Consider the following 70,422-nt stretch of genomic DNA (forward strand, 5'->3'; position numbering starts at 1 on the left):
CTCTAGTGCATCCGTTGCATTGCAATCCCTACTCACTCACATTGATATCTATTAATGGGTATCTCCATAGCCCGTTGATACGCCTAGTTGATGTGAGACTATCTTCTCCTTTTTGTCTTCTCCACAACCACCATTCTATTCCACATATAGTGCTATGTCCATGGCTCACGCTCATGTATTGCGTGAAAATTGAAAAAGTTTGAGATTACTAAAGTATGAAACAATTGCTTGGCTTGTCATCAGGGTTGTGCATGATTAAATAGTTTGTGTGATGGAGATAGAGCAATAGCCAGACTATATGATTTTGTAGGGATAATTTTCTTTAACCATGTTATTTTGAGAAGACATGATTGCTTTGATTAGTATGCTTGAAGTATTACTATTTCTTATGTCAATATGAACTTTTATTTGAAATCATTTGGATCTTAACATTCATGCCACAATAAATAAAATTACATTGAGAAATATGCTAGGTAGCATTCCACATCAAAAATTCTGTTTTTATCATTTACCTACTCGAGGACGAGCAGGAATTAAGCTTGGGGATGCTTGATACGTCTCCAACGTATCTATAATTTTTGATTGTTCCATGCTATTATATTACCCGTTTTGGATGTTTATGGGCTTTACTTTACACATTTATATCATTTTTGGGATTAACCTACTAACCGGAGGCCCAGCCCATATTGCTATTTTTTTGCCTATTTCAGTATTTCGAAGAAAAGGAATATCAAACGGAGTCCAAACGGAATGAAACCTTCGGGAGCGTGATTTTTATAACGAACGTGATCCAGAGGACTTGGAGTGCAAGTCAAGAAGTAGTCAAGGCGGCCACGAGGGTGGAGGGTGCACCCACCCCTATTGGGTGCGCCCCCTATCTCGTGGGCCCCTCGGGCGTCCACCGACCTACTTCTTCCTCCTATATATACCCACGTACCCCGAGAACATCAAAGGTGACCACGGAAAACTATTTCCACCACCGTAACCTTCTGTATCCGCGAGATCCCATCTTGGAGCCTTCGCCGGCGCTCCGCCTGAGGGGGAATCGACCATGGAGAGCTTCTACATCAACACCATAGCCCCTCCGATGAGTTGTGAGTAGTTTACCATAGACCTTCGGGTCCATAGTTATTAGCTAGATGGCTTCTTCTCTCTTTTTGGATCTCAATACCATGTTCTCCTCGATCTTCTTGGAGATCTATTCAATGTAACTCTTTTTGCGGTGTGTTTGTCGAGATCCGGTGAATTGTGGGTTTATGATCAAGTTTATCTATGAGAAATATTTGAATCTCCTCTGAACTCTTTTATGTGTGATTAAGTTATCTTTGCAAGTCTCTTTGAATTATCAGTTTGGTTTGGCCTACTAGATTGATCTTTCTTGTAATGGGAGAAGTGCTTAGCTTTGGGTTCAATCTTGTGGTGTCCTTTCCCAGTGACAGTAGGGGCAGCAAGGCACGTATTGTATTGTTGCCATCGAGGATAAAAAGATGGGGTTTATATCATATTGCATGAGTTTATCCCTCTACATCATGTCATCTTTCTTAATGCGTTACTCTGTTCTTATGAACTCAACACTCTAGATGCATGATGGATAGCGGTCGATGTGTGGAGTAATAGTAGTAGATGCAGGCAGGAGTCGGTCTACTTGTCACGGACGTGATTCCTATATACATGATCATGCCTAGATAATCTCATAATTATTCGCTTTTCTATCAATTGCTCGACAGTAATTTGTTCACCCACCGTAATACTTATGCTATCTTGAGAGAAGCCACTAGTGAAACCTATGGCCCCCGGGTCTATCTTTTATCATATAAGCTTTCAATCTACTTTTATTTGCATCTTTACTTTTCCAATCTATATCATAAAATACCAAAAATATATTTATCTTATCATACTATCTCTATCAGATCTCACTTTCGCAAGTGGCCGTGAAGGGATTGACAACCCCTTTATTGCGTTGGTTGCGAGTTCTTTGTTTGTTTTTGTAGGTGCGTGGGACTTTTGAGGAGCCTCCTACTGGATTGATACCTTGGTTCTCAAAAAATGAGGGAAATACTTACGCTACTATTGCCGCATCACCCTTTCCTCTTCAAGGAAAACCAACGCAAGCTCAAGACGTAGCATCATCCCCCTCCTGAGGTGTCAGTGTATCCTCAATCTCAATCTCCAGCACATACGTGACTCCGGCATACATCTAGTTGACCACATCCAACACAAACTCAACACTGACCACACCGCAAAGCAACCTCACAACCCCATTAGCGCGAGTGAAAGGCATATCTACCTTCACCGTCTTGCCAATGAGAGATCCCAAGCTACACGCCACTAGGAAATGATTGAGCAGTTTAGGTGGCGCACCGTAGAACCGTACCCAGACCTGCTCCAAAGGTGCACCCTCCGAATCCTTCTGCTTCCATTCGTCAAAGGCCATGATATTACTCGTACTCGTCACTCTACACATTCCCCACTTAAGGATATGCAACTGATCCTCCTTAGTAGGAAAATCGACCTTGTAAGTCTGGTCCTCCAACTTATCAAGGTTCCACTGATAGTTACCCAGTACCAACTCCCGCAGTTGTCACACAATCTGTGCCTCTGCCATAGAACCATTGGTCACCTTGACCACAATTGGGAAGGAGCTCTCCACCATATGAGTCAAAGGTGCCACATCCAGTGTCTCAAAGAACATTATCTCCTTACAGCAAACACCATAGATGTTAACCCCTGGCTTAGGACCAGAAAGGAGCGGGCACTCGTCGGACGTATGCTGCAATCTGAGACAATAGTCACAAAGCTCATTGGTGCACTCAGCAGCGAAGTGCCCCGGCTCGCCGCACCTATAGCACGTCATTTTCTTCTTCTTAGTAGCCCACTTTGAAAGTTTCTCACCATCCGTTTTGTCCACCCCTTTGTCAAACCCTCCATCCGCTGCCTTAGTAGCATTGGTCACCGGGATGTTGACCGTAGCGAGTGCTCGGACTGTGTCTACAGCCACTTGGGGAAGAGCGGGGGAATCTGTCACCGCCAATGTCGTAGTCTCCTCGACCGTCGGCGGTGGAGGTAGTTGGCGCGGTGGAGGTGGGCGCCGCCCCCCTCTCCCGCCACGACGATATCCCCCCCAAAACGGTCATTGGGGCCGGTGACTCCTTCAACAAAATCTCCAAGTGGACCCTGAAAGCCACGTGCTGAGCCACCGCCATTGTGCCTGTTGTATCCTTGGCCGCCGCCCGAAGATGACCCACGGTGCTGACCCTCACCATACACATCGTAGCCATCGTCTCCCCACTGTCCGTAATGGTTGAAACGAGGACCGCCTCTACCGTATCCGCCGTGGCCATGACCATCCCAGCCATGTTGTGCACCGCACCCACAACCCACAGCCTGGGCTTTTGCCGCCGGCGGGTTCGCCGGCTCCTCCGGCTAGCACATGTTCGGGCGGGTAGCAGCTCACGCCGGCGGTCCAGAAGCTGGCTAACTCGAAGCAGGCTGACCCGAAGCGGCCGGCAGCGGCCCCTGCCTCGCAGGAGGCGGAGCACCTCAACCAACTCCTGCGGTGGGAAGCGGCGCATACCTGGCGGGCAGCGGACCTCCGCGCCCAGCCAAAGCAGCAGCCGGCGCGCCCGAGCGGACTCTCGAAGCTTGAACAGGACCCAACGATGGGAATCCAAGCGCAGCGGCGAGACGAACCCTAGCAACACCCGGCTTCGCAAAACTCGACTCACATTGACGATCGGTCGCACTGGCATCGATCGACGTAGTCGTACTTGGCACATCGGTCGGGCTCTCTTTTTGGGCCGAATACCCATACTCCTCGAGGCCCAGAACCGCGGCACAAACTCTAGGCCCAACCGAGCCCACAAGAGAATTCATACGCAGCCGCCAGTGTACCCCGATCGGGATCTCACCGGACGGCTGTACCATCTTCGGCTCCGGCTGCCGGCCCTTCTTCCGACGACCTGGCACTACCTTCCACTCCGAACCGAAGAAATCACCGAAAGTTAATGCCGGAAGACGTACCTTAGGTAGAGGGCCACGCCATGGCCGGATCACCGTCGTCGTCGTCCGCCGGTGCACGACGCGCCTAACGATCTCGATCCTCTCCGTCTTCCCCAATCCATTCCTAGCCGGAACATCTTGCGGAATCGCCTCGTCAACCAACATTGCAACCTCCTCCTCAGAATATCAAATCTTGAACGCCTCGCATATGCGATCTGAAGGCATAGGTGACGCCGTCTCCGGCAAGCAAGTGTCTAGGGGTCGGCCGTCGTCTTCGTCCTCCTCCTCGTCGCTATTCACGAGCGCCCAGAACCGTCCGTCGACTCGCCGGTCACCGCCAGCATCGTGGTCGCACGACCCGTTCCTAGTCGCCCTTCCATCAGCCCTAAAATTGGGGGAGAATTTCACTTCCCCGGCCTCTCTAAAACTGTTAACAGATAGATCTCAAGTGGTTACGTCTCACTTACATGCCACAAGTGGTTATGTCTCACTTACATGCCTCGATGTGCATGTACGGTGGATTGCTTGATTTTTTTTCTTGCAAGCACACTAGTACGTGCTGGTAGTCAATTAATTAAAATGGCTTGGACAACATGGCAGTGTTGCTGGATGTTTATATTTTTAACTAGAAAAAATATAAACACATTTGTGAAATAATTATTAGGATTCGATCTCAGACCCATGGGAGCCACATGTGGTGGTTCCGAGTTGGTCGAAGGACTACCCGGCAAGTCGCCATCTTCTTTGATCACGTCTTGATAAATGGTGTTGTTACCGAGAGTGCCATTACGAGTATTATTATTGTTGACGTCCCCTCTACTGGTCCGTTTACCGCGCTTTTGTCGACATCTAGGGACATCCTTCTTCTCCTCCTTTTTCTCATCATCCTTTGGCGTGTCCACCATGTAGACGTTGTAGGTGGAGTGAAAGTGCGTTATATCGACTAGAGGGGGGGTGAATAGGCAATTTTTATGAATTCTTCACTGAGGAATTTGCCGGTGAGGAAATTCCTTAGCGAAGAACTACTAGCAGCGGAATAAGTACTCAGAAGTAAGCATAATAGGATACAGACTTAGTCATCATGATGAAATGAAGACAAGCACAGAGTACAGAAAGCGTAAACATAGGATATCACAAGATGAAGACAAACAGACTGAAGAAATTGAACTGAGGAAATTGAGAAAGTCTTCAGTCAAAGTCTTCAGGCACAGATATGAACAATCACTCAACACAGTAACGAGGAAATGAAAGAGTTGAGGAAACAGAACCAGTAAGGTCGGTGAAGACAATGATTTGTTCGACCAGTTCCAACTGCTGTCTCAGTTGTACGTCTGGTTGGAGCGGCTGGGTATTTAAACTCGAGGACACGCAGTCCCGGACACCCAGTCGCTGAGCACGCAGCTCAGGACACCAAGTCCTAACCGTATTCTCCTTGAACTAAGATCACACAGATCTCGTCCAATCACTCGTGGTAAGTCTTCAGGCGACTTCCAAACCTTCACAGACTCGGCCACTCGGCAATCCACAATTCCTCTTGGATGCTCTAGACCATGACGCCTAACCGTTTGGAAGAAGCACAGTCTTCAAAGGTAACAAGCGTCGGATCCACGCAGGATCAATCTCTTCAGTGATGCTCAATCACTTTGGGGTTTGTAGGTGTTTGGGTTTGGGGTTTTCCTCACTCGATGATTTTCGCTCAAAGTCCTCGGAGGATGGGTTGCTCTACAATGACAAGTGTCAGTTTCTCTCGGAGCAGCCAACCAACTAGTGGTTGTAGGGGGCGGCTATTTATAGCCTAGGGAGCAGCCCGACATGATAAGACATAAATGCCCTTGTCTGATAGGTGGATAAGATATTTTGGGACAGCTGGCGCGCAACACAGCAACGGTCGGAAATTTGACTCTCAAATTCCTCAGGGCTATCATGTTCCTCACTGTGTAGGCAATCCGCACTGGCGAATTCCTAACTCCTCAGTCAGAACAAATTCCTTAGCGACCAGAAGAACTTCGTCTCTGTCACTGAAGAAATGACTGAACTGTATGAGATTTCCAAAGGCTTCACTCGAAGGGTTTGGTAGGTGTAGGATTTTGAGTTGAGCATCACTTGGAAAATTTTCCTTAGTATTTCCTCGACCCCCTTTAACAATATGGTGTTTTCTATGACTCAAGAAAGAGAAAAACAAAACTATGAAAACGAAAGTCTTCAAGCTTCATATTCCTCGCATGAATATCAAGTCTTCACGGATACACCAATTTCTTCACTTTCAAAGTCTTCATGAAAATCTTCAGAAACACCAAAGTCTTCAGTCGAAGATATACATTTTTAGGGGTCGACTTTCTCTATAAATATCAAACTCCTCATAGACTTATAGACCTATGTACACTCACAAACGCATTAGTCCCTTAACCTATAAGTCTTCAATACACCAAAATCATTAAGGGGCACTAGATGCACTTACAATCTCCCCCTTTTTGGTGATTGATGACAATATAGGTTAAGTTTTCAACAGAGATAAACATATGAAGTGTAAGTACTGATATTGAGGAATTTGATTGCAAGATATAGAAGAACTCCCCCTGAAGATGTGCATAGTGAGGAATTTGCTTTTGAAGCAATGCACACTTGAAGAGTTGAATCATGGAGATCTCCCCCTATATCTTGTCATTCATACACGCATTTGACATATAATATGAAGAATTTGAAATGCACGATGAAATATGGTGCCTGATGAAATTCAGCATGCGTGCAATAATATTAATGAGGAACAAGCATGCAGAATGACATATCGAGGGTATCAAAGCACAGTGCATCAAAAGTATCAGGGCACCATCGGGTTTAAGATTACAACGGGATCCAATAAAGTTTCAGAAGAACGAGAGTTGTAACTTAGCAAAAAAAATAGACGCCCATATAATAGACCCGCTTGAAGACTAACTCAAATTTCTTCCCCTTTGTCATCGGATGACCAAAAGGATCGAAACTGAGGACTAACGCCCCTTAAGAATTATCAAGTTGATGGAGGAGCGCCAGCGTTGTTGGGGTCGGTTGTTGTAGTAGGGCCTGCCGCAGTGTCGTCCAAGTCTTCATTTTCATCAGTCTCGCGTGATGAAGAATAGGAGCTGGCCACCAAGGAAGGAACTTTGACCTTCTTGAATTTCTTCGGTGGAGGTGCAGACCAGTCAAATGCTTCCTTGAGTCCCATATTCTTCAGATCTGCAGCGCTGTAGACATGAGATAGAACATCCCAGGTATGGTTGAAGGTTTCATGGAGGTAGTATTGGTTTTTCTTCACTGCATTGTGTGTTGAGGTCATGTTGTGAAGAATTGAACCAAACTGACGCTTGACCCATTTATGATTGCGATCAACCTTCTGATGAAGACTGAGGAGTAACTCACGATCAGTCATCACCCTGGGAGCTGTGGCTTGAGGATTTTGCTTGGCGGCAGAGTCATGTGTGGCAGAGTCATCATTGGTGGAGTAGGATGCAGCCTTGCGAAATTGACCATCCAATGGACGAATGCCTTCATCTATCATAGCAGTTGCCTTGCCTTTGTCATCAGCTGAGGAATATGACCGTTTGAGGACTTCAATCGGAGGCAAGTAGCTGCCATGGTTCAAAGTGTCAGCTTTGTAATTTAGTGAAGCCCTCGCCCTGATGAATCTCATAATTCATGGTGCATAAGGCTTCAGCTCAAATGGTGACATAGCAATATTCGCCAGAGTCCTCATGAAGAAATCATGGAAGTTTACGGGAACGCCATGAATGATATTGAAAAGCATGTTCTTCATGATGCCAACGACCTCTTCATTATTTGAGTCGTGGCCTTTGATAGGACTCATTGTCTTCGATAGAATGCGATAGACAGTCCGGGGCACATATAGTAATTCCTTGACGAGGAATTTGGTTCAAGGAGCCTGCCCTGGCTTCAATGGCTTCATCAGTACTTGCATGAAATGATTTGAAAGTTCAGGTTCACTGTAGACACAACGAGCACCGTCAAGGGGAGGACTGAGTGGGAGGGCACGAAGCAATTCAGTTGCTGGTGCCTTGTAGTGAGTATTTTCTGACATCCAGTCCAACACCCATGAATTCACATCTTCAGAGTTCCCTGTGATGTGCAGCGTTGCATAGAATTGAAGAATGAGTTCTTCATTCTAGTCACAGATGTCAGTGCAGAAATTTAATAGTCCAACATCATAAAGAACACTGAGGACTGGCTCGAAGCACAGCAGAGACTCCATGTCTACATGAGGAATGTGTTCATGATCGAAGACTTTGTCTTTGTTGAACAGTACTGAGGAATAGAAATTTGCTTGACTTGCTGTCCGGAAACGCCTCTTCCTTATGCGAGCAGAGTCATAGGGGTTATAGTCAGTGAAGAACACATGCTCGCTGAAGAAATCTTCAGCCTTGAACTTTTGCTTCTTTGAGAATGGATCCGTTGGCTTGGGCACTGGAGTGTCAGTGAGTTGCATCACAACCTCTGGAATCGCAATCTCAGGTTCTTCAGGCTGAGGAATTTCTGGTTCCTCTTCAGTAGCAGGCTACGTGTTCAAGGGTTCAACAACAGCAGCTTCTTCAGCACTAGCGGCTGGAATGTCTTCTTGCATAGACGAGGTGGGATGAGTTTCTTCAGAGCCCATTTGAACAGTTGGTGCGGGGGACTGAGGTGGGGTGAAGAGTGGAGTATTGGGGTGCTGACTTTCCCAAAAGTCATCATTCATCACTGGCGTTGTGCAGCCAATGTCCATGTCTTCATCTTCAATTTCTTCAACCCCAGCCTCTTCAGCTGTGAACTGAGGCGTTGGCAAGGAAGTAACAGGTGTTGAAGGGATCGCATCCACTTCAATTTCTTCATCAACCTGCTCCGACGAAGCAGCAGATTGAGGTTCTTCATTAGATCCGCTTGGGATCACATATTCCTCACCAAAAGGAACAAGGTCCTTTGATGACATGGTGGAAATTGGAACAACATCAATTTTATTCTCAACAGAACTTGTTAGAGGCTTCATCTTCTTTGGAGGTGAATATTCTAAAGCACTGGATGCTTTCCTTTTCTTCACTGCAGCTCGCTCTGCAGCCTTGGTCTTCCTCTCATCTGATGCAGATGGAAGAATAGGAGTTGGTGTAGGCACAGGAGGAGCTGAGGAATCTGTTTGAATTTCCTCAGGCGCAACTGATGCAGTTGCCCTGACATTTTCAGTTTCTTCAGGCGCACCACTAGTGGATGCCCTGACAATTTCTTCAGCGGCTGGAATGGAGTCATCAGCCTTGGAACTAGCATTTTCTTGAACAGCCTGAATGTCATCAGCGGTGCTGGCATGTTCTTCAGTTGGCTAAGCAGATGCTGCAGCATGAGTAATTTCTTCTTGCGATGGAGCTGCAACATTTGTGAATTTCTCAGTCAGTTTCACAAACCTGACTTTGGCTCCTTGCCAATCAGCATAGTAAGCATTGAAGTCATTGCCGAGGGTTTTGATTTCAGCTTGGATCTTGAGGAGTTCATCAGGTGTCATATTGACAATGTTATTCTTCAGGAACTTCTCTTTTCTGAACTGAGTTTTCTTGATCTGCCTGGCCTTCTCAAACTTCCATTTCTCTTCAGTGATGAAATGGGTCAGCATGTGACTTTGACCATGAGTCAACTTGAAATCAGGCATAGGAGTATTTGGATCCTTGTGCCAGAGATCAATGTAATCAAGGATCGCCCTTTGATCCAAAAGCAGTGGCACATTTGTGCCTTTGGCTCTAGCGGCCCTTTCTTGTCGGTCTCTGATGATTTCTGCAAGTTCATCATCATCAGCTTCATCGTCAGATGGCACGTGGAAAGCAACATGTTTCTTCTTTGGACTAGGCCGAGTACCTCGACCAGCTGTTGCCTTAGTCTTCAACAGAGTGGGGCCTGATGAAGATTTTGGTGCAGCTGAGGAACTTGCTGAGGCACTAGAGGCAATAGAGATGCCTGTTGTCCTTTGGCATGTAGCCAGATGTACAGGTGTTGAGGACTTTGCCGGAGCAACTGAGGACTTTGGAGGAGGAGCAGTAGTTGGTACTGGCCGTGAGGGCTTTGAAGAATCTGGCCATGAGGGCTTTGAAGATTCTGGCCATGAGGGCATTGCTGAGGAACTTGGCCGTGAGGGCATAGTTGGAGAAGCACTTGGCTTGTGAGCAGGCTTCTTTGCCATTGATTTCTTTGGCTTGACAAAGACCTCAGTGGCAGTAGCAGCAGCAGAGTCTTCATTGAATTTCCTCACTGCCTCTTTAGCTTGTCTCGCCAACTTAGCTTGGTGCTTGGCCCATTCTTCAGGAAAATCCTCACCACGCTTGATGCTGGCGGGGTAAGCTCTTTGGCCAGGTGCCAATGGAGCTCTTGGGCATGGAGGATTAAGTGCGAATTTCTTCATATACTTTGGAGTCACATATCTGTACTCCCTCCATTCTCTTGACCATCTCCGTTCAATCTTCTGTATGCGCACCTTGCACTGAGTTTTAGTTTCTTTTCCGTACTTAGCCTCATCAGGTGTGCAATAATCAGCATAAAGGTCCCCAGGGATTTCAAAAGCAATCATGACCTTTGGCTTCTTTCCTCCTTTCTGCGGCCTCTTACCATCAGCCATATTCTTCAGATGAGGAATTTGAACAATCAAATTTTCTGAAGAAGTGTGCAACTTTTCTTCGAGGAACGCTGCAAATGAGTTAAGTTGATGAGAACCTAGAGATTCAGCAGTGGACATGAGTACCTGTGAATAGAGTATAGTTGCGAGGAATTTGGAGAGGTCATATGCGTTCTCAGAAGGTTTTTCAAAAAGAACAAGTTTGAGGAATTTAACCAGATGAGCCTTGAAGAATTTCACTAAGTGTTCTTTGTCTTAGGTTCCAGAGTTGTATAGATCGAAGATCCACACAATTGAGGAATCTTGAAGAAAAACGATGCTTAGAGAAACGAATCAAGAACAGATGACTAGTGAGGTGTTTTTGTGTGTGAGGATTTGAAGAATAAAACACCTTTGAAGATTTTGTTGTGAAATTTCGAATCAAAAGGGGTAGTAAATGTAACTTTTAATTACCCTGTGTGAAGAACACGACGAACTGAGAAGCAGAACAGTGAAGTTCGTCGGTGTAAATCTTCCACACCCTAACTTGGTGGAGGAAGACAGCTACGGCGGCGGCGGAGTGAAGATTTCCACGGTCGGTGCGAGTACGACGACGACGAGGTCGAGGCAGTGAAGCTCTACCTCACCGGCGATAATGGAGTAGCGGCGGCGCTAGGGTTTGAGGAGCTCGAGCGAGAGAGAGAGTGGTCGAGCGGAGTAAAGAAAGTGAAGAAGGGATGAGGGGGTATTTATAGACGCAGTGAAAAACTGTTCGCACGAAGATTTTGGACGAACCTGCCCCTGACCCTTCTCCTTCGCTTGACATGTGTCTGAAAGTGCGTTATGTCGACTAGAGGGGGGGGTGAATAGGCGATTTTTTGAATTCTTCACTGAGGAATTTGCCGGTGAGGAAATTCCTTAGCGAAGAACTATTAGCAGCGGAGTAATTACTCAGAAGTAAGCATAACAGAATGCAAGCATGGTCATCATGATGAAATGAAGACTAGCACAGAGTACAGAAAGCGTAGTCACAGGATAACACAAGATGAAGACAAACAGACTGAAGAAATTGAACTGAGGAAATTGAGAAAGTCTTCAGTCAAAGTCTTCAAACACAGATATGAACAAACACTCAACACAGTAATGAGGAAATGAAAGGGTTGAGGAAGTAGAACCAGTAGGTTGGTGAAGACAATGATTTGGTAGACCAGTTCCAACTGCTGTCTCAGTTGTATGTCTGGTTGGAGCGGCTGAGTATTTAAACTCGAGGACACGCAGTCCCGGACACCCAGTCTCTGAGCACGCAGCTCAGGAAACCCAGTCCTCACCGTATTCTCCTTGAACTAAGGTCACGCAGACCTCGTCCAATCACTCGTGGTAAGTCTTCAGGTGACTTCCAAACCTTCACAGACTTGGTCACTCGGCGATCCACAATTCCTCTTGGATGCTCTAGACCTTGACGCCTAACCGTCTGGAAGAAGCACAGTCTTCAAAGGTAACAAGCGTCGGATCCACGCAGGATCAATTTCTTCAGTGATGCTCAATCACTTTGGGGTTTGTAGGTGTTTGGGTTTGGGATTTTCCTCACTTGATGATTTTCGCTCAAAGTCCTCGGAGGATGGGTTGCTCTCAAATGACAAGTGTCAAGTTCTCCCGGAGCAGCCAACCAGCTAGTGGTTGTAGGGGCGGCTATTTATAGCCTAGGGAGCAGCCCGACATGATAAGACATAAATGCCCCTCAATGATATAACCGTTAGGTGGATAAGATATTTTGGGACAGCTGGCGCACAACACAGCAACGGTCGGAAATTTGACTCTCAAATTCCTCAGGGCTATCATGTTCCTCATTGTGTAGGTAATTCACACTGGCGAATTCCTAACTCCTCAGTCAGAACATATTCATCAGCGACCAGAAGAACTTCGTCTCTGTCACTGAAGAAAGTGACTGAACTGTATGAGATTTCCAAAGGCTTCACTCGAAGGGATTGGTAGGTGTAGGATTTTGAGTTGAGCATCACATGGAAATTTTTCCTTAGTATTTCCTCGACCCCCTTTAACAGTACGGTGTTTCCTATGACTCAAGAAGGAGAAAATGAAACTACAAAAACAAAAGTCTTCACGCTTCATGTTCCACAAATGAATACCAAGTCTTCAAGGTCACACCAATTTCTTCACTTTCAAAGTCTTCAGAAAGTCTTCAGAATATCAAAGTCTTCAGTTGAAGAATTTCATTTTTAGGGGTCGACTTTCTCTGTAAATATCAAACTCCTCATAGACTTATAGACCTGTGTACACTCACAAACGCATTAGTCCCTTAACCTAGAGGTCTTCAATACACCAAAATCACTAAGGGGCACTAGATGCACTTACAATCTCCCCCTTTTTGGTGATTGATGACAACTTAGGTTAAGTTTTCAACGGGGATAAATATATGAAGTGTATACACTGATGTTGAGGAATTTTATTACAAGATATAGTAGAACTCCCCCTGAAGATGTGCATAGTGAGGAATTTGCTTTTGAGGCAATGCACATTTGAAGAGTTGAATCATGGAGATCTCCCCCTATATCTTGCAATTCATACACGCATTTGATATATAATATGAAGAATTTGAAATGCATGGTGAAATATGGTGCCTGATGAGATTCAGCATGCGTGTAATGTCATTAACGAGGAAATAAGCATGCAGAGCATAATGCAACAAAAGTATCAGCGCACCATCGGGTTTAAGATTACAACTTGATCCAAATAAAAGTCTCAGAAGAACGAGAGTTGTAACTTAAAAAATGCCCTTAATATAGACCCGCTTGAAGACTAACTCAGATTTCTCCCCCTTTGTCATCAGATGACCAAAAGGATTGAAACTGAGGACTAACGCCCCTGAAGAATTTCAAGTCGATGGAGGAGCGCCAGCGTTGTCGGGGTTGTTTGTTGTAGCAGGGCCTGCTGCAGTGTCGTCCAAATATTCATACTCAACAGTGTCACGGGATGAAGAATAAGAGCTGGCCACCAAGGAAGGAACTTTGACCTTCTTGAATTTCTTCGGTGGAGGTGCAGACCAGTCAAATTCTTCCTTGAGACCCATATTCTTCAGATCTGCAGCGCTGTAGACATGAGAGAGAATAGCCCAGGTATGGTTGAAGGTTTCATGGAGGTAGTATTGGTTCTTCTTCACTGCATTGTGTGTTGAGGTCATGTTGTGAAGAATTGAGCCAAACTGACGCTTGACCCATTTATGATTGCGATCAACCTTCTGATGAAGACTGAGGAGTAACTCACGGTCAGTCATCACCCTGGGTGCTGTGGCTCGATGATTTTGCTTGGCTGAGGTATTTGCGGCAGAGTCATGTGTGGCAGAATCGTCATTGGTAGAGTAAGATGCAGCCTTGCGAAATTGACCATCCAATGGACGAATGCCTTCATCGATCACAGCAGCGGCCTTGCCTTTGTCATCAGCTGATGAAACTGTCCGTTTGAGGACTTCAACGGGAGGCAAGTAGCTACGATGGTTCAGAGTGTCAGCTTTGTAATTCAGTGAAGATCTTGCCCTGATGAATCTCATAATCCAAGGAGCATAGGGCTTTAGCTCGAATGGTGACATAGCAATATTGTCCAGAGTCCTCATGAAGAAATCATGGAAGTTGATGGGAACGCCATGAATGATGTTGAAAAGCATATTCTTCATGATGCCAACGACTTCTTCATCATTTGAGTCGTGGCCTTTGATGGGACTCATTGTCTTCGTCAGAATTCGATAGACAGTCTGAGGCACATACAGTAATTCCTTGACGAGGATTTGGTTCGTGGGGCCTGCCTTGGCTTCAAAGGCTTCATCAGCACTTGCATATAGTGATTTGAAAGTTCTGGTTTGTTGTAGATACAACGAGCATCATCAAGTGGAGGACTGAGTGGTAGAGCACGAAGCAATTCAGTTGCAGGTGCCTTGTAGTGAGTATTTTCAGACATCCAGTCTAATACCCAAGAGTTCACGTCTTCAGCGTCTCCGGTGATGTGCAGAGTTGCATAGAATTGAAGAATGAGTTCTTCATTCCAGTCACAGATATCAATGCAGAAATTTAGAAGTCTTGCATCGTGAAGAACACTGAGGACTGGCTCAAAGCCGGGCAGAGACTCCATGTCCACATGAGGAATATGTGCATGATCGAAGACTTTGTCTTTGTTGAAGAGCACTGAGGAATAGAAATTGGCTTGGCTGGCAGTCCAGAAATGCCTCTTCCTTATGCGAGTAGAATCATATGGATTATAGTCAGTGAAGAATACATGCTCGGCAAAGAAATCTTCAGCCTTAAACTTCTGTTTGCTTGAGAACGGATTCTTTTGCTTTGGCAGAGGGGTGTCAGTGAGTTGCATCACCACCTCAGGAATCGCGAGCTCAGGTTCTTCAGGCTGAGGAATTTCTTGTTCCTCAACAAGTGCAGTCTGAGGATCAGCAGCAGTAGGTTCATCAGCATTAGTGGCTGGAATTTCTTCATGCACAGAGAGAGTGGGATGAGTTTCTTCAGAGCCCATTTGAACTGTTGGTGCAGGGGACTGAGGAATCTGTTGAATCGGGGTGAAGAGAGGAGTATTGGGATGCTGACTTTCCCAAAAGTCATCATTCATCACAGGTGTGGTGCACCCAATATCCACATCTTGATCTTCAATTTCCTCAACACCAGCCTCTTCAGCTGTGAACTAAGGCATAGGTGAGGAAATGACTGGCGTTGAAGGGATTGCGTCCACTTCAATTTCTTCATCAATCTGCTCTGATAAGGCAGCAGAATGATGTTCTTCATCAGATCCGATTGGGATCTCATAGTCTTCTCCAAAAGGAACAAGGTCCTTTGATGGCATGGAGGAAATTGGAACAACATCAATTGGATTTTCGAGTGAGCTGGTCATTGGCTTCATTTTCTTCGCAGCCGAAGAATTTGACACAGCTGATGCCTTCCTTTTCTTCACTGCAGCTCGCTCTGCAGCCTTGGTCTTCTTCACATCAAATGCACATGGAAGAATTGGAGTTGGTGTAGGTGCAGATGGAGCTGAGGAATCTGGTTGATTTTCTTCAGCCGCGACTGATGCAGTTGCCCTGACTTCTTCAGTTTCTTCAGGCGCACCACTAGTGGATGCCCTGGCAATTTCTTTAGCGGCTGGAATGGGATCATCAGCCCTGGAACTAGTATTTTCATCAGCAGCCTGAACTTCATCAGCGGTGCTGGCATGTTCTTCAGTCGGCTGAGCTGAGACTTCAGCCTGAGGAATTTCATGTTGCATTGGGGCAGCAACATTGGTGAATTTCTTCGTCAGGTTGACGAATCTGACTTTGGCTCCTTGCCAATCAGCATAGTAGGCATCAAAGTCATTACTGAGGGCTTGAATTTCAGACTGAGCCTGGAGAAGTTCCTCAGGTGTCATTCTGACAACGTTTTTCTTCAGGAGCTTCTCCTTTCTGTATTGAGCTTTCTTAATCTCTCTTGCCTTTTTAAACTTCTATTTCTCTTCAGTAATGAAATGGGTCAACATATGACTTTGTCCAGTGGTCAGATGAAAATCAGGCATTGGGGTGTTTGGATCCTTGTGCCAGAGATCAATATAATCGAGGATTTTCCTCGGATCCAACAGCAGTGGCACAGATGTGCCTTTGGCTCTAGCGGCCTTCACCTGTCTGTCTCTGATGATTTCTGCAAGTTCATCATCAAAAGCTTCATCATCAGAAGGCACATGGAATGCGACTTGTTTCTTCTTTGGACTTGGCCGAGGACCTCGTCCAGCTGTTGCTTTGGTCTTCAGCAGAGTCAGGCCAGATGATGACTTTGGTGCAGCAGAGGAACTTGCTGAAACACCAGAGGCAATCGAGAAACCAGCAGTCCTTTGACATGTAATCAGATGCACAGGAGCTGAGGACTTTGGTGGAGCAGTAGCAGTGTGAGGAATTTGCCGTGAGGGCGCTGCTGAGGAACTTGGCCGTGAGGGCGCTGTTGGTGAAGCACTTGGCTTACGAGCAGGCTTCTTTGGCATGGATTTCCTCGGTTTGACTGAGGCCTCAGTAGCAGTAGCAGTGGCAGAATCCTCATTGAATTTCTTCACTGCCTCCTTGGCTTGTCTTGCCAATTTGGTTTGGCGCTTAGCCCATTCTTCAGGAAAGTCCTCACCACGTTTGATGCTTGTGGGATCTGCTACTTGGCCAGGTGCCAATGGAGCTCTTGAGCATGGAGGATTGAGGGTGAATTTCTTCATGTACTTTGGAGTCACATATCTGTATTCCCTCCATTCCCTTGCCCATCTCCGTTCAATCTTCTGAATGCGCACCTTGCGCTGATTTTTGTTTTCTTTGCCAAATTTTGCTTCATCAGGTGTGAAATAGTCAGCATAAATTTCCTCAGGGATTTCAAACGCAGTCATAACCTCGGGTTTCTTTCCTCCTTTCTGTGGCTTCTTACCGTCTGCCATATTCTTCAGTTGAGGAATTTGAACAATTGAGTTCTCTGAAGAAGTATGCAGTTTTTCTTCGAGGAACGCTGCAAATGAGTTAAGTTGATGAGAACCTAGTGATTCAGCAGTAGACATGAGTACCTGTGAACAGAGTGCAGGTGCGAGGAATTCGAAGAGGTCATATGCGTTCTGAGAAGGTTTTTCAAAAAGAACAAGTTTTGAGGAATTTGACCAGATGAACCTTGAGGAATTTCACTAAGCGTTTTTGTCTTAGGTTCCAGAGTTGTACAGATCGAAGATCCACACAATTAGGGAATCTTGAAGAAAATGATTGCTTAGAGAAACAGTTCAAGATCTAATGATGTGTGTGGTGTTCATATGTGTGAAGATTTTAAGAATAAACACCTTTGAAGATTTTCAGGAAAGCTTGAGAATCAAAGCGAGTAATAAAAGTAACTTTTAATTGCCCAAAATGAAGAACACGACGAACTGAGAAGAACAGATGGGAAGTTTGTCAGGTTAGATCTTCCTTGCCCTAACTTGGCGGAGGAAGACAGCTACGGCGGCGGCGGAGTGAAGATTTCCGCGGTCGGCGTGAGTACGGCGACGACGAGGTCGAGACAGCGAAGCTCTTCCTCACCGGCGACGATGGAGTAGCGGTGGCGCTAGGGTTTGAGGAGCTCGAGCGGGAGAGAGAGGTCGAGCGGAGTAAATGAAGTGGGGAAGGAGACAGGGGTATTTATAGACACGGTGAAAAACTGTTCGCCCGAAGATTTAGGATGAACGTGCCCCTGACTATTCTCCTTCTCACGACATGTGTCACCCACGTACTGTGTAGTGGAGATCGTGTACGATTGTGGGCGAATAGAATAATGCATCGTGGGATGCGGAATAGTTTGAGCGGCAAAACTGAAAATTTGGATAAGATTTGTTTTAAAGTTTCGTTCGCAATTTCTTCAGCTGACAAGGACACAGTGAAGATTCTGAACGAGTTTCAAATAGAACACACATGAAGAATTTGTGAATAGATTGGGTTGAGTATAGCATAGAGGGGGAAGGGTCCGATCACATTCACTTAGCAAAAAAAAAACAACTTGAAGAAATAGCTATAAGTGAATGCTGTAGAGGACATAAACTCATATATATATATATATATAGCCAATGAAGAAAAACGAAGGGAGCAGTGAAGATTTTGCAAAGTTGAAGAATTTGAAAAACTGAAGAATTTCAAAACTGAGGAAAAACTCAAATTGAAGATTTTCAACTTTTTGTGGTGGCGTGACCCACCGCATAAGAATGATGATTTCAGACACCACGCACAATTGTCGTAGGGTTCTGAGAATCAAATTCTTCATTAATTTCTTCACACTTAGAGTGTTATTCTTCATTGATTGAAGAAAAACGTTTCTTCATGTGTTGCACATCTAAGTCATCAATTTTGCATAAGTGTCAGGATGTGTGTCCTTTTTCAAAGAACATTCGAAGATTCTAAGATACTTAGCTCACACCGCAACTTGCTAAATCTCTTCTCATCCAAGGGCTTTGTGAATATATCGGCTAGCTGTTCTTCAGTCTTCACGTGCTCGATGGAGATGTCGCCCTTCAACATATGATCACGAAGAAAATGATGACGAATCTGAATGTGATTTGTCTTCGAGTGCTGAACTGGGTTGTGAGAAATCTTGATGGCACTCTCATTGTCGCAGAGGAGAGGCACATTCTTCACGTGGACGCCATAGTCCTTGAGCGTTTGCTTCATCCAAAGCAGTTGAGCACAGCAACAGCCAGCAGCAATGTATTCAGCTTCCGCTATAGACAGTGATACGCAGTTCTGTTTCTTCGAGGACCAACAGACCAAAGATCGTCCGAGGAAATGACAAGTGCCAGAAGTTGACTTGCGGTCCACATGATCACCAACATAGTCAGAGTCAGAATATCCAATGAGATCAAAAACAGAGCCCTCGGGGTACCATAATCCTAGTGTTTGTGTGTGAGCTAGATATCGAAGAATATGCTTCACAGCCTTATGGTGTGATTCCTTCGGTGCAGCTTGAAATCGGGCACACATGCAAACACTAAGCATTATATCTGGCCTAGATGCACATAAGTACAATAAAGAACCAATCATGGAGCGGTATACCTTGTGATCGAAGTCAATACCATTTTCATCAGTGCATAGATGGCCTTTTGTGGGCATAGGAATTTTGACGCCTTTGCAATCTTGCATGCCGAATTTCCTCAGTACATCTTTGAGGTATTTCTCTAGAGATATGAATATGCCATTGTGCTGTTGACGAATTTGAAGACCTAAGAAGAATTTCAACTCTCCCATCATAGACATTTGATATTCTTCACTCATCATATAGGCAAATTCATCACTATAACGTTGGTCAGTACAGCCAAAGATAATATCATCAACATATATTTGGCACACAAACAGTTCACCATCATAAGATTTAGTAAAGAGAGTAGGGTCGAGTGAACCGGGTGTGAAGCCATTCTTCACGAAGAATTCCTTCAATGTATCATACCACGCCCGAGGGGCTTGCTTGAGGCCATAGAGGGCCTTATTAAGTTTGAAGACTTTGTCAAGATTCTTTGGATCTTCAAAACCTGGGGGTTGAGCAACATATACTTCTTCCTCAAGCTTACCATTGAGGAATGCACTTTTCACATCCATTTGATATAAGATGATATTATGATGATTAGCATAAGCAAGTAATATGCGAATAGCCTCAAGTCTAGCAACAGGTGCAAAAGTTTCATCGAAATCAATTCCTTCAACCTGTGTGTAGCCTTGAGCAACCAGTCGTGCCTTATTCCTTACCACAAGGCCATTTTCATCTTGCTTGTTGCGGTAGATCCACTTTGTGCCAATGATATTATGCTTGCGAGGATCTGGATGTTTGACTAGTTCCCAGACATTGTTGAGCTCGAACTGATGTAGTTCTTCTTGCATAGCCTGAATCCACTCCGGCTCCAAGAATGCTTCATCTACCTTAGTGGGCTCTGTGATAGAGACAAAAGCATAGTGCCCACAAAAGTTAGATAAATGTGAAGCTTTTGAGCGTGTGAGAGGACCTGGCGCTTCAATGTCATCGATGATCCTGTCAACTTGTACTTATTTTGCAACGCGAGGATGAGCTGGTTGTTGTCGAGGTATTTGATCATTTTCCTCAGCACCATTGTCTTCAGCATTATCTTCAGGTGCGTCAGCTCGACGTTCTTCGCGTACTGGAATGAATTCTTCAGCAAATTCTTCAGTAGGAATGACATCCTCAGTTGCCTTGAACTTGATAGAATCCTCAGGTGCTGGTTCATCTAACACAGAAGGTAGGTGCTCTCTTTGCGAGCCATTAGTTTCATCGAACCGCACATCTACAGTTTCAACAATCTTGTGAAGAGCGATGTTGAAGACTCTGTAGGTGTGCGAGTCCTTTCCGTAACCAAGCATAAAACCTTCATGTGCTTTCGGTGCGAATTTAGAATTGTGGTGAGGATATCTAATCCAACATTTATCACCGAAGACTTTGAAATAACTCACATTGGGTTTCTTGTCAGTGAGGAGTTCATAGGCCGTCTTCTTGAAGAATTTGTGAAGATATACTCTGTTGATGATGTGGCATGCAGTATCAATTGCATCAATCCAAAAACGATCAGGCGTTTTGTATTCATCAAGCATAGTGCGAGCCATCTCAACAAGAGTTCTGTTCTTGCGCTCCACGACGCCATTTTGCTGAGGAGTATAAGGAGCAGATAACTCATGGGTAATACCAAGTTCATCAAGATAGTCATCAAGACCGGAATTCTTGAACTCAGTTCCATTGTCACTTCTGATGTGCTTGATCTTCACACCAAAGTTGGTTGAAGCCCTCGAGGAAAATCGTTTCAAGACTTCCTGCACTTCATGTTTGTAAGTAACAATGTGTACCCATGTATATCGAAAGTAATCATCAACAATGACAAAACCATATAGAGATGCAGCATTAGTGACTGCTGAGTAATGATTAGGTCCGAAGAGGTCCATGTGAAGCAATTCGAATGGACGAGTAGTGGTCATGATAGTCTTTGCTGGATGCTTGGCTTTGGTCATTTTTCCAGCCTCACAGGCTCCGCATAAGTGATCCTTGAGGAATTTGACATTCTCAATGCCAATGACATGCTTCTTCTTCGCAAGCGTGTGCAAATTCCTCATGCCTGCGTGACCAAGTCGTCGATGCCATAGCCAGCCTTCTGAAGCTTTTGCAAGTAGACACATGGCTGGTTGTGGTCCTGTAGAGAAATCAACAATATACAAATCTCCTCTCCTAAAGCCTTCGAAGACTTTGGAATTGTCAGCTTCCATAATCACAACACAGCGATACTTGCCAAAGACAACAACCATATCAAGATCACAAAGCATTGAGACTGACATGAGGTTGTATCCTAAGGATTCAACAAGCATGACTTTGTCCATGTGTTTATCCTTAGAGATCGCAACCTTACCAAGACCCAATACCTGACTTTTGCCTTTGTCAGCAAAGATGATGTGCTTCAGATGTGACGGTGATAAGGGAGCATCCATCAAAAGATTCTTGTCACCAGTCATGTGATTTGTACATCCACTATCGAGGACCCATTCAGTGGTTTTGGGTTGATCATCCTGCAGATGAATTAGTGTAACTTACAATCTCATATGCTTCATCAATGAAGAATATGATATCAAGTTCATCAGATGAATTTCATCAAGCAGTAAACAGATATAGCAGTATGAGGACGTGTGAAATGAAAGTTCATTTCATCATGGTTAGCCTGCGTCCTTTCAGGCAATTTTGTTAGGTCCCCAGCAAATTCTTCAGACGTTAAGGTACGTCTGGAGACCTGACCCTGCAGAAGAGATTAGTTCTTTTTCTTCACCACCCACATCTGAAGGGGTGGCAAAGAGTTCATCACTCTGTGAGCACCATACGAGAATGGTGGCATAGAAGCCAAACCATTTCGTTTCACATAAGAGGGGTTAGGGTAAGCATATGAATAAGCAGAGAAATTCTTCGAGGACTTATGAACATAATGATTTGAAGAATAATGTGCATATTCGTGGCCCTTAGCTCTACCCTGCGAAACAGAGTTGTTAGCACGATGATAGTCATATGAGGACTTTGATCCATTTGAGGAATTTGATCCACGTGAGGAATTTGGTCCATATGAGGACTTGGATCCATATGAAGAATTAGGTCCATATGAAGAGTTTGTTCTGGGGTTCCTATTCTTCACAGGTGGTGTCATGAGGACATTCACCTGAAGACTTTCAACATAACTTTTGGGAACCCAGATTTTCTTCATAGGGGAACCGTTCCTGCAGTTAGTCCCAACATATCTAGCAAATACTTGACCATTCTGATTTTTGAACAGTTTATAGTTGGAGTCAAATGACTCATCAGAAGAATGAGGAGATTCACATGTAAAGCCAGATAACATGGATGGATCAACTGGAGGTCCCTTTGCAGCAACCCATGAGGTTTTGGGGTACTGCTCAGGCTTCCAATATGTTCCATCAGCATTAAGTTTCCTCTCAAAGGCAATACCCTCTTTCCTAGGGTTTCTGTTGAGGATCTGCTTTTTGAGCACATCACAGAGAATCTGATGCCCTTTGAGGCTTTTGTACATGCCTGTCGTGTATAGTTCCTTCAGCCCTGCATCATCAGTGATACTAGCAATGTCCTCAAATGAGGAATTAGTGATAGCAGAGGCAGGTGAAGAATTTGTAACAGTTGAAGCATTTGAACATTAAGGTGAAGAATTAGCAGATTCACGTTCAATGCATTTTAAGCATGGAGGAACAAATTCTTCCTGAGAAGTGCTGATTTGTTGAGCATGTAATGAATCGCGCTCCTTCTGAAGATCTTCATAACTCACTCTTAGCTTCTCAAGATCTTGCTTTCTTTGAAGAAATTCATAAGAAAGTTTCTCATGATCAGATAAGAGAGTGTTATGATGACTTTGAAGGTTATCAAACCTAGACTGAAGTCTCTGAAGATTTTCAGTCAGGGCTTTAGTGCGATCCATTTCTTCACCCAACATATCGTCACTTTTGTCGAGCATGTTTTGAACCTTTTCAAAAGCCCTTTGTTGTTTTACAACAATCTTTGCAAGTTTAGAGTAGCTGGGCTTGAGATTCTCATCAGATTCATTTTCACTAGATTCAGAGGAGGTGTATTTGAGTACCTTTGCACCTTTTGCCATGAAGCAATAGGTGGGAGCGTAGTCATCATTATCTTCATCAGGCTTGTCGGTGGGGTCAGTTTCTTCAGTGTTGAAGATGGACTTGCTAACGAAAGCAGTAGCAAAGGCCAGACTCGCCACACCAGATTCGGATTCTTCAGACGCCTCCTCTTCCTCATTTTCCTCAGATTCAGCTTCAGAGTCCATTTCCTTGCCAATGAATGCCCGAGCCTTCTTGGAGCTGCTCTTCTTGTGAGATGAAGACTTCGAGGATTTTGATGACGAAGATTTTGACGATTTCTTCTTCTTCTTCGCATCATCAGAACTGTAATCCTTGTATTTCTTCTTCTTCAATTCCTTTTCCCACTGAGGACAATCTTGAATATAATGACCAGGTTTCTTGCATTTGTGGCACAGCCTTCTCTTATAGTCACTTGATGAGGAATCACTGCTTCTTGAGGATTTTCCAAAGCGACCACGTCTTGAGAACTTCTGGAATTTCTTCACGAGCAGTGCTAGCTCCTGGCTCAGTTCTTCAGGATCACCAAGGCTACTACCAGAGTCCTCACATTCAGATTCAGACACAACCTTGGCCTTCAGGGCACGTGGTTTGCCATAGCTCGAACCATAGAGATCTCTCTTTTTAGCAAGCTGGAACTCGTGAGTATTTAGCCTTTCGAGGATATCGGCAGGATCAAGAGACTTGTAGTCAGCCCGTTCTTGTATCATCAGACACAGAGTATCAAATGAGGAATCAAGCAATCTCAACAGTTTCTTCACCACCTCATGGTCAGTGATGTCAGTGGCACCGAGGGCTTGAAGCTCATTTGAGATGTCAGTGAGGCGATCGAAGGTTTGTTGGACATTTTCATTGTTGAGTCTTTTGAAGCGGTTGAAGAGATTCCAAAGAACATCAACTCGAGAGTCACGCTGAGTTGAGACTCCTTCATTCACTTTGGACAGCCTATCCCAGATAAGCTTAGCAGTTTCCAAAGCACTCACTCTTCCATACTGTCCTTTACTCAGATGGCCACATATGATATTCTTCGCTTGAGAATCGAGTTGCTTGAATCTCTTCACATTGGTAGCGTTCAGTGAGGGTGAAACAGAGGGAACACCATTTTCCACAACATACCAGAGATCATTGTCAATTGCCTCGAGATGCATTCGCATCTTGTTTTTCCAGTAGGGGTAGTCCGTCCCATCAAAGGTAGGACACCCAGCCGAGACCTTGATCATACCTGCAGTCAACATAACTAAAACTCCAGGCGGTTAAACCAAAATCACACAGAACAAGGGAGTACCTTGCTCTGATACCAATTGAAAGTGCGTTATGTCGACTAGAGGGGGGGTGAATAGGCGATTTTTTGAATTCTTCACTGAGGAATTTGCCGGTGAGGAAATTCCTTAGCGAAGAACTATTAGCAGCGGAATAAGTACTCAGAAGTAAGCATAACAGAATGCAAGCATGGTCATCATGATGAAATGAAGACTAGCACAGAGTACAGAAAGCATAATCACAGGATAACACAAGATGAAGACAAACAGACTGAAGAAATTGAACTAAGGAAATTGAGAAAGTCTTCAGTCAAAGTCTTCAAACACAGATATGAACAAACACTCAACACAGTAATGAGGAAATGAAAGGGTTGAGGAAGTAGAACCAGTAGGTTGGTGAAGACAATGATTTGGTAGACCAGTTCCAACTGCTGTCTCAGTTGTACGTCTGGTTGGAGCGGCTGAGTATTTAAACTCGAGGACACGCAGTCCCGGACACCCAGTCTCTGAGCACGCAGCTCAGGAAACCCAGTCCTCACCGTATTCTCCTTGAACTAAGGTCACGCAGACCTCGTCCAATCACTCGTGGTAAGTCTTCAGGTGACTTCCAAACCTTCACAGACTTGGTCACTCGGCGATCCACAATTCCTCTTGGATGCTCTAGACCTTGACGCCTAACCGTCTGGAAGAAGCACAGTCTTCAAAGGTAACAAGCGTCGGATCCACGCAGGATCAATTTCTTCAGTGATGCTCAATCACTTTGGGGTTTGTAGGTGTTTGGGTTTGGGATTTTCCTCACTTGATGATTTTCGCTCAAAGTCCTCGGAGGATGGGTTGCTCTCAAATGACAAGTGTCAAGTTCTCCCGGAGCAGCCAACCAGCTAGTGGTTGTAGGGGGCGGCTATTTATAGCCTAGGGAGTAGCCCGACATGATAAGACATAAATGCCCCTCAATGATATGACCGTTAGGTGGATAAGATATTTTGGGACAGCTGGCGCACAACACAGCAACGGTCGGAAATTTGACTCTCAAATTCCTCAGGGCTATCATGTTCCTCACTGTGTAGGTAATTCGCACTGGCGAATTCCTAACTCCTCAATCAGAACAAATTCATCAGCGACTAGAAGAACTTCGTCTCTGTCACTGAAGAAAGTGACTGAACTGTATGAGATTTCCAAAGGCTTCACTCGAAGGGATTGGTAGGTGTAGGATTTTGAGTTGAGCATCACATGGAAATTTTTCCTTAGTATTTCCTCGACCCCCTTTAACAGTACGGTGTTTCCTATGACTCAAGAAGGAGAAAATGAAACTACGAAAACAAAAGTCTTCACGCTTCATGTTCCACAAATGAATACCAAGTCTTCAAGGTCACACCAATTTCTTCACTTTCAAAGTCTTCAGAATATCAAAGTCTTCAGTTGAAGAACTTCATTTTTAGGGGTCGACTTTCTCTGTAAATATCAAACTCCTCATAGACTTATAGACCTGTGTACACTCACAAACACATTAGTCCCTTAACCTATAAGTCTTCAATACACCAAAATCACTAAGGGGCACTAGATGCACTTACAGTGTCACCCACGTACTGAGGAGTGGAGATCGTGTTAGATCGTGGGTGAATAGATAAGTCTTTTGTGGGATCCGGAACGGTTTGAGCGGTAAAACCGAAAACTTCGGATAAGATTAATTTTAAAGTTCCGTTCGTAAATTCTTCAGTTGTCAAAGACACAGTGAAGATTTAGAACGAGTTTCAAATAGAACGCACATGAAGAATTTGTGAATAGATTGGATTGAGTATAGCATAGATGGGGAAGGGTCCGATCACATTCACTTAGCAGAAAAAATGCAACTTGAAGAAATAGCCATAAGTGAATGCTGTAGAGGACATAAACTCATATATATATAGTCAAATGAAGAAAAACGACGGAAACATTGAAGATTTTGCAAAGTTGAAGAATTTAAAAAACTGAAGAATTTCAAAACTGAGGAATTTCAAAAATGAAGATTTTCAACTTTGGTGGTGGCGTGACCCACCGTATAAGAAAGATGATTTCAGACACCGTGTACAATTGTCGTAGGGTTCTAAGAATCAAATTCTTCATTAATTTCTTCACACTTAGAGTGTTATTCTTCATTGATTAAAGAAAAATGTTTCTTCATGTGTTGCACATCTAAGTCATCAATTTTGCATAAGTGTCAGGATGTGTGTCCTTTTTCAAAGAACATTCGAAGATTCTAAGATACTTAGCTCACACCGCAACTTGCTAAATCTCTTCTCATCCAAGGGCTTTGTGAATATATCGGCTAGCTGTTCTTCAGTCTTCACGTGCTCGATGGAGATGTCGCCCTTCAACACATGATCACGAAGAAATTGATGACGAATCTGTATGTGCTTTGTCTTCGAGTGCTGAACTGGATGGTGAGCAATCTTGATGGCACTCTCATTGTCACAGAGGAGAGGCACATTCTTCATGTTGATGCCGTAGTCCTTGAGGGTTTGCTTCATCCATCGCAGTTGAGCACAGCAAGAACCAGCAGCAATGTACTCAGCCTCTACAGTAGACAGTGATACGTAGTTCTGTTTCTTCGAGGACCAACAGACCAAGGATCGTCCGAGGAAATGACAAGTACCAGATGTTGACTTGCGATCCACATGATCACCAGCATAGTCAGAGTCAGAATATCCAATGAGATCAAAAGTAGAGCCCTTGGGGTACCATAATCCTAGTGTTGGTGTGTGAGCTAGATATCGAAGAATATGCTTCACTGCCTTATGGTGTGATTCCTTCGGTGCAGCTTGAAATCGGGCACACATGCAAACACTAAGAATTATATCTGGCCTAGATGCACATAAGTACAATAACGAGCCAATCATGGAGCGGTATACCTTATGATCGAAGTCAATACCATTTTCATCAGTGCATAGATGGCCATTTGTGGGCATAAGAATTTTGATGCCTTTGCAGTCTTGCATGCCGAATTTCCTCAGAACTTCCTTGAGATATTTCTCCTGAGATATGAATATACCATTTTGCTGTTGACAAATTTGAAGACCTAAAAAGAATTTCAACTCTCCCATCATAGACATTTGATATTCTTCACTCATCATATAGGCAAATTCATCACTATAACGTTGGTCAGTACAGCCAAAGATAATATCATCAACGTATATTTGGCACACAAACAGTTCACCATCATAAGATTTAGTAAAGAGAGTAGGATCGAGTGAACCGGGTGTGAAGCCATTCTTCATGAAGAATTCCTTCAAGGTGTCATACCACGCCCGAGCAATAAAAATAAATCTCGGATGACAACACTTTCTCAAAACAATCATAATATGATATAACAAGATGGTATCTCGCTAGCCTTTTTTGAGACCGCAAAACATAAACACAGAGCACCTTTAAAGATCAAGGACTGACTAAACATTGTAATTCATGGTAAAAGAGATCCAGTCAAGTCATACCCAATATAAACTAATAGTAATGCATGCAAATGACAGTGTGCTCTCTAGCGGGTGCTTTTTAATAAGAGGGTGATGACTCAACATAAAAGTAAATAGATAGGCCCTCCGTAGAGGGAAGCAAGGATTTGCAGAGGTGCCAGACCTCGATTTTAAAATAGAGATGAATAACATTTTGAGCGGTATACTTTCACTGTCAAAGCAACAACTATGATATGGCGATACCTTCCATGCTACATACATTATAGGCGGTACCCAAACAGAATGGTAAAGTTTATACTCCCCCACCACCAACAAGCATCAATCCATGGCTTGCTCGAAACAACGAGTGCCTCCAACTAGCAACAGCCCTGGGGGAGTTTTGTTTAATTATTTTGATTTTCTTTGATCTTTTTGATCATGGGACTGGGCATCCTGGTTACCAGCCATTTTCTCGTGAATGAGGAGCGGAGTCCACTCCCCTTGAGAATAACCCACCTAGCATGGAAGATACAGACATCCCTAGTTGGAACATGAGCTGCTCGAGCATACAAAACAGAATTTCCTTTGAAGGTTTGGAGTTTGGCACATACAAATTTACTTGGAACGGCAGGTAGATACCGCATATAGGAAGGTATGGTGGACTCATATGGAATAACTTTGGGGTTTATGGAGTTTGGATGCACAAGCAGTATCCCCGCTTAGTACAGGCGAAGGCTAGCAAAAGACTGCGGAGCGACCAACTGAGAGAGCAACAACAGTCATGAACATGCATTAAAATTAATTTACACCAAGTGCAAGCATGAGTAGGATATAATCCACCATGAACATAAATATCGTGAAGGCTATGTTGATTTGTTTTCAACTACATGCGTGAACATGTGCCAAGTCGAGTCACTCAATTCATTCAAAGGAGGGTACCATCCCATCATACCACATCACAATCATTTTAATAGCATGTTGGCACGCAAGGTAAACCATTATAAACTCATAGCTAATTAAGCATGGCACAAGCAACTATAATCTCTAAATGTCATTGCAAATATGTTTACTTCATAATAGGCTGAATCAGGAATGATGAACTCATCATATTTACAAAAACAAGAGAGGTCGAGTTCATACCAGCTTTTCTCATATCAATCAGTCCATCATATATTGTCATTATTGCCTTTCACTTGCACGATCGAACGGTGTGTATAATAATAATAGTGCATGTGCATTGGACTAAGCTGGAATCTGCAAGCACTCAATTCAAGAGAGAAGACAAAGTAATATGGGCTCTAATTTAAATCAATAATCATGCATATGAGAGCCACTAAACATTTTCAATACGGTCTTCTACTCTTGACCCCCAAAGAAAAATAAATAAAACTATTTACACAGAAAGCTCCCAACAAGCAAAAAGAAGAACGAGAAATCTTTTTGGGTTTTCATTTTAATTACTACTACAAGCATGGAAATTAAACTAACTAATTTTTTGGTTTTTCTTAAGGTTTATCAAACACACAAGAAGAAAGCTAGAAAAATAAATTAAACTAGCATGGATAATATAATGAAAGAGTATGAGCACCGACAACTAGAATAGTGTGTGAACATGAATGTAAAGTCAATGAGAAATACATACTCCCCCAAGCTTAGGCTTTTGGCCTAAGTTGGTCTAATGCCAAGGATCGTGGCTACTCTCCCCTGTGTACTGAGGAGTATTATCTGGATACCACTGGCTAGCGATCTCCTCCGGATCCCACTGGTAAGATGATGGACGATAAGGGTCCAGTGGAGGTTCCGGCTCAGGCTCTGGAGCGGATGTCTGGCCTCGATGAGCGTACACTGCTTCCGGCAAGACAAGGTAATTATCTGCAGTCAAATCAAACAATAAATGCGCAGACAGGGTAGTAATCTCATTGTGTTTCTTATTAAATCTCAGGTTATACAGAAGCATCTTATCTTTGTTGTCAACAATAAACTCATGCGCTACCATGCTCCTGTAACCTAAAAAGGAAAGAGGCAGCAGTGTCTCCTCTTTCTCATAATGCCTAATAGGTATCTCAAAATGTTCAGCAAGACGTGCAGCATAGATACCTCCAAAGATGGGGCCCTTTGTACGGTTCAGGCTTAACCGTTTAGCAATAACGGCACCCATACTAAAAGTGTTGTCACCAAACAAGGCATGGAACAGAATAATAATATCAGGAACACTGAAGTTTCCACTATTTCCATGACCAATTAAGCATCGACTAGGAAATATGGCAAAGTAGCGTAAAACAGGAAAATGTATGCTAGTGATTCTCGCATCGGAACCCTTCTTCGAATTCCCTATAGTAATAGTGTTAACAAAACCATCCACATCTTTACGATGTGGTTCATCTAAGCTGCCCTCAAAGGGTATTCTACATACCGCGCAAAAATTACGTAATGACATTTCCTTGGATTCATCATATAAATGAAAAGATACTGAAGGAGGTGAATTCTTAGGATAATAGTAAAAGTTTTGCACGAAAGTATTGGTGAGTAAGAGATACTGATCGATCCGGTTGTGGAGGAAGTCGGTGAGGCCCGCATTTTCAGCCAAAGAATAAAACTCTTCATAAATCCCGGCTTCTCTCAAGAAATTATCACAAGGCCATTCACACGGCCGTACTTCCACTACGCGAGGAAGATTATACTTGGCCTTTTCCTTCTCCTTAGCTTGTTTATCCTTGGAGCCTTGGCTAGAGGAACCCCTCAAAAATCTCCTTATCATTTTCTGAAAAATTTCTGAAATTTTTAGTAACTTCAAAATAAAAGTGAATAAAACTAAACAAGACTGATAGCAACTACTCACACAAGTGCCTAGAGCCTATATCATGCATTAGAATTACTTGGGACCTCATAAATTTGACATGCAAGCTCAAGAACAGGGTCACCTATGCAGCAAAAATTTGCAATGAATAAAGCACTAGAACAAAACCTAATTGGACCAATGGAGGAGTCACATACCAAGCAACAATCTCCCAAAGCAATTTTGTGAATGAAGCTTTGAGCAAGGAGATCGAAGATCACAACAAAATGAGCTAGAACTCGTGCTTGAGCTGGATGGGGATTTTTTTGGGAGAAAGATGGAGTGTGTGGGTGCAGGAATAAGTGGAGGGGCGCCACCATGGGCCCATGAGACAGGGGGCGTGCCCAGGGGGTGTGGGCGCGCCCTCCACCCTCGTGGCCACGTGCTTGCCCTCCCTGCAGTGTTCTTGGTGCCTAAAATCCTCAAATATTCCATAAAAAATCATACTAAATTTGCAGGGCATTTGGAGCACTTTTATTTTCGGGATATTTTTTATTGCAAGGATAATTCAGAAAACAGACAGATAATACTATTTTTTGCTTTATTTATTCTAAATAACAGAAAGTAAAAAGAGGGTACAGAAGGTTGTGCCTTCTAGTTTCATCCATCTCATGAACATCAAAATGAATCCACTAACAAGGTTGATCAAGTCTTGTTAACAAGCTCATTCTGAATAACATGGAACCGGAGAAATTTCGAATAACACTAGGTTACCTCAACGGGGATATGAACATCCCCAACAATAAGAATATCATATTTTTTCTTGATAGTAGGAAGAGGAAATTCAAAACCTCCAATAATGATAGTTGGAACTTTTCTAATAGAATTAATGCTATGAACTTGAGGTTGTTTCCTCGGAAAGTGTACCGTATGCTCATTACCATTAACATGAAAAGTGACATTTCCTAAGTTGCAATCAATAATAGCCCCTGCAGTATTCAAAAAGGGTCTACCAAGGATAATCGACATACTATCGTCCTCGGGAATATCAAGAATAACAAAGTCCGTTAAGATAGTGACATTTGCAACCACAACAGGCACATCCTCAAAAATACCGACAGGTATAGCAGTTGATTTATCAGCCATTTGCAAAGATATTTCAGTAGGTGTCAACTTCTTCAATTCAAGTCTACGATATAAAGAGAGAGGCATAACACTAACACCGGCTCCAAGATCACATAAAGCAGTTTTAACATAATTTCTTTTAATGGAGCATGGTATAGTTGGTACCCCTGGATCTCCAAGTTTCTTTGGTATTCTACCTTTAAAAGTATAATTAGCAAGCATGGTGGAAATTTCAGCTTCCGGTATCTTTCTTTTATTTGTAATGATATCCTTCATATATTTAGCATAAGGATTTACTTTAAGCATATTAGTTAAGCACATACGTAAGAAGATAGGTCTAATCATTTCAGCAAAGCGCTCAAAATCCTCATCATCCTTTGTCTTCGATGGTTTAGGAGGAAAGGGGATGGGTTTCTGAACCCATGGTTCTCTTTCTTTACTGTGCTTCCTAGCAACAAAGTCTTTTTTATCATAACGTTGATTCTTTGATTGTGGGTTATCAAGATCAACAGCAGGTTCAACCTCTACATCATTGTTATTGCTAGGTTGAGCATCAACATGAACATTATCATGAACATTATCACCAGGTTCATGTTCATCACCTGATTGTGTTTCAGCATGTTCTCAGGTGTGTCTATAACAGGTTCACTAGAAGCATGCAAAGTCCTATCATTTTTCTTTTTCTTCTTTTTAGAAGAACTAGGTGCCTCTAAATTATTTCTCTGAGAATCTTGCTCGATTCTCTTAGGGTGGCCTTTAGGATACAAAGGTTCCTGAGTCATTCTACCCGTTCTAGTAGCCACTCTGACAACAAAGTCATGTTTATTATTTAATTCATCAAGCAAATCACTTTGAGCTTTAAGTACTTGCTCAACTTGAGTAGTAACCATAGAAGCATAATTTGCTAATGAGTTTAAGTTCACCTTTAACTCTAGCCATATAATCACTCAAGCATCCTATCTCGAAAGCATTATTATTTACTTCTCTACCAACATAAGCATTAAAACTTTCTTATCTAGCCATAAAGTCATCAAATTCATCTAAGCATTGGCTATGAAATTTAGTAGACGGAATTTCAACTTTATCATATCTATAGAGAGAATTTACCTTTACTACCTCTGTCGGGTTATCAAGACAATGTGTTTCTTAAACAGACGGTAGATTAAGACCATTTTATTTCTTCAATAGGAGGTAAATTCTTAACATCTTCAGCTTTTATACCTTTTTCTTTCAATGATTTCTTTGCCTCTTGCATATCTTCAGGACTGAGAAATAGAACTCCCCACTTCTTCGGAGTTGGTTTAGGAATAGGCTCAGGAGTTGGCTCAATTGGCTCAGGAATTGCCTCAGGAATTGGCTCAGGAAGAGTCCAATTATTTTCATTAGTCAACATATTATTCAATAGTAATTCAGCTTGGTCGACTGTTATTTTCCTGAAAACACAACCAGCACAACTATCCAAGTAGTCCTTGGAAGCATCGGTTAGTCCATTATAAAAGATATTAAGTATTTCATTTTTCTTAAGAGGATGATCAGGCAAAGCATTAAGTAATCGGAGAAGCCTCCCCCAAGCTTGTGGGAGACTCTCTTCTTCGATTTGCACAAAATTATATATTTCCCGCAAGGCAGCTTGTTTCTTATGAGCAGGGAAATATTTAGCAGAGAAGTAATAAATCATATCCTGGGGACTACGCACACAACCAAGATCAAGAGAACTAAACCAAGTTTTAGCACCACCCTTTAATGAGAATGGAAATATCTTAAGGATATAATAATAGCGAGACTTCTCATCATTAGTAAACAGGGTGGCTCTATCATTTAACTTGGTAAGATGTGCCACAACAGTTTCAGATTCATAGCCATAAAAAGGATCAGATTCAACTAAAGTAATTATCTCAGGATCAACAGAGAATTCATAATCCTTATCAGTAACACAGATAGGTGAAGTAGCAAAAGCGGGGTCATGTTTCATTCTAGCATTAAGAGATTGCCGCTTCCATTTAGCTAATAACTTCTTAAGATCATATCTATCATTGCAAGCAAAAATAGCTCTAGCAGCTTCTTCATCCATAACATAACCCTCAGGAACAACAGGCAATTCATAATTAGGGGGAGAACCTTCATCATCACTATCATCAATAATTTTGTTTTCAATAATTTTATTCTCTCTAACCCTAGCAAGTTGTTCATCAAGATATTCACCTAATGGCACAATAGTATCAAGCATAGAAGTAGTTTCATCATAAGTATCATGCATAGCAGAAGTGGCATCATCAATAACATGCAACATATCATAATTCATAGCAGTAGCAGGTTTAGGTGTCGCAAGCTTACTCATAACAGAAGGAGAATCTAGTGTAGAGCTAGATGGCAATTCCTTACCTCCCCTCGTAGTTGAGGGAAAAATCTTAGTTCTTTCGTCTTTCAAATTCCTCATAGTGATCAACAGATATAAATCCCAAGTGACTCAAAGAATAGAGCTATGCTCCCCAGCAACGGCGCCAGAAATTAGTCTTGATAACCCACAAGTATAGGGGATCGCAACAGCTTTCGAGGGTAGAGTATTCAACCCAAATTTATTGATTCGACACAAGGGGAGCCAAAGAATATTCTCAAGTATTAGCAGTTGAGTTGTCAATTCAACCACACCTGGATAACTTAGTATCTGCAACAAAGTATTTAGTAGCAAAGTAGTATGATAGTAATGGTAATAGTAGCAAAAGTAACGATAGCAGTTTTGTAGTAATTATAACAGTAGTAACAGAAAAGTAAATAAGCGAAGCACAATATGTGAAAAGCTCGTAGGCATTGGATCAGTGATGGATAATTATGTCGGATGCGATTCCTCATGTAATAGCTATAACATGGGGTGATACAGAACTAGCTCCAGTTCATCAATGTAATGTAGGCATGTATTCCGTATATAGTCATACGTGCTTATGGAAAAGAACTTGCATGTCATCTTTTGTCCTACCCTCCCGTGGCAGCGGGGTCCTAATGGAAACTAAGGGATATTAAGGCCTCCTTTTAATAGAGTACCGGACCAAAGCATTAACACATAGTGAATACATGACCTCCTCAAACTATGGCCATCATCGAGAAGTATCCCGATTATTGTCACTTCGGGGTTGTCGGATCATAACATAATATGTGACTATAGACTTGCAAGATAGGATCAAAAACTCACATATATTCATAAAAACATAATAGGTTCAGATCTGAAATCATGACACTCGGGCCCTAATGACAAGCATAAAGCATAGCAAAGTCATATCAACATTAATCTCAGAACATAGTGGATACTAGGGATCAAACCCTAACAAAACTAACTTGATTACATGGTAAATCTCATCCAACCCATCACCGTCCAGCAAGCCTACTATGGAATTACTCATGCACGGCGGTGAGCATCATGAAATTGGTGATGGAGGATGGTTGATGATGACGACGGTGACGAATCCCCCTCTCCGGAGCCCCGAACGGACTCCAGATCAGCCCTCCAGAGAGAGATTCGGGCTTGGCGGCGGCTCTGTATCGTAAAACATGATGAAACTTTCTCTCTGATTTTTTTCTCCGCGAAACGGAATATATAGAGTTGGAATTGAGGCCGGTGGAGCATCAGGGGGCCCACGAGACAGGGGGCACGCCCCCTACCCTCGTGGACAGGGTGTGGCCCCTCTGGCCTTGATTCTTTCACCAGTATTTTTTATATTTTCCAAAAGTTATCTCCGTGGATTTTCAGGTCATTCCGAGAACTTTTGTTTTCTGTACAATAAACAACACCATGGCAGTTCTGCTGAAAACAGCATCAGTCCGGGTTAGTTTCATTCAAATCATGCAAGTTAGAGTCCAAAACAAGGGCAAAAGTGTTTGGAAAAGTAGATACGTTGGAGACGTATCAATCCTTGCCTGTATTATTTGCCTCCTCAGTCCGGGCTCCCGCCACAGGTGCCACTATTGGTGCCTCTAGAATCACTACCCCCAGTTACCTCACATTGTTGCCTGCTCACATGCCGATGGGGCCACCTCATGTGCCTCCAGATATGCACTGAACCCTCGACGGGACTCTTGTGGCATCAACGTCGGGAGAAAAATAGTCACACACGCTTGCCTAAGAGACAATTGAAAAGGAAGATGGGGGAAACATTGATGTCGCATTGAACATCTCGCATCGTCGGCTGTGGATACATCGATTGCAGTGCAATTTCTATTGGCTTTGCTGTCGGCGTTAGCAGTAGGGAGAATGGCTCGGAGAGGCCAGTCTTGGGTGAGGGAAAAGGGCCAAACAAGCAGGGAGCGGGGTCATACGAGGCACCCAAATCGAGCAACTCTAGAAGTGTGCATGCATGCAAAAAAATCGGGTGAGAGGCATTGATGGGAGGATAGGGGTGACTACATGAAAGTGCACGATCGAGAGTAATAATTGGATAGTATCCTAAGTTAGTATCACGCATATGATACTAGTCTATCATACTAACTCCACAATGCATAGTATCATAAGTTGGTATCAAAGAATAACTTATTTACTACTTGGTTGACTTATACTTAGTATCTCATTTGTTATGATACGGTACCATGGTATGATACTAATACCATCTCTTCATTGTATATTGTCTCATATCATTCATATGACTAGTTGGCATTGCATACGGATGCATGCTACTATTCTGTGACACCTCCCTCTCAGAGGTCTTAGGATTGGCTTGGGATTTTCATAAGTTATCTAAAGTTGGTTTTCATGATGGTGATGTGACTTACTGCTTGATTTTTTTTCCCGATAAAGGGTATTGTTATTAACATAGCATTAAGGGGATACTTGGCATAATAAGCACATACCCGAACTCTGCACTACTAGAGTGCACACATGCCAATTTGAATGCGCACACACACCACAGCAAGAAGCAAAGTCATGAGAGTCCAAAATTACTAAGCATAAGGCGTAGACGGTGGGGGGCATGTCCGATGTCCTGATTGCATCCAATCCAGCACAATCGCATATCCTGATGCTTCCAAGTCTTAGTTATGTGTGGGTTTTGGCCTCATGTCATGATGATACATAGCAATGGGTAAGCTCTATTCCTTGCTTGGCTTGGGTACCCAAGATTTCTTCCTTGTGAATTATGATCATGTTCCATGTGTTCTCACGCTTAAATAGGACCACTTGATATCATGTGGTGCAACTACAAAGTGGTTGGATGCTTATATGTAATTCAATGTTGGCCACAGAGAGCACATGAACATTCATATACGTTCGGAGCGTCCCCTCCATCAATGAAGCAGCTCTATAGTAGACGCGTTGATCTATCAATTCAGTTCATAGCGCAACTTCTTTATATAGCGACATTTTGAGAAAGCCTTTGCAACCGTCGTCTGTTTACTGAAGAAATAAACATCCCTAAGCAACCAGAATCTCTCTCTCTTTTCAAGTGAGCAACCAGAATCTTTGAAACGCAATCACATATGGACCAAAAGTTATTCGACGATCTTTTGGTGAAAGTCTTACCTAATTCACACTTGGAGTAAAAGACGCTGATCTTACCGTTTGAGAGTTTATGGGCTAAAGTGAACCAACCTGCCAGGTTAGGAAACCCGGGTACATTCTACTCATACTGATATTTCTTGAGACTCGGAATATTTCCCTTAAAAATATTACCGTTTGATCCTTTGCATATGGCCACAAGACAAGTGAGCAGAAATAAGGTGGCACCCCGTTATGTAGAGCAAATTATTGCTCAAGATTATATTTCAACCCGAAAAATTGAGAAAGTACTCCCTGCTTACAAAAATTGCAAAATGGAATTGATCTACAGATCATCTGCAGTGCTTAGCCAAATTATCAAACTTTATCGAGCCTTACCAATACCACCAGTTCTGGCAAATGTTTGCGTGTGACAAGTATCATTTCTCGGCCCCCTCTAAGTTTCTGCAGGGCAAACAGTTTCAGGGTATAACTTATTGAGGTTCTAAAACAACCTAAACACCAAAGTCATGCACAAAAATGCTATATTACCTACAGCTCAACGACCAATATACAAAATCGACGACGATAATGACAGCAACGGATAAAAATGCCAAAACAAAGATCAACACAATAGAATAGACCGTAGAGAAAACTATGCACACTTCTGATCTGCACTTCTGGCCAACGGTTTCCTGCTTCAACAATCCTCTCTACCTCTTTCGTTAGGATATACAAATATATATATATACACAACACACACACACGACATATGAACAACAGAGCGTGGCGGTGACTTCGTATCGTATCAGACCTGGCACACCATCCCTACCTCGAGGGTCGAGGCATGAGGTATGTTAGCTGCCGTGGCAGAACCTCGGCTGTTCCTTCTCAGGAACTCGTAGATGCAGTTTATCGCGATCTTCTTCACCAGGCCAGACCCGCTTTTCGCCTTCATGTGCGCGCGCCCCGTGATGAAGGACATGCCTGCCTCTCTAGCATCTGTCAGCTCCTGCAGCTCGCTGCGGACCTCGCTGTCGATCTGCGCGTCCTTCGGGAGCGCGAACCTCACCCTCTTTGCCTTCGGTCCTACCGCGTTCTGGTACGTCTCCTTGCCCGTGGACAGTATCGACGTGTCCGATCCATTGATCTCACTGTCATCGTCCTCCTGAAACGGTAGGCCTTTAGTGATGGAAGACAGCCTCTCAGAGGTATGGTCTGTGGCACCGTCCAGTAAGCCGTTTTGGTCGTCGGAGTCGCCGCAGCGGATGAACTCTGCAATGCTGCACACTAGGTCCTTCTCAAACTCTATGTCGTCCTTCGGCACGTCGCGGTATCCGTATCGGACAACCACCCTGTATAGACGGTACTGTTTTGGGCCGACGCGGCCGACCCAAAATCGCTCCTCAGGTCGGATGTGTGGTATAGGCACTGATTTAATGCATAGAAAGACCAGAACCTGGTGAAAGATATAATCATTTAGCAGAGTGTATTGGGGAAGGCATAAAGAATAGAGATTGGTGTGTATTCTGAAAACAAAAATGTAGAAGTTGATGAAGGTACCTGGTGAAATGCAGGTAGATTGGTGACAAAGTGAGAGAAAATGGCTGGAATCCCAGACATAAGCTCTGTATGTATCAGACCAATCCCTCGGACGCGAACAATCCCCAAGGAAGGGCCGAGATTCAAGAGCCAACTTATAGAGACCTTGTTTTCGACATCAAACTCATACTTCTTTATGGTACCATAATGCCACACGCACATAATTATCATGAAAAATAACGAGAGCATAATGGGTACCCAAGCCCCTTCGCGAAATTTCACAAGGGATGCTGAGAAGTAAAGAACCTCAATTGCACCAAAGAATAGAAGGAACACGAGAGAAAACACTATGCTCTTGTTCCAGCAAAGAACAATAACCAGTGACATCAAACAAGTAGTGACCAGCATTACAGTTATGATCGCCAGACCTGTACCAAGAAAAGCACATAAGTTAGGCACCTAAAGTTGACCGTAAGTTTATATACAAAAAAATTAAGATAAACAGAAGTTTACGGTGACAAGAAAATATGTTGTATTCTCCTGAACTGAAATTATATACATATCTAACTGTGCTCTTTACCTTGTGCATTTGTCAAGTGCTTTGTATCTCTGAAGCCTATAGTAACAGCCAGGCATAGTATCATCAAGATCCAATTGATCTCTGGTATGTATATCTGACCATGTACTGTAGAGGATGTATGCACAATCTTCACCTTTGGGAAGCAACTTAAGGAACAACACTGTTTGATAATTGAGAATGTGCCAGTAATAACTGCTTGACTCCCAATAACGGCTGCGAGAATTGCAATCACCAGAACAGGCCATCTGATTTTTTCTAGAAAGAGATTATTACATAAGTAGATATTAAAAGGGGGTACTTGTTATACAGTTATACTCACTTCAGTGTTTACCAATGAGGGTGAAAATGAAAACATAAATAGTACCTGGGACTGATACGTAAAATCCAATATGATTAATATTCTCAAAATTGTGATGCCTTGAAATGTAAGCAGCTTGTCCCATATATGCCAATATCAGAGCTGGGTACACTAAAGATGTGAAAGCTATCTGTTGGAAGTAAAGCATAGGGGTAAGGGATTCTGGACTCCACACAAAAAAGTACTTATGGTGAAGGTCACCAGAGGAAGGATGATGGTAGCGCATATTAATTCCTAAGAACTAGTTTTTTATTTATCATGTGGCTTTTGAAGCATTCCAAATTGAGACATCCTACAAAATGCTATTGATATAGGTATTACCAGAGCATCTGTGTTAACATAGAGAATTGGGGCTTAAAGGATGGAAAACAATAGACATTTTGATATTACTATTCCTAAGTGTAGTTAAAAGTGAACATCATCAAATAGTTTACTCAATGACATTAAGTAATCAATCATTATATTGTGTTGGCTCTAAGTTTCATTGCCCCCCTCAAGTACAATTGACACAAAGCAGAGCTTAGTCAAGTGAGCAACTTCTCTCAGCACGGCTGCTACTAGCTTAATAAACACCGCAAAGTAGCTATATTGCTTGTACAATGATTAGGCAGAGTACATGGGAGTACTTCCTTCATAACAAAACGGGGCAATATCCGTTGTCATCGATTAACACAGCAACTAAATCAGCACATGTTACATAGTCTGAGAAAGTTAAACTCAAGCTGCCCCATCTAAATTCCCGTAATCAACTACCGCTATACTCATTGACCCCTTCAATGAAATGGAAGTTCAAATTCAGTTAATACATTCTTTTTGCTTGAACAGTGTTATCCAATTCCCTTATTTATTATCTGCATTTTTTGAAGTTCAAGTCCTAACATAAGTATTTGGTTTTCATATATTGCAGAACTGTATCATATAAGAACTTTGATTATTCGCTTAACTATACCACGCAGCGCCTCTTATTTCAACAATGTGGCTTTTGTAATCTTTGTAAAAATGGTAGACATTAATGCACATGCTCCGAGCATACAATTAAAAGTCACTAATTCTAAGGCAAAGGGATGGTAATTCATGCCATGTGGCAAAACAAATATCCGCACACTCATCACGTACCTTGATTGAAGACTGAGAGAAATGTCCAAGGTCTGCATACATAGCTTCAGAACCTAATAGTTCGAACAGATATACATGTGGTCAACTTATCATCATCATCCATTTAAAGTAGCGGAGTCAAATGGCACATAACAGCTATTCGGTCCTTACCCGTTACGCATAGAAGGATCCCACCCAGCGACATCCAGCCACCTGTTTGAGTCTTCTGGAGAAATTTGTACGCGTAGTATGGTGAAAGAGCTCGGTACACATGTGGATTCCAGTGAATGATGTTGTAGAGCCCTATGATGCTGATGCAGAGAAGCCACAAGCAAACGATGGGTGCGAAAAGAAAGCCGACCCGGTGTGTGCCGTAGTGTTGCAGGGTGAATAAACCCACCAATATAGCGCATGTCACCGGTAGCAATATATCTGAAAAAACCAACATGTCACTACTCACAAACCCTCAACACAATATTCAGAAGAAGAAGACATCAAAACAGAAAACAGCAAGTATTAAATGAATTTCTGGAAAATTTATTCAGTCTGAATCCAAAAACGTTAGCACCCACAAATCGGTATTGAGCAATCATAAACGAAAGCAGAGCAAGCAATTGGCTTACATTCGTGCTGCTCATTGTCCAGCTCCAGCTCCAGCCCGGAAACCGCCGAGAACACTGCAACAGAGAGGAACAAGAAGGCGTCAGGCTCTGACATAGCATCAGCCAATGCAACACCAAGAGCGTAACTGAATCTCTGAGGAAGGAGGAGGAGGGAGGAGGGAGCGACCAGAGACGGCAGGGGTGAGCACGCCGTCGCCGATGACCATGCACGTCCCGAGCAGAGCGAGCAGCAGCAGCATCCTCTGCAGGACCCTGTGCCGCTCCAGCGCGGCGCGCACGGCCGAGAGGGGCGCGGGCGGCGATGCGCCCTCGCGCCGGGCCGCGAGCTCGTCGCCGTCGGGGAGGAGCCCCGCGCGGACGCGGCGGCATATGAGGGAGTAGAGCGCGAAGGTGCCGCCCTCGCCGTGGTCGTCGGCGCGGAGCACGAAGAAGACGTACTTGAGGAGCGGGATCAGGGTCAACGTCCAGAAGACGAGGGATAGCACGCCGTAGATCTCCTCGTTCCCCGCGGAATGCTCGATGTCCCCGCCGGCGAAGGCGCTCTTGAACACGTACAGCGGCGACGTCGCCACGTCGCCGTACACCACCCCGAGGCTCTGGTACGCCAGCAGCAGCTCCGCGCTCCACGGCTGCAGCCGCCGTCATGAAAGAAACCAAAGAAACCGCCGTCACCGTGGTGCCCCCGACCCGAAACCAGACCAAACAAACACCGAATCTTCCAAACGAATCCAAGAAACCGGCGGGGCCCTGCCCTACTCACCTTCCTGCGCGCCGCCCTCGCCGCACCGCCGCCGCTCTCCGCGTCCATTGCTCTGCCTCTCCCGGTCGCTGGCTCACGCGCGCGTCACGCTGCCCAACTTCCAACCGCCAGGCGTGCAAGTTGCCACCTTCGCCGCGCCCATGCGCGCGCGCGCCACTCCCGCAGCAGCACGGACCTCGAATCGGGAGCGGAGAAGACAAGATTTCGGCAGCAGCAGCAGCAGCAGGCAAATTCTGTTTTGGCAGGATCTCTCGGTGTGGACTTTGTAGCGCAGAGCAGCGGAAGCAAGCCACGCACGCTCCCTTCTTGTAGCTTCTCGCTCGCAAGAACAAGTGAACAACTACCAACTCGTGTCCCGGCCCGGCTCGCCGCCCCTCACCACGCGGTAGAAAAGCAGCCCGAAACCACCATTAAAAAACCTGAGGCGCATGGCGCACGCTAAGCCGCTAGGACAGGAAAAGTGACCATTTGGAAGAAGCGAGCAGGCCAACGAGAGGAGACGACTGCCTGCGCAATTATACTCCTCTACCAACCCCTTTGATCCCTTCCGAGAATCAAGAGAGCGAGGCTTCTACTTATGGCCGCGGAGGTCAGCGAGCACTGACGATTGGCCGGAATCGCGGGGGCGGGTGTCAGGTGGTGTGCAGCCGTATCGGGCGCAAGTTGATCTGCGGTCGCTCTTTTTAGGTTCTTGTATGAGTAGTGGGATCGATCTCTGGCTGTGGCTATCGCTGCCAAAGGCGGGTCTTGCTTTTCCACGATGGAATTCACCTGCCACTTCCTCGTCTGCTTCTTTCGTGTGATCTGGTGATGCCTTCTTCAAAAGGAAAACGTCATTCTCTCCCGTCCATGAAAGTCATGGCGGTCGAATTGCTGAGATGAATTAGATGATAGGCGTAATAATCCATTAAAACCCCATTGAATGTGAATCAATGTGGCAACGCTGGAAAATGGCGTCCCGATTTGAAGATGGCCTCTCTGGCGTAGTAACGTGGTCAAGTTTCTGGCATTTGTGCGCGGATTATTTGGGCGTCCTTTTTATGAAAGTCAAAGCGGAAATAAACCGGGGATCTGCTTAGTCTAATGGCGAACTGACAGCTCTTGGCGGAGACAAGAAGGGTCTCTTTCTGAGTTTGGTTCGCGGCAGGCAGTGAAGGATAACTTGGATTGGATGCTGATGCCCGTACGGCGGCTCGGTGTAGCGGTAAGCAAGGAGCCACGGAACGCGTGCGTTCGTACGTGCGGAAAAGGACAACGGATGATGGAACAGGGGCACCAATCTCATCCGTTCGCCTGGATCCGTCTGTGGACGGTAGCGAAATGGTCGGCTGTAAAAATTGAAGTCCTGTACTCCTAATGCATTTTTTTAGTCCACCGGCTTAGTTTTGTTTTTGTGTGTTTCCTATGCGTAAATTGCCTGAATTTTCAAAAGGTAGGCGGCGTGGCTGCCCGCGGTGTCAACTTTGAAAGGGAGAAATGGTGTTTGCAGGGTCGGCTGGAGGCTTTTCGTTTTGATACCGCTTGGATTAGGTGGAGCACCAGGTTAAGATGAGGACGCCGCGATCGCGAAGGAGAGGAAGAAGCTTGACTAGTTTGAGTACCAGGGTGGGTGAGGGGAGGGGTGAGGGGAGTTGACGTGTGATGTGTCCAAGATGGCACTCCAATCCATGCCGTCGTCGGATCCCCCGGCGAGGCAACAGGGGAAGGTAACGCAACGAGGGAGATCGAAGTGTTGAGGGAGAGCATGCCGCGGGATCTCGAGGCGTCGTGGGATGGAGGCGGTGATGGCAAGTGGTGGCGTTGGTAGTACGGAGGGGGAGCGTGCCTCACAAAAATGCATGGGACATGCTAGATCAACGGTGTGTCGGCGTCCACCATGCTAAGCGGACACATGACGAGCCCACTCATTACTTCCCTTGTGTCTTATTGCGGGCCATAGACGGCGGCGAGAGAGCAGCAACATTGTCGCCACAATTGCATCAGGTGGACACGGTAGGGCTTGGGTGGCGGAGTAGTTGGTCTAAAGATTAGTGGGGGAAGTGGGTTGTTTGGGTGGGGCCCGCATGTTCAGGCTGACATGACGAATGGTCTAGACATCCCCATTTCACCCCAAGTTTAGGCTTGCTTTGTGAGACTCTAGACAAACAATCTAGAGGTTTGGGCCGAGTTTTGGGAGCCCGTTGGAGGGCAAATTTTGATTGTACTGACTGGAATTGACAATTGGAGTGGTCTAGGGAGCCCGTTAAGGATAGCTCGCTAGAACCCGATGGAAATGCATGCACGCACTAGTGAGGAACCAACTCCGATGAACTTGATAAGGTCTCGCCACTACATGACATAAGAAAAGTGATTGTTGTGGGAGGAGCAAATTTAAGAAAGCCTTTGCACCACCTGACTATGTGCTAATTGCGATGTGTGACACTCTAGCATCCAATGTCGAGGAGAATATCATTGTAGATACAACACGACGACAGTCCGCCCACCAGTTCCAAAGTTGATGCCCGGCATACCAATACACACCCTCAAGATACAACATCGCACGACCACTACACCTAATAACCCAAGATGCACATGGCAACAACAACTTATAGACCATGTCGTCATACCAAGATCGGGTATTGCCAACCTACAATATAGTTAAACCACCCCCACTAGGAATTGTCACCCAAGCCCACAACCCAGATGCGCCCCTAGCCCAAAATCACCATTCACACTATGTTATTGCTGCCCCCTACCCCTCTAGGGTTGCCCTTGCAAACCTTCCTCGGGCCGTCATCTTTGAGGATACTCATGGAGCACCCTGGGGTCGTGGCCCCACTTCCACTTCGCTAAGAGTAGGAAAAAGACTCGCGATAGATGCGAGCAAGCCCTCCAAGGAGACAACTGAAAATGTGTGAATAGAAAAATGCAGGAGTGACATCTACTCATACATTTTGAGTTCCTCTATTTCAAACGGGGCCTAAGTCCAAAATAACCCTGCTTGATTTAACTGCATTGTTGGTAAATGTAGTAGAAAACAAAAAGAACACTCTATGAATCAATTTCTTATGATCATTACGAAGATGCAAGTATCGATTAGATATAGATTGGATCAGTCACCAACTAACGCATCAGAGAGGAGAGCTGGTTAAGTGAGTTGATGCAGATCCCCGCAGCTAGGATTTACAACCACCCAACCATGAGATTTTTCTCCCTCGAACAGTCCCTTGAACAAAGATCGAAAGCACGATCTCCTTGTGGATTGCACACATACGAGATTATCGATCCAGCAGCGCTTCGCTGTAAGTTGCATGTTTTCGGTGTCAAAACTGGCAGATCTCGGGTAGGGGGGCCCCAAGCTGTGTGTCTAAGGATCGATGGTAACAATGGACAAAGGGACACAATGTTTACCCAGGTCCGGGCCCTCTTAAAGGAGGTAAAACCCTACGTCTTGCTTGATTGTATTCGATGAGTATAGGGGTTACAAGAGTTGATCTACCTCGAGATCGTAATGGCTAAACCCTAGATTGTCTAGTCTATGAATGTTATCATCCAGTCTCCGGTCTAAGCCCTCCGGTTTATATAGACACCGGAGGGGCATAGGGTTGTACAGAGTCGGTTTACAGAGAAAGGAAACAGTATATCCGGACGCTTAATCTTGTTGTTCACACATACAAGAGTCCCAACCGGACACGGGAGGCGGCCTTCTTCTTTTATCTCGACAGCCCATCAGTCCGGCCCATATTGAATAGACCGGACGCCCGAGGACCCCTTAGTCCAGGACTCCCTTAGTAGCCCCTGAACTAGTCTTCAATGATGACGTGTTCGGTACGCAGATTGTCTTCGACATCGCAAGGCGGGTTCCTCTCCTTGAATACCACATATCAGCTTTCCCTTCACAAAAGAACTATATCCGCCTTTTTATAATTAACACAAGCCTTAACCGCGAAGGCAAAATATATAAAAATCAGGAATATTGTCTTTACTGACAACTTTTTTGGGTGAAGCGTCAGACTTGGCTCTTAAGTATTTTTGAACCGTTTTCACACTGCTCGTTTCATGTTTCTAGGTCGAGCCCCCTTGGCCCGTCTTGTCGAAATAGAGATCATGCCCACTTATTACGGGATTCTCATCAATGGGATTTGGGTAACCCAACCGACCACGGCGCACGCTCTCATCGGGAATGGGAGAGTTTTAAGGCATAAGTGGGGGGACGGTTGGCATTTCTACTTCCTATAAGAGGGCAAAATATTCCTCCTTTCTACCCCACGCCTTCCTCCAGCCTCTGCCTCCCAATCTCTCAAGCTCCAGCGCTCGAAAAAAGTTCTCATCTTCCTCACCACCACCACCTCCTCCAGTCATGGCCGGGTCAGGCTCCAAGGGCAAGTGGGAGGCCTCCTTCGTCACGGAGAAGGACGTGAAGAATCTCCAGAGCGCGGGGTACTTGGCCGTAGATACTGCGGACATGCTCCCCGACGAGGGCCAAATCATCCCCACTCCGGTGCCTGGAGAAAGGGTTGTCTTCCTCCCCCATTTTCTTAGAGGGCTAGGGTTTCCAATCCACCCTTTCGTCCGTGACCTCATGTTCTACTACGGGCTAGATTTCCATGATCTAGCCCCGAATTCTTTCCTCCACATATCGGCGTTCATCATCATGTGTGAGGCTCTACTCCGCATCCCACCACACTTCGTCCTATGGCTCAAAATCTTCAACGTGAAGCCGAAGGTGGTCGACGAACAGCAAGCGGACTGCGGCGGGGCCATGATAAGGAAGCTGCCCAACGCCACATGGCCCAAGGGGGCCTTCATCGAGACCATCAAGGTCTAGCAGCAGGAGTGGTTTTACATCACCGAGCCCCGTCGCGCCAATTGGGCGGAAATTCCGAAGTTCAGATCCGGACCCCCCCCCCCACGAGGCTCACTTCGTGGACCGCTAAGGGCTTTGACTAGGAGTCCCAGACGAAGGTGCAGACACTGCAGAAGCGCATCACCAACATGCTGGGGAAAACGCCGGTCTCACCAATGTGGTGCAAATCAAGCTCTTCCGCCGCATCCTCCCCTACCAACGCCGGGCCTCCCATATGTGGGAGTTCAATCCGAAGGAGCCGTGGACCCTGAAGCGCTTCTTCGGCACCACGCACGAAGGAATATGGAAGCTGCTCTTCAAGGCCTAGAAGAGCTGGCCCATGGAGACCGAAAATGTCGGGCTCGACGTCGAGAATCCGGCCACTCCGGTAAGTATTAACCTTTCCGATAATGTGTCCGCTCAATATTTTTGATCAACAGGAATCTTATCAGCTCACTTCTTCATAGCGCTGGACAGCAAAGGCGAAGTGGATCAACAGTCCAGCTCCACTGCCCGAAGACACAACCACTCCCCAACTGACGGAGATGCTGGTCCTGGCGCTCTACCAGGCACCGAAGAAGAAGGGCAAGGAGCCCAAGGGCGGCCCCCGCCACGGAGGTCCTTCGGACGCCGTGTCCAGAGAGACTGAGATCGTCTCCTCTCATGAGGAAGACGAGGACAAAGAGGAGTAGGAGGTGGAAAGCGACTCCCCCCCCGCAAGTTGAGGAGGAAGAAGAGGACGACCTCCAAGAACCCGGAGGGGGCGACACTAAAGAGGGGGGAAATTACCCTCTCAGTCAGTTCTGACTCAAAGTCCGAACACATCCCCAAGAGAGCCCCCAGGGCGAAGCCCTTGGCCGACTCGTAAGTATATGAGATTTCACTCTTCAGTTTCCGCTTACCTACCTTTGTCATATAAGCTATAATATTGTTTGCTTTTCAGTCCCCCTCGCGATATTCCGAACACCTCATCTTCGTCGAGGAACTCTCTGGCGCCTGAGCAGGCGTAGAGTGAAGCTCCGTCACGAGCCCCCTTGCCTACCGCCATGGAGGACATCGAGGTGTTATCCCGAAGGACTCCTCCTGGCCAAGGAGGGGCAGACGAGGGCGTCCAGAAGGCGCCTGAGGTCAACACCTTGGTCGCTGAAGACCTGGGGGAGGCAACCCCCATGACTACCAAGAACGGGGAGCCCAAACAGCTCGGGCCCCCGCCACACACCATTCCGGAGACCAATAAGGCTTCGAAAAGGGATGTGCGCCCCCGTTCAACAGAGGGGGAGGAGCAACAGCTCCCGTAGCGTCCCCCGTTAATCCGGAGGCTACTCATGCTCTGGAGGAGGCACTGCAACGCGCTTCCATCATGGAGGAGCACCGCACCCTGATGGGTGCGGTTATGGAAAAGGTTTAGTCTGTGAAAAGCGGACTGAATGAAGCCTTCAATAGCCTACTAACGGGCTTTGAGGTATGAGACGTAATATTCTAAGCAACTTTATGATATGCAAAGGATAAACCTGTACATAGACAGTAGCCCCTGAGACTTTGTCCGGATTAAAACAATCCGGACAAAGGATCTCAATATAGTCCGGACACTAATATCTGCGCGAATGTATGTGACAAGCGTCCATGTTGGCGGCTACTGCCCATGCCGTAGAGGTTTCCGAGCTTAATCGGAAGCTTCAATTGGCCGATGAGAAGATCGACCGCGTCAACAAGCGGTTTGACGAAATGCAAGGTATGTGGAACTTATATATCAGAAGTGATATATGTATTGAGTCTTTAACTTATTTGATTTTGTGATTATGATCACAGTTGGCGTGGCCGAGGTCGAACCCCTCAAGAGCGCACTTGCCCAGGCCAAGAAAGAGGCGGAGGTGAAAAGGGCAGCCGCTGACAAAGTGGTGAACAAACTGGAGGCGGAGCAAACTGCCCGCCGCAAACATGAGGCTCGGGTGGGCGAAGTCGAGCAAGATCTCAAGGATGCCATTACTAAGTGCGAGTCCTTGGAGCAGAAGACTTCGGACCAGGCATCCGAACTTGCCAAGGCTCTCCAGGATATCAAAGAGGCCCGGGTTGAATCCCAGAATGCTGTCCAGGAGATCCAGTGGGCAAGAAAGATAGCAGCCGGTAAGGCTTTTCTTTTGCAGAGTAAATTTGGAAGTAGGAGGTATATCTTGCTGACCCGAGTTTGGAGTCCTCCAGGCGCGTTTGCGGATCTTCCTGATGTCTACTACGCAACCTTCTTCTTGTAGACATTGTTGGGCCTCCAAGTGCAGATGTTTGTAGGACAGTAGCAAATTTCCCTCAAGTGGATGACCTAAGGCTTATCAATCCGTGGGAGGTGTAGGATGAAGATGGTCTCTCTCAAACAACCCTGCAACCAAATAACAAAGAGTCTCTTGTGTCCACAACACACCCAATACAATGGTAAATTGTATAGGTGCAGTAGTTCGGCGAAGAGATGGTGATACTAGTGCAATATGGATGATAGATATAGGTTTTTGTAATCTGAAATTATAAAAACAGCAAGGTAACTAATGATAAAAGTGAGCACAAATGGTATTGCAATGCTAGGAAACAAGGCCTAAGCTTCATACTTTCACTAGTGCAAGTTCTCTCAACAATAATAACATAACTGGATCATATAACTATCCCTCAACATGCAACAAAGAGTCACTCCAAAGTCACTAATAGCGGAGAACAAATGAAGAGATTATTGTAGGGTACGAATATCCCATTGTCACCACAGATAAGCACATGCAATACATACATCAAGTGTTCTCAAATCCTTAAAGACTCAATCGGATAAGATAACTTCAAAGGGAAAACTCAATCCATTACAAGAGAGTAGAGCGGGAGAAACATCATAAGATCCAACTATAATAGCAAAGCTCGCGATACATCAAGATCGTGCCAAATCAAGAAAACGAGAGAGAGAGAGAGATCAAACACATAGCTACTGGTACATACCCTCAGCCCCGAGGGTGAACTACTCCCTCCTCGTCACGGAGAGCGCCGGGATGATGAAGATGGCCATCGGTGAGGGATGCCCCTTCCGACAGGGTGCCAGAACAGGGTCCTGATTGATTTTTGGTGGCTACAAAGGCTTGCGGCGGCGGAACTCCTGATCTAGGTTATTTTCTGGAGGTTTATGTATTTATAGGAATTTTTGGCATAGGTCTCATGTCAGGGGGGGTCTCCGAGCCGTCCATGAGATAGGGGGGCGCGCCCAGGGGGGTGGGCGTGCCCCCACCCTCGTGGGCAACCCGGGACTCTTCTGGCCCAACTCTTTTACTCTGGGGCTTCTTTTGGTCCATAAAAACTCATCAAAAATTTGCACGTCAATTGGACTCCATTTGGTATTGCTTTTCTATAAAACTCAAAAACAAGGAAAAACCGAAACTGGCACTGGGCTCTAGGTTAATAAGTTAGTCCCAAAAATCATGTAAAATAGCATATAAATGCATATAAAACATCCAAGATGGATAATATAATAGCATGGAACAATAAAAAATTATAGATACGTTGGAGACGTATCAAGCATCCCCAAGCTTAATTCCTGCTCGTCCTCGAGTAGGTAAATGATAAAAACAGAATTTTTGATGTGGAATGCTGATATATCTCCAACGTATCTATAGTTTTTGATTGTTCCATGCTATTATATTACCTGTTTTGGATGTTTATGGGCTTTACTAAACACTTTTATATCATTTTTGGGACTAACCTATTAACCGGAGGCCCAGCCCAAATTGCTGTTTTTTTGCCTATTTCAGTGTTTCGTAGAAAAGGAATATCAAACGGAGTCCAAACGGAATGAAACCTTCAGGAGCGATCTTTTTGGAACAAACGCAATCTAGGAGACTTGGAGTGGATGTCAAGAAGCAGCCGAGGCGGCCACGAGGGTGCAGGGTGCGCCCTAGGGGGCTCCCCCTGCCTTGTGGGCCCCTCGTGGCTCCCCTGACCGACTTCCTTCGCCTATATATATATATCTACGTACCCCGAAATCATCCAGGAGCCACGAGGGTGGGGGCGCTTTTTTTTCATGATGCACGAACATATAAATCCCCCACTTCACCCTTGCCATTTTATTCGCCCTCTCTTTTCCGTTTGCCTTTTTTTGCTTACTTCTTGTGTTGCCGCTCGTCATCATGGCTAGTCCTCCTATCATGGTTAGCACTCCCGATCATGAAATTCTTAATTTTAAACAAAGGGAGGGAGAAAATCTAAAAGATGCTTGGCATAGAATTTGCAATGCTCAAAATAGATCTACTAGGAAGCAATCTACTTCCGTTCTTCTTCGCAATTTTTATGTAGGCATTACTCCTTGGAATAGATGCATTCTTGATACCATTACCGGAGGGAATTTCTTGGGTAGCCATACTTTTGATGCTTATAATGCTATGTTAGATTTGTTTGGTCCACCACCTCTCTTGGTTAATGGAACTGTTTTAACTTTAGAACATGTGATTCAAAGGCTTGAAATTATTGAAAATAAAGGTGCCACTATTGAGTCAATTGAAAATTTGGATAAAAAGATCCACACCCAAATTACCCAATATGGATCTAAGGTTGGAGTTACTCTGAATTTTTTTAAAGAGAAGGAAGGAACCCATAGTTAACGAAAGAATAGATCAAGATTCTACAAGAATCAGTAAACTTGAGGACATTATTACCAACTTAGGGTTTGCATTTTCATCCATGAAAAATACTCTAACTACTCCTACCAAAATTGCCAAACTAATGTATGTTCCTAAAAATAAGGGTGAATTTTCTAGTAAGGAAAATGCGGATCTCAAATCAATAAGTATTCATCCCAATTTTTCCGCTTTCATTAAGGAACCTTTTGCTATAAATGAATATCTTGATTTCTTGCCTAGGAGTTTAATCATTAATAACAAGAAAGAAACTCCTAAGGGTTATAAGTGTTCCATTGAAGAATTGAATACTAAACATGGCAATACTTAGATCTATTCTCGCTTTTATGCCTAGCTAGGGGTGTTAAACGATAGCGCTTGTTGGGAGGCAACCCAATTTTATTTTTGTTCCTTGCTTTTTGTTCCTGTTTAGTAATAAATAATTTATCTAGCCTCTGGTTAGATGTGTTTTTATGTTTTAATTAGTGTTTGTGCCAAGTAGAACCTTTGGGAAGACTTGGGGGAAGTCTATATGATCTTGCTGTAAAAAACAGAAACTTTAGCGCTCACGAGAATTGCTGTCATTTTTGCCTGGAGAGTGATTTTAGGTTTATTCTTTTTGCAGATGATTAATAGACAAATTCCTCACGTCCACCAAGTTATTTCAGAATTTTTGGATTTAAATACGTATTCGAAAGTTATAGATTTCTACAGACTGTTCTGTTTTTGACAGATTCTGTGTTTCGTGTGTTGTTTGCTTATTTTGATGAATCTATGGCTAGTATAGGGGGGTATGAACCATAGAAAAGTTGGAATACAGTAGGTTTAACACCAATATAAATAAAAAATGAGTTCATTACAGTAACTTAAGTAGTGATTTTTCTTTCTTGCACTAACGGAGCTTATGAGATTTTCTGTTGAGTTTTGTGTTTTGAAGTTAAGTTTTTGGTAAAGATTTGATGGATTATGAAACAAGGAGTGGAAAGAGATTAAGCTTGGGTATGACCATGGCACCCCAAGATAAATTCAAGTACAACCAAAAGCGTAAGCTTGGATGCCCCGGTAGGCAGCCCCTCTTTCGTCTTCGTCTATCGGTAACTTTACTTGGGGCTATATTTTTATTCACCACATGATATGTGTTTTGCTTGGAGCGTCTTGTATGATATGAGTCTTTGATTTTTAGTTTACAAAAATCATCCTTGTTGCACACACCCTTTGGGAGAGACACACATGATTCGGAATTTATTAGAATACTCTATGTGCTTCACTTATATCTTTTGAGCTAGAAAAATTTGCTCTAGTACTTCACTTATATCTTTTTAGAGCACGGTGGTGGTTTTATTTTGTAGAAATTATTGATCTCTCATGCTTCACTTATATCATTTTGCGAGTCTTTTATAACAGCATGGTATTTTCTTTGGTTATGAAATTAGTCCTAATATGATGGGCATCCAAGTTGGGTATAATAAAAACTATCGTATAGAGTGCATTGAACACTATGCTAATTTGATACTTGATAATTGTTTTGAGACATAAAGGTGGTAATGTTAGAGTCATGCTAGTTGGGTAATTGTGAAATTGAAAAATACTTGTGTTAAAGTTGGCAAGTCCCATAGCATGCACGTATGGTAAAGTTATGTGACAAATTTGTAGCATGGGGTGCTCTTTGAGTGCTTTACTTATGAGTGGCGGTCGGGGACGAGCGATGGTCTTTTCCTACCAATCTATCCCTCTAGGGGCATGCGTAGTAGTACTTTGCTTCGAGGGCTAATAAATCTTTGCAATAAATATATGAGTTCTTTATGACTAATGTGAGTCCATGGATTATACACACTCTTACCTTTCCGCATTTTTGCTAGCCTCTACGGTACCGTGCATTGCCCTTTCTCACCTTGAGAGTTGGTGCAAACTTCGCCAGTGCATCCAAACCCCGTGATATGATATGCTCTATCACACATAAACCTCCTTACATCTTCCTCAAAATAGCCACCATACCTACCTATTATGGCATTTCCATAGTTATTCCGAGATATATTGCCATGCAACTTTCCATCGTTTCGTTTATTATGACATGCTCCATCATTGTCATATTGCTTTTTGCATGATCATGTAGTTGACATCATATTTGTGGCAAGGCCACCTTTATAATTCTTTCATACATGTCACTCTTGATTCATCTCATATCCCGTTACACTGCCGGAGGCATTCACATAGAGTCATATTTTGTTCTAAGTGTTGAGTTGTAATTCTTGAGTTGTAAATAAATAAAAGTGTGATGATCTTCATTATTAGAGCATTGTCCCAAGTGAGGAAAGGATGATGGAGACTATGATTCCCCCACAAGTCGGTATGGGACTTCGGACTTTATGAAAATTTAAAGAGGCGAAACAAGCCCAAAGAAAAAAAGAGGCCAAAGAAGCCCACGAAAAAAATGAGAGAAAATGAGAGAAGGGACAATGTTACTATCCTTTTACCACACTTGTGCTTCAAAGTAGCACTGTGATCTTCATGATAGAGAGTCTCCTATGTTGTCACTTTCATATACTAGTGGGAAATTTTCATTATAGAACTTGGCTTGTACATTCCAATGATGGGCTTCCTCAATATGACCTAGGTATTCGTGAGCAAGCAAGTTGGATGCACACACACTTAGTTTCTTTTGTTGAGATTTCATATATTTATAGCTCTAGTGCATCCGTTGCATGGCAATCCCTACTCCTTGCATTGACATCAATTGATGGGCATCTCCATAGCCCGTTGATTAGCCTCGTCAATGTGAGACTTTATCCCTTTTTTGTCTTCTCTCATAACCCCTATAATTATATTCTATTCCTCCCATAGTGCTATATCCATGGCTTGCGCTCATGTATTGCGTAAGAGTTGAAAAGGCTGAAGCGCGTTCAAAAGTATGAACCAATTGCTCGGCTTGTCATCGGGGTTATGCATAAGGGGAGTACTTTGTGTTACGAAAATGAATCATGTCCAAAATATATGATTTGGTAGGGATAAGCTTTCTTTGGCTATGTTATTTTGATAGGACATAATTACTTCGTTAGTATGCTTGAAGTATTATTATTTTTATGTCAATACTAAATTTTTATCTTGAATCATTTGGATCTGAACAATCATGCCACAATAAAGAAAATTACATTGAGAAATAGGCCAGGTAGCATTCCACATCAAAAATTCTGTTTTTTTATCATTTACCTACTCGAGGACGAGCAGGAATTAAGCTTGGGGATGCTTGATACGTCTCTAACGTATCTATAATTTTTGATTGTTCCATGCTATTATATTACCTGTTTTGGATGTTTATGGGCTTTACTAAACACTTTTATATCATTTTTGGGACTAACCTATTAACCGGAGGCCCAACCCAAATTGCTGTTTTTTTGCCTATTTCAGTGTTTCACAGAAAAGGAATATCAAACGGAGTCCAAACGGAATGAAACCTTTGGGAGCGATCTTTTCGGAACAAACGCAATCCAGGAGACTTGGAGTAGATGTCAAGAAGCAACCGAGGCGGCCATGAGGGTGCAGGGCGTGCCCTAGGGGGGGCACCCCCTGCCTCGTGGGCCCCTCGTGGCTCCCCTGAGCGACTTCCTTCACCTATATATATCTACGTACCCCGAAAACATCCAGGAGCACCACGAGAAACTATTTCCACTGTCGCAACCTTCTATACCCGTGAGATCCCATCTTGGAGCCTTTTCCGGCGCTCTGCCAAAGGGGGAATCGATCACGGAGGGCTTCTACATCAACGCCATAGCCTCTCCGATGAGTTGTGAGTAGTTTACCACAGACCTTCGGGTCCATAGTTATTAGCTAGATGGCTTCTTCTCTCTCTTTGATTCTCAATACAAAGTTCTCCTCGATCTTCTTGGAGATCTATTTGATGTAACTCTTTTTGCAGTGTGTTTGTCGAGATCCGATGAATTGTGGGTTTATGCTCAAGTTTATCTATGAGAAATATTTGAATCTCCTCTGAATTCTTTTATGTATGATTGGTTATCTTTGCAAGTCTCTTCGAATTATCAGTTTAGTTTGGTCTACTATATTGATCTTTCTTGCAATGGGAGAAGTGCTTAGCTTTGGGTTCAATCTTGTGGTGTCCTTTCCAAGTGATAGTAGGGGCAGCAAGGCACGTATTGTATTGTTGCCATCAAGGATAAAAAGATGGGGTTTATATCATATTTCTTGAGTTTATCCTTCTACATCATGTCATCTTGCCTAATGTGTTACTCTGTTCTTATGAACTTAATACTCTAGATGCATGATGGATAGCAGTCGATGTGTGGAGTTATAGTAGTAGATGCAGGCAGGAGTCGGTCTACTAATCTTGGACGTGATGCCTATATACATGATCATGCCTAGATATTCTCATAACTATGCACTTTTCTATCAATTGCTCGACGGTAATTTGTTCACCCACCGTAATACTTATGCTATCTTGAGAGAAGCCACTAGTGATACCTATGGCCCCCGGGTCTATTTCCCATCGTATAAGTTTTCGATCTACTTTATTTTGCAATCTTTACTTTTCAATCTACATCATAAAAATACCAAAAATATTTGTCTTATCTTGTTATCTCTATCGGATCTCACTTTCGCAAGTGGCCGTGAAGGGATTGACAACCCCTTTATCGCGTTGGTTGCGAGGTTCTTGTTTGTTTGTGTAGGTACGAGGGACTTGAAGTGTAGTCTCCTACTGGATTGATACCTTGGTTCTCAAAACTAAGGGAAATACTTACGCTACTTTGATGCATCACCCTTTCCTGTTCAAGGGAAAAACCAACGCATGCTCAAGAGGAAGCAAATGCTACCTAACATATTTATCCATGTAATTCTCTTTATTGTGGCATGAATGTTCAGATCCGAAAGATTCAAGATAAAAGTTCAATATTGACATAAAAATAATAATACTTCAAGCATACTAACAAAGCAATCATGTCTTCTCAAAATAACATGGCCAAAGAAAGTTATCCCTACAAAATCATATAGTGTGGCTATGCTCTATCTTCATCACATAAAATATTTAAATCATGCACAACCCCGATGACAAGCCAAGCAATTGTTTCATACTTTTGATGTTCTCAAACCTTTTCTGTCTTCACGCAATACATGAGCGTGAGCCATGGACATAGCACTATGGTGGAATATAATATGGTGGTTGTGGAGAAGACAAAAAGAAGAATATAGTCTCACATGAACTAGGCGTATCAACGGGCTATGGAGATTCCCATCAATAGATATCAATGTGAGTGAGTAGGGATTGCCATGCAATGGATGCACTAGAGCTATAAGTGTATGAAAGCTCAACAAAAGAAACTAAGTGGGTGTGCATCCGACTTGCTTGCTCACTAAGACCTAGGGCATTTTGAGGAAGCCAATCACTGGAATATACAAGCCAAGTTCTATAATGAAAGATCCCCACTAGTATATGAAAGTGACAACATAGGAGACTCTCTATCATGAAGATCATGGTGCTACTTTGAAGCAAAAGTGTGGTAAAAGGATAGTAGCATTGCCCCTTCTGTCTTTTTCTCTCATTTTTTAATTTTTTTATTTGGGCCTTTTCTCCTTTTTTATGGCCTCTTTTTTTCTATTTTTTCTATTTTTTTACTTTTCGTCCGGAGTCTCATCCCGACCTGTCGGGGAATCATAATCTCCATCATCCTCTCCTCACATGGGACAATGCTCTAATAATGAAGATCATCATACTTTTATTTACATACAACTCAAGAATTACAACTCGATACTTAGAACAAAATATGACTCTATATGAATGCCTCCGGCGGTGTACCGGGATGTGCAATGAATCAAGAGTGACATGAATGAAAGAATTATGAACGGTGGCTTTGCCACAAATACAATGTCAACTACATGATCATGCAAAGCAATATGACAATGATGACACGTGTCATAATAAACGGAACGGTGGAAAGTTGCATGGCAATATATCTCGGAATGGCTATGGAATGCCATAATAGGTAGGTATGGTGATTGTTTTGAGGAAGGTATATGGTGGGTGTATGGTACCGGCGAAAGTTGCATGGTACTAGAGAGGCTAGCAATGGTGGAAGGGTGAGAGTGCGTATAATCCATGGACTCAACATTAGTCATAAATAACTCACATACTTATTGCAAAAATCTAGTAGTTATCGAAATGAAGTTCGAAATGAAGTACTACGTGCATGCTCCTAGGGGGATAGATTGGTAGTAAAAGACCATCGCTCATCCCCGACCGCCACTCATAAGGAAGACAATCAATAAATAAATCATGCTCCAACTTCATCACATAGTGGTTCACCATCCGTGCATGCTATAGGAATCACAAAATTTAACACAAGTATCTCTCAAATTCACAACTACTCTACTAGAATGACTCTAATATCACCATCTTAATATCTCAAAACGATCATAAAGAATCAAACTTCTCATAGTATTCAATGCACTTTATATGAAAGTTTTTATTATATCCCTCTTGATGCCTATCATATTAGGACTAAATTCATAACCAAAGTAGATTACCATGTTGTTCTAAAGACTCTCAAAATAATATAAGTGAAGCATGACAGTTCATCTATTTCTTCAAAATAAAACCACCGTCGTGCTCTAAAAAGATATAAGTGAAGCACTAGAGCAAATGACAAACTACTCCGAAAGATATAAGTGAAGATGAATGAGTAGTTGAATAATTATGTAACTATGTGAAGACTCTCTAACATTTTAGAATTTCATATCTTGGTATTTTATTCAAACAGCAAGCAAAACCTAATAAAATAAAATGACGCTCCAAGCAAAACACATATCATGTGGTGAATAAAAATATAGCTCCAAGTAAAGTTACCGATGAACAAAGACGAAAGAGGGGATGCCTTACGGGGCATCCCCAAGCTTAGGCTCTTGGTTGTCCTTGAATATTACCTTAGGGTGCCTTGTCCATCCCCAAGTTTAGGCTCTTTCCACTCCTTATTCCACAGTTCATCGAACCTTTACCCAAAACTTGAAAACTTCACAACACAAAACTCAAAAGAAAACTCGTAAACTCCGTTACTATAAGAAAATAAATCACCACTTAGGCACTGTTGTGAACTCATTCTAAATTCATATTGGTGTAATATCTACTGTATTCCAACTTCTCTATGGTTCATACCCTCCGATACTACTCATAGATTCATCAAAATAAGCAAACAACACATAGAAAACAGAATCTGTCAAAAACAGAACAGTCTGTAGTAATCTGTATCATTCGAATACTTCTGGAACTCCAAAAATTCTGAAATAAATTTGTGGACGTGATGAATTTGTCTGTTAATCATATGCAAAAAGAATCAACCTAAAATCACTCTCTAGTGAAAAAATGGAAGCTAATCTCGTGAGCGCTAAAGTTTCTGTTTTTTACAGCAAGATCACAAAGACTTCACCCAAGTCTTCCCAAAGGTTCTACTTGGCACAAACACTAATTAAAACAATAAAACCACATCTAAACAGAGGCTAGATGAATTATTTATTACTAAACAGGAACAAAAAGCAAGGAACATAAATAAAATTGGGTGTCCTCCCAACAAGCGCTAACGTTTAACGCCCCTACCTAGGCATGATGATTTCAATGATGCTCACATAAAAGATAAGAATTGAAACATAAAGAGAGCATCATGAAGAATATGACTAGCACATTTAAGTCTAATCCACTTCCTATTCATAGGGATTTTGTGAGCAAACAACTTATGGGAACAAGAATCAACTAGCATAGGAAGGTAAAACAAGCATAGCTTCAAGATTTTCAACACATAGAGAGGAAACTTGGTATTATTGCAATTCCTACAAGCATATGTTACTCCCTCATAATATTTTTCAGTAGCATCATGAACGAATTCAACAATATAACCATCACATAAAGCATTGTTTTCATGATGCACGAACATATAAATTTTGTTACTCTCCATATAAGCAAATTTCTTCTCATTCGGAATAGTGGGAGTATCATAAGAAACTCGAATACTATAAATTTTTTCCACATTAAAAGAGTAATGTTCAGAAAAAGGGTAATCATAATCATGACAAGTTTTATAAATATAATCATCACTACTTTTTATAGCATAAGTATCATCACAATAATCATCATAAGTAGCAACTTTATTCTCATCATAATCAATTGAAACCTCTTCCTAAATGGTGGATTCATCACTAAATAAAGTCATGACCTCTCCAAATCCACTTTCATAATTATCACAATAAGATTCAACACCCTACAGAATAGTGGGATCACAAATTCCTAAAGTTGACACTCTTTCAAACTCACTTTCATCAACATAATCATCATAGGTAGGAGGCATGCTATCATCATAATAAATTTGCATACCAAAACTTGGGAGACTAAAAGTATCATCTTCATTAAATGTAGTATCCCCAGGCTTGGGACAAACATTAATTGCAGCAAATAAGTTCTCAAACATTTCATTCTCATCAAACATAGCATCCCCAAGATTGGGCCTTTTCATATCATAAGCATAATCACTCTCATCATTAATAGTATGGATAGCACCAATAGTATAGATATTATCATCATCAGAATGAGTAATAGGAGCAACATCATTTGGGAGGGATACCTTTTTACCTTTGCTTCTCCGTCTTTTCTTTTTCTTCTTCACATGATGTGTGGGTTTAATCCTCTTTTTGGAGCTCCTTATTAATGAGATATGTTGAATATAAGGCTCCTCCTCGTTACCTGATTCATCATAAGAAATAATAGGAGGATATTGGGAAGTCTCTTCCCTTTCATTAGTATTCTCTTCATCTTCTATTTGTTTTCTTGTCTTTATGTAATTGACAATATAAGGATTTTCAATGCAATTCACTGCACTATACATATAAATTTTCTCTAGATCAAAATCAAGAACTTTATCAAGGGCAAATTCTGGAATATCCTTAGTTATACGTTTCATTTCTTCAACCCAAAAGCAAACTAAGTTCATTATGATGCGTAAGGGAAATCAAGTCATCACAATTTTTGGACACGATTTGATCATGAAACAATTTGCGTTGGATATTTAAATGGCCACGTTCATTGCAAAGTTCACAAGGATGGCTAAGAAAATTTAAATTTTCAGCACAAACATCTAGTCTTTCTTGCAACCATTTAGTTTCTAAATACATATGCCTCCTGCAAAATCTATCTTCCCTATTTGGTGTGTACTTGCAAACTCTATGCACTCCACAAAATTTGACATGCTTATAAGAGACATTTTCATCGTGACTAGTGCAATCATCATTAGTACTATGGATATTCAAAGAGTTCATACTAACAACATTGCAATATGCTCATATTTCAAAGATTTAGTGCCAAACATTTATAGATTTCTTCTTCTAGCACTTGAGCACAATTTTTGGAATCCTTGTTTTCACGGAAGACATTAAAAAGATGAAGCATCTGAGGCAACCTCAATTCCATTTTTTTTTGTAATTTTCTTTTATAGACTAAACTAGTGATAAAACAAGAAACAAAAAAATTCAATTGCAAGATCTAAAGATATACCTTCAAGCACTCACCTCCCCGGCAACGGCGCCAAAAATGAGCTTGATGTCTACTACACAACCTTCTTCTTATAGACGTTGTTGGGCCTCCAAGTGCAGAGGTTTGTAGGACAGTAGCAAATTTCCCTCAAGTGGATGACCTAAGGTTTATCAATCCGTGGGAGGCATAGGATGAAGATGGTCTCTCTTGAACAACCCTGCAACCAAATAACAAAGTGTCTCTTGTGTCCCCAACACATACAATACAATGGTAAATGTATAGGTGCACTAGTTCCGCGAAGAGATGGTGATACAAGTGCAATATGGATGGTAGATATAGGTTTTTGTAATCTGAAATTATAAAAACAGCAAGGTAACTAATGATAAAAGTGAGCACAAATGGTATTGCAATGCTAGGAAACAAGGCCTAAGGTTCATGCTTTCACTAGTGCAAGTTCTCTCAACAATAATAACATAAATGTGTCATATAACTATCCATCAACATGCAACAAAGAGTCACTCCAAAGTCACTAATAGCGGAGAACAAACGAAGAGATTATTGTAGGGTACGGAACCACCTCAAAGTTATTCTTTTTGATCGATCTATTCAAGAGTCCGTAGTAAAATAACACAAAGTTATTCTTTCCATTCGATCTATCATAGAGTTCGTACTAGAATAACACCTTAAGACACAAATCAACCAAAACCCTAATGTCACTTAGATACTCCAATGTCACCTCAAGTATCCGTGGGTATGATTATACGATATGCATCACACAATCTCAAATTCATCTATTCAACCAACACAAAGAACTTCAAAGAGTGCCCCAAAGTTTCTATCGAAGAGTCAAGACGAAAATGTGTGCCAACCCCTATGCCTAAGTTCACAAGGTCACTGAACCCGCAAGTTGATCACCAAAACATACATCAAGTAGATCACGTGAATATCCCATTGTCACCACAGAGAAGCACATGCAAGACATACATCAAGTGTTCTCAAATCCTTAAAGACTCAATCCGATAATATAACTTCAAAGGGAAAACTCAATCCATTACAAGAGAGTAGAGGGGGAGAAACATCATAAGATCCATCTATAATCTAGCAAAGCTCGCGATACATCAAGATCGTGCCAAATAAAGAACACGAGAGGGAGAGATCAAACACATAGCTACTGGTACATACCCTCAGCCCCGAGGGTGAATTAATCCCTCCTCGTCATGGAGAGCGCCGGGATGATGAAGATGGCCACCGGTGAGGGATCCCCCCTCCGGCAGGGTGCCGAAACTGGGTCCCGATTGGTTTTTGGTGGCTACAGAGGCTTGTAGCGTCGGAACTCCTGATCTAGGTTATTTTCTGGAGGTTTCTGTATTTATAGGAATTTTTAGCGTAGGTCTCACGTTAGGGGGGGTCTTCGAGCCGTCCACGAGATAGGGGGCGCGCCCAGGGGGTGGGTGCCCCCCCGCCCTTGTGGGCAGCCCGAGACTCTTCTGGCCCAATCTTTTACTCTCGGGGCTTCTTTTGGTCCATAAAAAATCAACAAAAATTTGCACGTCAATTGGACTCCGTTTGGTATTCCTTTTCTGTAAAACGCAAAAACAAGGAAAAAACAGAAACTGGCAATGTGCTCTAGGTTAATAGGTTAGTCCCAAAAATCATATAAAATAGCATATAAATGCATATAAAACATCCAAGATGGATAATATAATAGCATTGAACAATAAAAAAATTAGATACGTTGGAAACGTATCACTTCCAAGGAGTGTTGCCGATGCTGCGTAGTTCTTCCGAGCCAAGGAGGGGAGCTCGACCGAGAAGCTGTTCTGGTCGCAATATCTTGTGCCAGAGAATCCGATGGCCCTCAGCGACCAACTGAAGCAGCTGACCGAGCTGCATAGGGTGGCCGGCTTGGCCATGAAGAATCTAATAGTCCAACATTGGCCAGCCAAGCCCATGCCTAGCAGTTACTTCAGCCTCGTGAAGCGGCTTGTTGACGCGCGTCCTCAGATTGACGCCATAAAGCGGTCTTCCTACATAGAAGGTGTCGGGATGGACTTCGCCCGCGTGAAGATGCAATGGGAGAATATGAAGGCCACCGAAGTGGAGACAGCAGGGCCACCGGAGGGCAAAGATCATCGGAAGCCGGAGAGATATTTTGCAGAGGTCCTAGAAGGGGCCTGAATAGTAGAGGGCCAGTGTTCTAAGGATGTTGTGTTTGATTAAATGTATTCGGGTGGAAGTTACTCTGTTATGAATCTGTGCTATAATCGCGCCCCTTTGTGTTAATTTTATCCCTCCTGTGCGTCTGTTTATTATGTATATATCTGAAGGTTCCCAGTCGTCGGCTTTTGCCCCCTTGTAAATACTACAGGGGTGTTCATAAACGCATTGGCCCCACTTTATCCAATGTCTTGGTCCGTAGAGGAGGCGTCCGCGAGGTGAACTAGGCAATCAGACTATGCGGCTTTATTGCCTTCACTTAGCCATAGGAGTCCATTGGTGGGATTAAGTATCAACCCCAGTTGCATTGAGTGGCAATCCAGCTTATGGTGCCTTTGCAACACGGCTTGGTAGAGTCCCAACCCCTCGTGTGACACGGCGAGGATCACTAACGATCTGTAGTATAACACTAAGTCACAGGATCGCTTACCAGCTCTCGCTTATCATGACTGTAAGTTTTCGGCTTTCTCTACTGAGGTACTTGATGTCCCTTGAAGCTACGTCCCTTGTAAATATTACAGGGGTGTTCGTAAACGCATTGGCCGCACTTTATCCAATGTCTTGGTCCGTAGAGGAGGCGTCCGCGAGGTGAACTAGGTAATCAGACTATGCGGCTTTATTGCCTTCACTTAGCCATAGGAGTCCATTGGTGGGATTAAGTATTAACCCCAGTTGCATTGAGTGGCAATCCAGCTTATGGTACCTTTGCAACGCGGCTTGGTAGAGTCCCAACCCCTCGTGTGACACGGCGAGGATCGCTAACGATCTGTAGTATAACACTAAGTCACAGGATCGCTGACCAGCTCTCGCTTATCATGACGGTCAGTTTTCGTCTTTCTCTACTATGGTACTTGATGTCCCTTGAAGCTACGTCGGTATTTCCCCAAAGAGGAAGGGATGATGCAACACAACGGCGGTAGGCATTTCCCTCAGATATGAAACCAAGGTTATCGAACCAGTAGGAGAACCAAGCAACACAATGTAAACAACCCTGCTCACAAATAACAACACCTCGCAACCCGATGTATTAAAGGGGTTGTCAATCCCTTTCGGGGTATGGCGCTTCAAGATAGGCAAAGGACGTGAGGTAAATTTGTAGATAGGATAAATGGATCGCGGAACAAATAAATTGCAGAAAGGTATTTTTGTATTTTAGGTTTAATAGATCTGAAAATAAACTCAAAGAAAAAGTAGATCGCAAGGCAAATATATGAGAAAGAAGACCCGGGGGCCGTAGGTTTCACTAGTGGCTTCTCTCGAGAAAAAAATAGCAAACGATGGGTGAACAAATTACTGTTGGGCAATTGATAGAACTTCAAATAATCATGATGATATCCAGGCAATGATCATTACATAGGCATCACACCGAAGATTAGTAGACCGACTCATGCCTGCATCTACTACTATTACTCCACACATCGACCGCTATCCAGCATGCATCTAGTGTATTAAGTTCATGGAAAAACGGAGTAATGCAATAAGAACGATGACATGATGTAGACAAGATCCGTTTATCTATTGCGGCAGATATGGATCCCATCTTTTTATTCTTAGTAGCAACACTACATACGTGTCGGTTCCCTTTCTGTCACTGGGATCAAGCACCGTAAGACCGAACCCACTACCGGGCACCTCTTCCCATTGCAAGATAAATATATCAAGTTGGCCAAACAAAACCCAAATATTGGAGAAGAAATGCGAGGCTATAAGAGATCACGCATATAAGAGATCAAAGAAACTCAAATAACTTTCATGGATATAAAAAGATATAACTGATCATAAACTCAAAGTTCATCAGATCCCAACAAACACACCGCCAAAAGACTTACATCATACGGATCTCCAATAGACCATTGTATTGATAATCAAGAGAGAGAGAGAGGAAGCCATCTAGCTACTAACTACGAACCCGAAGGTCTACAAAGAACTACTCACACATCATCGGAGAGGCACCAATGGAAGTGGTGAACCCCTCCGTGATGGTGTCTAGATTGGATTTGGTGGTTATGGACTCTGCAGCAGCTGGATGAAAATTTCTTCGACTCCCCTAGGGTTTCTGGAATATTGGGGTATTTATAGAGAAAAGAGTCGGTCCAGGGGGCACCGGAGGTGGGCACAACCCACAAGGGCGCGTCTGGGCCTCCTGGCATGCCCTTGTGGGTTATCCCTCCTCGGGACTCCCCTCGGGTGCAACCAGGGCCCAACTTCTTCGTTCTGGTCCATAAAAAATCATCGTAAATTGGCGTGGCATTTGGACTCCGTCTGATATTGATTTCCTGCGATGTAAAAAACATGCAGAAAACATCAATTGGCACTTGGCACTATGTCAATAGGTTAGTACCAAAAAATGATATAAAATGACTATAAAATGATTGTAAAACATCCAAGATTGGTAATAAAACAACATGGAATAATCAAAAATTATAGATACATTGGGGACGTATCAACATCCCCAAGATTAACTCCTGCTCTTCCTTGAGTAGGTAAGTGATAAAAACAAGATTTTTGATGTGGAGTGATGTTTATCATGTCATATCATATTCTTTTCTTTATAGCATGGACATTTGGAATCTTATGTGATTCAAAGCAATAGTCTAGTTTTGACATAATAATTTAGATACTCAATCATATCAACAAGCAACCATGTCTTTGAAAATATCAATGATAAAAACAAGTTATCCCTAGCCCATCATCCTCAAACATTGATCCATTCATGAAACACACTCGAATATTAGCTACACCCAATACTTAAGTACGATCATATTGCCTCCTAGTTGGTGCTTTTATAAGAGAGGATGGCGACTCAATTTCAAAAAATAAAATTTGCATAAAGTAAAAGAAAGGCCCTTCGCAGAGGGAAGTAGGGATTTGTATATGTGCCAGAGCTCAAAGCAAAAAATAGAGATCAAAACATTTTGGGAGGTGTATCCATCCCACCAACGAAAATGGCTTGGAGCATCCCAACACTTTCCATGCTAGATATATCATAGGCGGTTCCCAAATAGAAAATAAAGTTTATTCCTTTTTACACCATAACTTTCACTTTCCATGGCTAGCCGTATCCACGGGTGCCCTCCATACCAACACTTTCCAAGGAATTTATTATTTGACAACATAAAGTAAATTCATTTTTACATTTCGGGACTGGGCATCCCTAAAACCTTTGCCTTACTCTCGTGCAATGACAAGTGAATAAACACTCGTCGTGAGAATAACACATCTAGCATGGAAAATATTAGCCACCCGTTACCGTTCCACGAGAGAAACAAACACACAAAAGAGAAGTTTATTTTGAAAATTAGAGATGGCAGATGCAAATTTGCTTAGAACGGCAAAAGAATACCGCATATAGGTATATATAGTGGACTCATGTGGCAAACCTGGTTTAAAGGATTTTGGATGCACAAGTAGAGGTCATACTTGGTGCAAAATGAAGGCTAGCAAAAAGATTGAGAAGCGACCAACCAAGAAACGAATAATTTCATAAGCAAGCATTAAGCATAATTAACACTGAATAATGCACCACAAGTAGGATATATTTTTTATTGCATGATTATTGACTTTCATGCATGCATAGGGAATCACAAACCTTAACACCAATATTCTTACTAGAGCACAATTACTCATCAACATAACTCACATATCACATCATCATATCTCAAAACTATTACTAAGAATCAAGTTTATTTTGTCCAGTGATCTTCATGACATATAATTTTTTTCTTTATTTATCCTTCTTGGATATCTATCACTTTGGGACTAACTTTCATGTGTTGCTTTTCATAAGCTCAATTAAATATAAGTGCAGATCATGAGCATAACATATTTTCTTTCTCTCGAAATAATTTAAGTGAAGCAAGAGAGAATTTTCTTCAAAATTTTACTAACTCTCAAATAAATCTAAGTCAATCAAGAGAGCATTTCTTCAAAAATACTAAGCACACCGTGCTCAAAAAGATATAAGTGAAGCACTAGAGCAAGTCCATTGCTCATAAAAATTTAAGTGAAGCATAGAGAGCAATTGTAACAAGTCATGGCATAATTTTGGCTCTCAAATAGGTGTGTCTAGCAAGGATTGATGACTTAAAACACAAAATAAAACAAGCAAATACACATATCATGCAAGACGCTCCAAGCAAAACACATATCATGTGACGAATAAAAATATAGCCTCGAGTAAAATACCGATGGTCGTTAGAAGAAAGAGGGGATGCCACTCAGGGGCATCCCCAAGCTTAGTTGGTTGCTCATTCTTGGATAATATCTTGGGATGCTGGGGCATCCCCAAGCTTAGGCTCTTCTATCCTTCTTTCATCCATCGTAAGATAACCCAAAACTTGAAAACTTCAATGACACAAAACTCAACAAAACCCTTGTGAGATCCGTTAGTAAAAGAAAGCAAACCACTACTATAAGTGCTGTGTCAAACCAATTTTTTTTTGTATTATATATACTTTATTACAACTTTTCTATGGCAAAAACTCATCAAAGAAAACCATAGAGCCATCAAAATAAGCACACAACACAAAGAAAACAGAATCTGTCAAAACAGAACAGTCTGTAGTAATCTGGAACTTTAGAATACTTATGTAACTCCAAAACTTCTACCAAATTATGACGACCATAATAATTTGTATATTAATCTTCTGCAAAAAGAATCAGGGCAAAATCTCTTTTCTGTGATTTATGAGAATTATTTTTGTGAGCGCAAAGTTTCTGTCTTTTTCAGCAACATCAAACAACTATCACCCCAGAAGATCCTAAAGGCTTTACTTGGAACAAACACTAATTAAAACACAAAAAACACAATCATACTAGTAGAATAATTTTGTTAAGACACAAGAACAGAAAGCAAATAGCAAGAATAAATTTTATTCATTGGGTTGCCTCCCAACAAGCGCTATAGTTTTACGCCCTTAGCTAGGCATAAAGCAAGGATCTATTTAAGTTTTGTCATCCTTGTCCAACTCTTCAATCAAACACATAGAATCCTTCAAAGATTTAGCATAATGACCTTCAATAGCAATACTCCTTGGAGTAAATTTAAATATTTCATTCTTACAAAAAGGATCTCGTATCACTTCAACAAAATCCGGATGGATGCTAATCATCTTAAGGTCTCCTTTATCATTATTACTAGAAGATGCACCCTTGTTCCTAGATCTCCTACTCTTTACAGGAGTTCCCTCAATAATTTTAGTGGTACTAAAAGCCGTTCTTAGATTACTAAAGGTTTCTTCCAATTTATCGATCCGAGACGGACTTTCTTCTATTCTTTCATGGATTAAGGTACCCCTCTCTTTTAACAACTTAAAAATATCGCCCACTTTGGACCCAAGATTAGTAGCAAAATTATGCATCTTTTTGTATATAATTTCCATATGATCTTCGGTGAGCATTTTCTTTTCAATGGCATCTAGTCTTTCCATAACATGCTCAAGAGTCAAAATTGTTTCATCAACCATAAGAGGTGGTGAGCCTACTAAATTTCCCATTGGATTAAAAGCATCAAAAGGATGACTCATTAAGAAATTTCCACCGGTAATCGTATCAAGGACAAACCTATACCAAGTGGACATGCCAACATAAAAACAACATAGAAGCACAATGGTAGATTGCTTACAGATAGATCTATTATGAGCATTGCAAATTCTATACCAATCATCTTTTAAATTTCTCCTCCTCTTTAGTTAAAGTTGAGGACCTCGTCCTGGGGAGTGCAAGCAATAGAGGAAGAACCGTGCATACCAGCAAACAAGGATGCACGCAAAAACAGATCCGGCAAGAAAATGGCGAACGGAAAAAGAGAGGCGGATAAAATGGCAAATTTTTGTGAAGTGGGGGAGAGGAAAACGAGAGGCAAATGGAGAATAATGTAAATTGCAAGGAGATGAGATTTGTGATTAGGAACCTGGTTATGTTGAAGATCCTCCCCGGCAACAGCGCCAGAAATTCCTTTTGATGTCACTTGAAGCTGTGTTGGTATTTCCCCAAAGAGGAAGGGATGATGCAGCACAGCGGCAGTAGGTATTTCCCTCAGATATGAAACCAAGGTTATCGAACCAGTAGGAGAACCAAGCAACACAACGTAAACAGCCCCTGCACACAAATAACAACACCTCGCAACCCGGCGTGTTAAAGGGGTTGTCAATCCCTTTCGGGGTACGACGCCTCAAGATAGGCAAAGGACGTGATGTAAATTTGTAGATAGGATAAATAGATCGCGGAACAAATAATTGAAGCAAGGTATTTTTGTATTTTTGGTTTAATAGATCTGAAAATAAATGCAAGGAAAAAGTATATCGCAAGGCAAATATATGAGAAAGAAGACCCGGGGGCCATAGGTTTCACTAGTGGCTTCTCTCGAGAAAAAATAGCAAACGGTGGGTGAACAAATTACTATTGGGCAGTTGATAGAACTTCAAATAATCATGACGATATCCAGGCAATGATCATTACATAGGCATCATGTCCAAGATTAGTAGACCGACTCATGCCTACATCTACTACTATTACTCCACACATCGACCGCTATCCAACATGCATCTAGTGTATTAAGTTCATGGAAAAACGGAGTAATCACTACAAAAAAAGACACATTCGTGACATTTTGGGCCGAACGAAATGTTTTTCTGTCATACTTATGACACTTCTATGCCGATAATTGTGACAAAACCCGGTATCATCATAGATGTGGTGGGCTCCTACTTCTATGACAAGAAATCAAGACATAAAATGGGCTTTTCGTCCTGGGCGGGCCGGAGACGCAACTGCATGACATTCTTTCGGCCGTCCATGATGGAAAAAGCCGTGGTAGAAGTGAGGGCGAGGAAAATTTCGATGAGTTCCCGGTTACGGTGGGTGGTCGGGGCCCGAGCGATGCGCATTTCTCTCGTACACGTACGCGCGTGTGTGCGAGGCGTTGGCTCTAACTGAACCCGAGCGAGGCGTTGGGCTCTAACTGAACCCGAGCGATTGCACTGCC

The 70,422-nt window shown here is 43.1% G+C and overlaps 1 protein-coding gene across 1 annotated transcript; it reads right to left on the reverse strand.

Annotated features, from left to right (window-relative positions):
• Window positions 1-37,842: 37,842 nt before the first annotated feature.
• Window positions 37,843-42,896, reverse strand: LOC123159986 (potassium transporter 24). The gene is made up of 9 exons (XM_044577791.1): window positions 42,248-42,896; window positions 41,654-42,116; window positions 41,488-41,541; window positions 41,036-41,296; window positions 40,886-40,938; window positions 39,776-39,899; window positions 39,412-39,666; window positions 38,853-39,259; window positions 37,843-38,748 (listed from the first exon to the last, which is right to left on the reverse strand). Exons 1-9 carry the CDS (start codon window positions 42,293-42,295, stop codon window positions 38,098-38,100), a joined length of 2,316 nt encoding a protein of 771 aa, XP_044433726.1. The 5' UTR covers window positions 42,296-42,896; the 3' UTR covers window positions 37,843-38,097.
• Window positions 42,897-70,422: the final 27,526 nt, after the last annotated feature.

This window comes from Triticum aestivum, chromosome 7B (genome assembly GCF_018294505.1).
Source record: "Triticum aestivum cultivar Chinese Spring chromosome 7B, IWGSC CS RefSeq v2.1, whole genome shotgun sequence".
In the NCBI taxonomy this organism is placed as follows: Eukaryota; Viridiplantae; Streptophyta; class Magnoliopsida; order Poales; family Poaceae; genus Triticum; species Triticum aestivum.

Excerpts from the sequence above, each read along its gene's own strand:
- LOC123159986 (XM_044577791.1), bottom strand. The coding sequence starts at position 42,295 with ATGGACGCGGAGAGCGGCGGCGGTGCGGCGAGGGCGGCGCGCAGGAAG. Across the intron at positions 41,297-41,487 it reads GGACAATGAGCAGCACGAAT|ATATATTGCTACCGGTGACA; the intron begins GTAAGCCAATTG and ends TGGTTTTTTCAG. Across the intron at positions 39,667-39,775 it reads ATTTTACGTATCAGTCCCAG|AAAAAATCAGATGGCCTGTT; the intron begins GTACTATTTATG and ends ATCTCTTTCTAG.